General features: G+C 44.4%; 2 protein-coding genes and 1 long non-coding RNA gene across 5 annotated transcripts; all 3 read right to left on the bottom strand.

Moving 5' to 3' along the window:
• Nucleotides 1–13,974: 13,974 nt before the first annotated feature.
• LOC142776020 (uncharacterized) lies at nucleotides 13,975–22,088 on the bottom strand. 2 transcript variants are annotated; one of them, XM_075878829.1, is made up of 2 exons: nucleotides 20,963–22,088; nucleotides 13,975–14,124 (listed from the first exon to the last, which is right to left on the bottom strand). In XM_075878829.1, the coding sequence occupies exons 1-2, from the start codon at nucleotides 21,552–21,554 to the stop codon at nucleotides 14,072–14,074; spliced, it is 645 nt and encodes a 214-aa protein (XP_075734944.1). In that variant the 5' UTR covers nucleotides 21,555–22,088; the 3' UTR covers nucleotides 13,975–14,071. The 2 variants fall into 2 exon arrangements, with proteins under 2 accessions (XP_075734944.1, XP_075734936.1); XM_075878821.1 differs by having other exon boundaries at nucleotides 20,903–22,087.
• A 14,690-nt stretch (nucleotides 22,089–36,778) lies between these two features.
• LOC142787807 (uncharacterized) lies at nucleotides 36,779–47,187 on the bottom strand. Its single transcript, XR_012889265.1, has 3 exons — nucleotides 46,965–47,187; nucleotides 44,918–45,029; nucleotides 36,779–36,965 (listed from the first exon to the last, which is right to left on the bottom strand). It is a non-coding gene; the product is annotated as an uncharacterized LOC142787807 (long non-coding RNA).
• A 3,486-nt stretch (nucleotides 47,188–50,673) lies between these two features.
• LOC119169344 (uncharacterized) lies at nucleotides 50,674–57,008 on the bottom strand. Of its 2 annotated transcripts, none has more exons than XM_037420450.2 (3): nucleotides 56,654–57,008; nucleotides 51,561–51,672; nucleotides 50,674–50,863 (listed from the first exon to the last, which is right to left on the bottom strand). In XM_037420450.2, the coding sequence occupies exons 1-3, from the start codon at nucleotides 56,760–56,762 to the stop codon at nucleotides 50,743–50,745; spliced, it is 342 nt and encodes a 113-aa protein (XP_037276347.2). In that variant the 5' UTR covers nucleotides 56,763–57,008; the 3' UTR covers nucleotides 50,674–50,742. The 2 variants fall into 2 exon arrangements, with proteins under 2 accessions (XP_037276347.2, XP_037276346.2); XM_037420449.2 differs by lacking the exon at nucleotides 56,654–57,008 and adding an exon at nucleotides 52,649–53,015.
• Between the last annotated feature and the right edge of the window lie 13,116 nt (nucleotides 57,009–70,124).

Below are 70,124 nucleotides of genomic sequence, written 5' to 3'. Positions count from 1 at the left end.
AACATTTAACGAACTTTTACTCAACATTTCCGATTAGATATCTACCGCGCGTACTCTCATTAAGCTTCTTCATATGTACATCAGTGTTTATTTTTCTTGTTATCATGTGTTAATGTTTTTCACGACCATTGTACACGCTTGATTTGTATTATTTATGTGTTAATTACGAACTTTTGTATCTTAAGATCATGCCATCATTTTAGTTTTTTTTCCTTGTATACTGTATTTGTTAGTGCCCTTAATTTATGTTTCCAGTATTCAATATTTCATCTCTACTTAATTTTTCTTTTTTTCATAGTATCTGATTTTGGTTGTTGTTGTTGCTTTTTGTATTTAGCTCGCTTTCATTATTTTGTTTAATCTTGTTTTTAGACTGTATAAGCGTACAAAAATTTGTTTCATGTGTTTGTTTCCCTATGTAATACCCCTTCGGGGGCCTTTAGGGGTATTATGAAATAAAAATAAATAAACAACTTGAAGTGCACTATTCACTATCTTGAAGCACTGCTCTCTTCCGAGGTTGTTGTACATTACTTTCGTTTTCTGCAGATCAATTCTAAGACCCACCTTTCTGCTCTCCTTGTCTAATTCTTTAATCATGAGTTGGAATTAGTCCCCTGAGTTACTCAGCAATGAAATGTCATCGGCGAAGCGCAGGTTACTAAGGTATTCTCTATTAACTCTTATCCCTAACTGTTCCCATTCTAGGCCTCTGAAAACCTCCTGTAAGCACGTGGTAAATAGCATTGGGGAGATTTTATCCCCCTGCCTTACACCCTTCTTGATTGGTATTCTGTTGCTTTCTTTATGAAGCATTAGGACAGCAGTTGATCCCCTGTAGATGTACTCCAGGATCTTTGTATATGCTTCATCGACGCTCTGATTCCGCAGTGTCTGCATGACTGATGATATTTCTACTGAATAAAACGCCTTCTCGTAATCTATGAAGGGTATGAATAGTGGTTGGTTATATTCTGAGCATTTCTCTATTATTTGATTGATAGTATGAATGTGGTCGATTGTTGAGTATCCTGTTCGAAATCCTGCTTGTTCCTTTGGTTGATCGAATTCTAATGTTTTAATAACTCTGTTAGCAAGTACCTTTGTAAATAACTTGTATACTACGGACAGCAACCTGGTCGGCCTGTAATTCTTTTAGTCCTTGTCATCTCCTTTCTTATGTATTAAGATGATGTTAGCATTCTTCCAAGACTCTGGTACCCTTCCCGTCAGGAGACACCTCGTAAATAGGATGGCTAGTTTTTCTAACACAATTTGTTCTCCATCTTTCAGCAGATCTGATGTTACCTAATCCTCACCAGCAGCTTTGCCTCTTTGCATGCTCTCCAAAGCTTTTCTGACTCCTTCTATCATTACTAGTGGGGTGTCATCTGGGTTACTGCAAGTTCTTATAGTATTAAGGTCGAGGTTGTCCTGGCTACTGTACAGATCTCTGTAAAACTCCTCCGTTATTTTAACTATCCTATCCATATTGGTAGTTATTTTGCCTTCTTTGTCCCTTAGTGCATATATCCAATTTCTCCCTATTCCAAGTTTCCTCTTCACTGTTTTGACGCTTCCTCCATTTTTCAGAACATGTTCAATTCCCTCCATGTTATACCTTCTTACATCGAATACCTTACGCCTATTAATCAACTTCGAAAGTTCTGCCAGTTCTATTTTGTCTGTTGTACTTGAGACTTTCATGCTTTGACGCTCTTTAATGAGGTTATTCGTCTCCTGGGACAGCTTGGCAGTGTCCTGTCTAAGTACCGTACCTCCAACTTCCACTGCACACTCCATAATGATACTCTTCAGATTATTATTCATTGCGTCAACGCTAAGGCTGGTTTCCTCGATAAGAGCCGAGCACCTGTTCTGAAGGGAGACTCTCAATTCCTCTACTTTCCCTCACAGTGCTAGCTAATTGATTGGCTTCTTGCGTATCAGTTTCTGTCGTTTCTTCTTCAAGTCTAGGTGAAATCGAGACCGTACCATTCTATGGTAACTGCATCACACCCTGCCAACCACTTCCACATCCTGCACGATGCCTGGGTGTGCACTCATTATAAAGTCTATTCCGTTTTTACTTTCCCCATTAGGGCTCCTCCATGTCCACTTACGGTTTCCTCGTTTTTGGTAGAAGGTATTCAAAATACGTAAATTATTGCGTTCTGCAAATTCTACTAGTAGCTCTCCTTCGGCATTTCTAGTACCGATGCCATAATCTCCTACTGCCTGGTCTCCAGCCTATCTTTGCATTAAAGTCTGCCATCAGTATAGTATGGTGTGTTTTTACCTTACTCATTGCTGATTCCACGTCTGTCTTCATAGAAGCTTTCAACTGATGCGTCATCGTGGCTGGATGTAGGCGCGTAAGGTTGTATCCTTCATCTTGTATCTCTTATTGAGTTTAATTACCATACCTACCACCCTTTCATTAATGCTATAGTATTCCTATATGTTGCCAGCTATGTTTCTGTGAATTAGGAACCCCACTCCCAGTTCTCTTCTGTCAACCAAGCCTCGATAGCAAAGGAGGTGCCCATTCTGTAGCACCGTATAGGCCTCATCTGTCCTCCTAACCTCACTGAGTTTTATTATATCCCATTTAACACCCTCTAGCTCCTCGAGTAGTACAGCTAGGCTTCCCTCACTAGATAAGGTTCTAGTGTTAAACGTTGCCAAGTTCAGGTTCCAATGGTGGCCTGTCTGGATCCAGAGATTCTTAGCACCCTCTGCTGCATTGCAGATCTGACCGCCGCCGGGGTCAGTTGCTTCGCAGCTGCTGGGGACTAAGGGCCGTGAGTTATTTGACGTATGCATGTGGGAGGTAGTGGCCAGATACTGCACCCGGGTGGCCAATCCATCTCTGGTGAGAACCCCCCCCCCCCCCCCTTAGCTCGGGTCCGTGGTGTCACTACACACTAAACGCCTGCTTATGCAGACACCCCTGCGTGTCCACTGTGCTATGTAATAAACCCTGGAGATTTTGGAATGTAATATAAGCCGCATTTATATCCTGATCCATCTGAACATTGACTAGCTGAATGGCGTCTATTCTGCCTATCTTATTATAAAAGCGTTCTCATCTGCATCTGTTTTCACTCTTGAAATGGTTACTCCTTTTCGAATCTTTAGTTCATTTCATGATTTCTCTATTCTATGCAATAAATTTGTAGTCGTCAGTAAAGATGGTATTTTTTCTTTATTTAGAAACAATAAAAATGCTGCAAGTATAGATCTCCTTGTTTTTAGCCACGATATATTAAAATATATTTGGGAGCATTTTTGAAGCCTTTACTGCACTTTTTTTATGGATCATTATCCTTTTGCTGCATTCCTCATCACTGGTGTGAAGCCAAGTTATGCAATGTTCTAATCAGGCACCTGCCCTGATTCTCTAAACTACAGACTCATTCCTTTCACTTACACTTTTTCCAAGCTCCTCGAAGGCATCATTCAAACTCAAATAAATAATTATTTCAAAGATTACATCATGTTTAAATAGCACAGTTTCTGTAAGGAATTTCCTTGTGATCATCAGCTGACATAATTTACTCATGGCTTATTAATAGACACTGGCTTTCAAGTTGAAACCTTGTTTCCCAGTTTTTTCGGTGCACTGATTGGGTCTCCGACCATAGGCCTGTATTCACTAACCATCCTCGGTGTTACCTCAAGTTTTTGTTATCGGTTGTAAGCCTTTATTGCGCTTGATGTACAAAGTTGGCCAGTATTCGTGAACCAGTCTTGTTGTAGTTTTTTACCTCCTTACCATTTTTGTGCCTTTATAACACAAGTAGAGGGTACAAAAGCTTGAGGAGAACTCGAGGAAAGGCCAAGGTTGGTTTGTGAATACGGGCCATAGACTCTGTAGTTAACACAACTGAACATTCACACACACATCTTAGTATACAAGGGTTCCTCTGATATCGCAGTCAATTCACCTCTGTTAATGGCTCTTACTCTTCGACAGCTCAAGTAACATTCGGCACTCCGCAGGGAAGTTTCCTTGGTCCCCTGTTCTTTTCTAATATTTGTTAATGATTTGCCTGAATGTATTTTTTCTCAAACTAGACTTTTTCACTGATGACCTCATTTGTAGTGTACTGAGCCATGAAAAGTAACTCTGGCTATCAGTTATTATAAAGCAACCTCTGTTCAATTACAACTTGGTGCTCATCATGGCTACATTTCTAAATAAGTGTAAGGCTCAACTTGTCACGTTTACAAAAAGTTTTATGCTGCTTTCTGAACTTCACATACTCCAAATACATAAATGTTGATTCAGCTTGCACTGACAACTATTTAAATGTTCATTCTATGTTTGACCTGACATGGAGCCGTCATACCTATTTCGCTTTGTAGTTGCCACTACCTCTCTGCCTCTCAAATTGTAATCTACAACATGCTCCTGCACAGGTGCTTAATCTCACCCACTTTACTTTAATTCATCCTAAAATATAGAGTATACTTCATAGATGTGGCACCTGAATTAGGCCTACATCATAGGCAACATCGATCTCTCCAAAAAAATGCAACAGATTTTTTTTTTCTGATTACTACCATTTCATTGGTGTGTCAGTCCTAAAGGCTTGTGCTGGTCTTGATAACCTTTACCATCATTGTACACTAGTTTCTTTACCTCTTTTTTATAAAATATACTGCCACTCATTACTTCATTTTTTTCCAATCATATTTCCACATCACCATCGTCCTTTCAAAATTAAACACATAGCTTGCTGTACTTCCATCTTTGCTAAATCATTCATCCCTAAAACCATTATCGAGTTGAACTGGCTGCCTCCTTATATTACAACTAAAATTAATACACTTAAATTTAATAAACTTATTAAAAGTATTACCCATTTGTAGGCTGTCTCACTAGAGCTTTTCTATTTTCAGAATTGCATTTTTGTATATTTTGTTTGTTATGTCACACTTTTTTAGGTGTTTGTTTGATGAGTATTGTTGTTCTGCTGTTTATTGATGCTACAGCCTATCTGTTTTTCCCTCCTCTTTATGTAATATATCCCTACAAGTAAGGGCCTTGAGGCATTTCTTGCAAGAAAATCAGTAAATGACAATTCTAATGTACCAAAGTCTCCTTCCCGTTTAAAAGAAACTGCTTTATGAATTTTTAGGCTAGTTAGTCATTATCAATAAAGTTTGTGAATGTCTTTTTTATGCCATTTCTAAGCCTGAAGAAAAAAATAGCAAGAAAATACTTTAGCCACAAAAAAATCATTTTTTATTCAAGAGAAGCATTTGCATGTATAGGCTGGTGCACATGTATGCACTTATATTTTCAGAGGTGGTGCCGCTTCAGTGGCTCATACAGTACTCGCCTACTCACCCAATAGATGCAGCTTTGATTAATCCAGGCACCATGGTTGCATTTCTGTAGAAGTGAAATTCTAGAGAACCACGTCAGGTGGAATACTAGGGCACAATAAAGAACCCAATGGGGTTCAAATTGTCTGGAGCCTTCCAATACACTGTCTCGAAAAGGTCGTACTACTTTGTTAAAGTCTGTAACCTAAATTTAGAGGCAAAACTCTAAAGTAAATGATAACAGTACACTGATGAAGTCATGCAATAAAAGTTTGGACACAGCATGGTAGAGTTGACGTGTCAGAATTAATGGTGTGAAAGTATTTGAAAAGTGCAAGTAATATTGTGCAGTACCATTCAATTTGGTCTTTTGTTTGAATAACTCTAGGGGAATATTTTTTGATTGTTTAAAATTACAGCAAAATCTCAATAGTATCAAACAAACACGAGATAAAGGTATGATAAATATAATCCAAAAGGCCAGAATTTGTTAGATATAGACAGCAATCACTTATACTTTTTAAGGAGAGTCACCAGATATTTTAGGCTCATGGCAAAGTAGCTCCAGTGCGTTACATGCCACAAAAGTGCTACTGACATTCTTTTGGGCCCCAAATCTGAACGAAACATCGTAAATAGCGTAGTGCACATGTGTGAGTGTATGTGTTATGTGTTTATCACTGCATATATCATAGTTATCACCCAGTATCTGGAGTAACATGTCAGGCGAAAAGCCAGACAAACATCTACAACTCTCCACTAAAATGATACTCACTCTTCAACAGCTTTTTGCAAAATCTGGCTAAAAAATCACCAAATTTTTCTTTGTGTTTAAAACTTGCTCTGCTTGCTAATTTCTGTAGACGAAAATTTTCTTGCCTGTTCGTGCTAGTTTATAGCTTTTCGCCGACTCAGCTAGAGAGTATCAAACAACAATTTTCATTCAAAGGATGTCTATAGGATGCACTCGATAAAATGGTGTTTATGGCAAGCTAATGAGATAATGTAACTGTAAATAAATTACTTTTTTATGTATATAAACTCATTAAGGGATTTTGGCACGAGCCAAATTGAATAAATTTGTGAAATTTGATATTCACTGTAGAAGCATGTCAAAATAAAACGGCACAAATAATATGTCATAGCAGCCTGTTCAACATGCTATGAAGTAAAAACGATTAAGGTGCTCAAGATATATCGACTGAAAAATAAATTCCAATTTCGCTTTTTTTTTAGAAGAAAGCTCAGTGTCACTTAGTGGACTAAAAGTATTCATAAAGTTATATATATTACCTAAAAATATGTGAAGTTACAGGGAAGTATTGTTTTTTGAACTCGAGAAATACTTTATTTTTTTTCAATTTTGTAACACTGTAAACTTTTTGACGATGTAATGCAAGTGGCAACACGCGTTCGCAACAGCAGCCTTCAGCCCCAGCCCACTGATCTGGGATGTAGGCAGTAAGCTTGGCATGTCTATGAACGAAATGGGGTTGTCATTGGCGTTTTATTGCCAACAGAGGCAATACAAGCAATGTGGTAAGAGAGTGACAACATCTCAATGAGCCATCCAGCCATTACAGATTTACGATCATAACATGCTACTTTCTTCAGAGGGTTCTGCAAATGAAATAGGTGTGTTTTTTATATTTATATAACAATAAATTAAATAATATGCATTTAATAAGCCAGATAGAGCACTGGTGCCATTCACGCAATATACTAATAAAAGCTGACCTTTTACAATTGTTTAACTTCAAGTGCAATGCGTTTCTTAGTGAACTTCTGTGACTTTGAATCAATCAATCATACAATCAAACGATCTCTCTCTCTCTCTCTCAATATATATATATATATATATATATATATATATATATATATATATATATATATATATATATATATATATATATATATATATATATATATATATATATATATATATATATATATATATACCTATCTATCTAGACGCCTACGACCTTGTGCACTCCTTAGCATATCATTAAAAGAATGTACACAACAAAATTGGTATACATACCGTTATACATTGATTGGTACACTCGCAGCCGTTTCATTACATAGATATATGCCAAATATGATATGATGAGATATTTTTGTGCAAATAACATAAATTAATGGTGTGGTAATGGAAAAACCATGACATGCATGTCACGAATGGGCTCACATGCATGTCACGTTCATGGTGTGCTTGCGGTTATTTTGCTATAGCTTGGTTTATACCAAAATTAATATGACGTGACCATAGGTCAGCAAAACTTATGCAGCTCATTCAGACTGAGGCTCACAGCTTGATCTGAGTTTGATTGAGTCGACTCGTGGGTGAGTTCGTCAACCTATGGACGTGACTGCATGATGAACATAAAGAGGAAATGGTAACATGTAAATTATGACATACAATCATGCACCACGTGATTTACATGCCGGGCTCTTGGTGTGCTTGCGGCAATTTCTCTAACTTAATATACAGTGAAATTTGCATTGCATACCACTGTATGATGACCATAAATGACATTTCCTAACATGCAAATCATAATATCCACGTCTTAATTGTACAGCATGGTTTCCTCCTTCCTGGCTGCTTCGCATTATGCATCGATTCCTGTATACTGTGCATGGGATCTGCCTTTTCTTTTTCTTTTCAAGAAAAGCATCCTGCTCCTTGGGAGCCAAAGAATGTCATAAAACTAAAATATAGTCTAGCCTTATGACGCTGTTTATATTACAGTAACATGATGCACTGCGAGTGTCAAGGAAAGCTACTGTGCATGCTCCTCACAGCAGCCAACCCATGAGTGGGGCCATGTCTATATGTCAGGTTGTTAGAATGGCGTGTATGAATTGCTGTGTGAATATATATATATATATATATATATATATATATATATATATATATATATATATATGTAACGTAAGAAGGTAGCGATAGTTAGGAGTTAGTAGTAGAGGTCGAGAAGGAAGAAGTGAAAATGGAATAAACACGGAGTATGAGCCAGGCCACGTCTCCGATTCATCATAGCGTCACACAAGTCGACAGGACGCTATGATGAATCGGAGACGTGGCCTGGCTCATACTCCGTGTTTATTCCATTTTCACTTCTTCCTTCTCGACCTCTACTACTAACTCCTAACTATCGCTACCTTCTTACGTTACAGGATTCCCCCTCCCCCCGAAAGAAGTCGCGTCAGATGAACACGAATGAAAACTGAACATGCACGGCTTAGAACTGAACACTGTCAAAAAGAGAAGATCATTCCAAGTCCGAGGAAGTTTCCGTTAACACACTATAGCTTCACAGGAGAGGACAGCAATCCTGGGTATCAAGTACAGCTCTGGAGGGCGAGGCTGGCTGTTGCGCTTTGGACAACATAAGCATGCTTTGAGCGTGAAATCAGATGGAAACACAGCCGGTATTCTTGCGATGAATGAACGTGGTGTGATGGCTTTGAAGCATTGGCTGGATGATTTGCGCAGGTGTCGTGCTATTTGTCTTGATTGGAACCCATGCATCGCCACCCGTTTGCGTGCTTGTTGACCGAGGCTAGTGCGGTGATTTCTGCGTCCTTGCGGAATACAGGGTAGGGTTCGGCGCCTTTCTCGACGTTGTATGTCGTGTTGCCTGAGTCTTGATCTCGACTGAAGAAAGCTTACTCGACGTTCCTTGGGAAAATATCTTGGATTCGATGCTTTCTTTGTTTCGAGTGAGAAATCTTGAATATGTCGTTGGCTTGGTTGACACGTTTGCAAACGGCTTTCCATAAACCGCGTGTGTTCTTCCGAAGATGATTCCATTCGTCGTCGTCCTTGTTGGTATAGCCCTTGGAATCTCTGTTGTTCTTGGACTTGCTGGAATTGATGATGTTGCTGCGAAAAGACTTGAGGTGGCAGCCCTTTTTTACCATGACACTGACTTTCTGGGCAATTGAATGTGGTGTCGAGTGGGCAGGTAGTAGTCTCTAGGCTGTTGTGCTGCATTTCGGGTAATGAAGGTAATGCTTCAGAGTTGATAGATACATCATCAGGGGCTTCTTCACTGTTCGCTGCGAGTGGTTCTTGCGTCTGAATCTGGATGGTAGGTTCAGGGCTTGGCTGAGTATTCTCCGAGCTCCACAGCTCTATCCCGACCATTGTGAGCGTGCTAGATGTGAGGAGGGCGTTGTGAGCGACGAAAGAGCCAAGTGGCGGAAAACCAGGAGGTAGCCCAATTGTGCTGGATGGAAAATAAGCTGATCCAATGTGTGAAGACTGATTTTCACTCTTTGAGTCGTCATGGCATTGTTCGGCATTTTCCTCATGTGTCAGCTGGTCTACCATGAACAAGGCGTCCTTATGACACGAATAGTGACCGTTAGGAGCCTTTGAAGAGCTGCGTCGTAGAAAACCAGGTGGTGGACCATGTATGCCAGACGAAGCATGAAAGGCATCAGTAGGGTGAGCGACGTCTCGTGTCGTATGTTGAAGCGATGACTTCGGAAATGCTGACTTTCGCGCAGAAGGGATGCGCGCTTGACGGTTAGGTTTTTCCGAATATACGCATGGCCTTCTGTAAGTAAACGCATGTGCCACTTCGTCTTGAGGCACTTGTCGATTCGCGCTGGACTTTCGAATGCATGAGGACTGCTTAGGAAATTGACGATAGTGTGCAGTTGTCTCTAGATGGTTGCCAATGAGTAAGTCTTGGTCATAATCATTAAAACGGGTAATCATCTCCTCTTTGATTTTTTGCCATGACTCGTCGTTCTCGAAAATGTGAATCAGGTAAAATTTGAATGCCTCACCAGTGACGTAGTCGCTGAAGTTCGTAACCATCTCCCGTTCCGACCAGGATGCAGCGGCGGCGTGGACCTTGAATAGGTTGAACCAGTCCTGTACGGGTCCGTCGTCCGCTGATCCGGTGTACTTGGGGATGTCGAGGTCAGCCGATGGTTTTGTCATGGTGCTGGTCGTTGTCCTTCTAGGCGATGATTCGGTAGTCAATGTATGGGCAGGGTGTCTTCTGTAGAACTGCGTCGATGCTGAGCGACTGATGAAGGGGCAGGCAGGTCTCCATCCTGTCGACTTGTGTGACGCTATGATGAATCGGAGACGTGGCCTGGCTCATACTCCGTGTTTATTCCATTTTCACTTCTTCCTTCTCGACCTCTACTACTAACTCCTAACTATCGCTACCTTCTTACGTTACATATATATATGCACCTGCAGCAATGTTTTTCAGTGTTCTGCTGTAACAATGCTTCAGAAACAGGTGGGAACTCTGGATTAGTGTCCACCGTGTAAATTTACAGGTGATTTTGCGGGTACATTTATAAAGTACATGTAGCTATAGTTCGTAGTATGCTCCATGTAAATTAACTGATACTTTTAATGTGCTGAACCAAATGGCAGCCGGTAATGTGATCTAGAGTCTGCAGCCTACATTTCCTTGGCGGAAAATCTTCGACTGCAGATCCAGCAATTTTCTCTCGTACACTGGGGCCACTTTAGATGCCAAGCGTGTTATGGTCGAGTTCAATGCTGTGTGCGGCGTGACCACCCTTGCTGCGCATGCGCGTCCCCTCCCCGTCTCTCTTTTCTCCTACACTCCCCCTTCTCTCGACTCGCACCACCGACGCAAGCAGCATCTGATAGCGAGTTCCTTGATAAAAAAAAAAAAATGACTGCTAGCACTGCCCAACCGTTCACTGGCCACCCCGTATTAGGCACTGGATATTCACCTCCAAGGTAGTGCTGGTGATAGATTTCTCTTGTGCGTTGTTGAACAATGAAAATGAGCAGAGTGCGCGTTATACTTAGTTAAAAATGTACTGAGGGTCTCTGCATTTAATAAGAGTCTTGTGTCTCTCACCCATTAGCAGTGATTGGCATGTTACAGAAAGAAACACCGGTCCATCACTGCGTGCTTAGCGCCTCGTCCCCAGGTTGATCTCCTGCGCAACGCCACGATGAGAGCCAGCGTCCACGGCGCCGCCTGTGTAAGCGTTAGCGCCCGCTGCTTCACACGTATGCATGGTTCCCTTTAGTGGGAGAGAGCAATTTTTCTTCCACCATCAGTTTGTCTATCGGCGCAGATCGCAGACTGCGCAGCTCGTAAGCAGGAGCCGTACATTAGGAATAAGCCCTGCATGCCTTACCAAATGCATCGCGTACCACGAGATTTTAAATATTTATTCCCCATCTGCAGCAGTTAACCTAAACAGCACTGCGCGCGCAATCAAAGCCACGCCACGTCAATGTATCTATATAACTCGGTGACAGCTAAGACATCATGTGCGAAGATGGCACGTGGCTAAGTTACTCAAGGACTCATGCAAATTCAACTTGCGATCAACCAGCTATAGTTCCCAAAGTGAGCAATTAAAGAAATGTAACAGCTATTATCACATCAGGTATTGCCTCTCACTCACATAATAGCCTGTCAAATGTGAGCAGCTTTAATACACCAACAGGTGCGTACGACGAATAAGGCATATATCCTTTGATTGCTGCACATCATTTACTTATAGGCTTTACCGCAACGCTTTCGCAATGCAGTGAAGCTTAATCATCTTTTGGTAATTGTCTTTTTGTCTGTTTGAAAAGGACTCGCCAAGATGCATACTTGGCCTGAGCAGTCGCAAATGCTTATTTTTGTTTGATGCACAAGTGGCCTGTGCATGCGTTCATTTCGTATCATGTAATGCTCTTCTGCTCACGCTGGCTTTACCGCAGTGCTTTTTCCATGCGGTGAAGCTTGATCATAGTTTGGTATTTGTCCTTTTGTTTGCCTGAAACGGACGTGCCAAGATGCATATTTGGCCTGAGCAGTCGCAAATGCTTATATTTGTTTGATGCACAAGTGGCTTGTGCATGCGTTCATTTCGTATCATGTAATGTTCTTTTGCTCACGCTGGCTTTACCGCAATGCTTTCGCAATGCAGTGAAGCTTAATCATCTTTTGGTAATTGTCTTTTTGTCTGTTTGAAAAGGACTCGCCAAGATGCATACTTGGCCTGAGCAGTCGCAAATGCTTATTTTTGTTTGATGCACAAGTGGCCTGTACATGCGTTCATTTCGTATCATGTAACGCTCTTCTGCTCACGCTGGCTTTACCGCAGTGCTTTTTCCATGCAGTGAAGCTTGATCATAGTTTGGTATTTGTCCTTTTGTTTGCCTGAAACGGACGTGCCAAGATGCATATTTGGCCTGAGCAGTCGCAAATGCTTATATTTGTTTGATGCACAAGTGGCTTGTGCATGCGTTCATTTCGTATCATGTAATGTTCTTTTGCTCACGCTGGCTTTACCGCAATGCTTTCGCAATGCAGTGAAGCTTAATCATCTTTTGGTAATTGTCTTTTTGTCTGTTTGAAAAGGACTCGCCAAGATGCATACTTGGCCTGAGCAGTCGCAAATGCTTATTTTTGTTTGATGCACAAGTGGCCTGTACATGCGTTCATTTCGTATCATGTAACGCTCTTCTGCTCACGCTGGCTTTACCGCAGTGCTTTTTCCATGCAGTGAAGCTTGATCATAGTTTGGTATTTGTCCTTTTGTTTGCCTGAAACGGACGTGCCAAGATGCATATTTGGCCTGAGCAGTCGCAAATGCTTATATTTGTTTGATGCACAAGTGGCCTGTGCGTGCGTTCATTTCGTATCATGTAATGCTCTTCTGCTCACGCTGGCTTTACCACAGTGCTTTTTCCATGCAGTGAAGCTTAATCATCTTTTGGTAATTGTCTTTTTGTCTGTTTGAAAAGGACTCGCCAAGATGCATACTTGGCCTGAGCAGTCGCAAATGCTTATTTTTGTTTGATGCACAAGTGGCCTGTGCATGCGTTCATTTCGTATCATGTAATGCTCTTCTGCTCACGCTGGCTTTACCGCAGTGCTTTTTCTATGCGGTGAAGCTTGATCATAGTTTGGTATTTGTCCTTTTGTTTGCCTGAAACGGACGTGCCAAGATGCATACTTGGCCTGAGCAGTCGCAAATGCTTATATTTGTTTGATGCACAAGTGGCCTGTGCATGCGTTCATTTCGTATCATGTAATGCTCTTCTGCTCACGCTGGCTTTACCGCAGTGCTTTCAGAAGGCAGTGAAGCTTGACCATACTTGCTTTTACGTGCCTTGCGACTTATCAAAGTTTTGTAATAGCTCAACTGTTGACGCTAGAAGTGATGCATTCTATGTGAAAGTTTTATACTTAACTTCGGGGATTCATGTTTTCATAAAGTTTTCACAATATATCAGTAAGGTCGAGTTGGAAACTATGCATTTTTGGAAAACGCCCACGAACACGACGGAGACACGAGATTAGAAAGACTCAGTACTTCGCCTTTGTCTTGTCCCTCCGTCGTTTTCACGTTCATTTTCAAAGTATCTATCAAAATGCTGACAACGCTGTTTCACTGCCAGCAACCTTTGGCGTGTAAGAAAGGGAGCTAAATTTTCTCTCAGCCTGTAAACCAAGCAATTGCGGCTACTCGATGTGCGATAAATAAAAGACCAAAATTAAGAATGACCAGCTGATGTTGATAACAGGTGCTCATAGCAGCACTTTTTTGCTGTGCACTTGAATTCCTGTCTTATGTAATGTTATGGTCCGTGAGTACACAATGACACTACTACAACTAAGAAAAATTTTACTAACATTTATTTGTAAAATAACTGCTACAAAATAGAATTCTGATCCCCTTCTTAGTAGTTGCATAATTTAGCTAGAAGAAGACAGCATCATCCAACTTCCTGATGACTTGACAACAGGGTGAGTCCACAATGTACTGGACCTGTACAAGATGAAGAAAACAGACGAAAAAAACAACAGATAAATCAAAGAGTTTAAAAAATGGCACCTGAAACTTTCAACTTGCCCACCACAGCAGTGAAAAGACTCCTGTTGTCATATGTATTTTCTGCCTGTTGGTCCGCGGGCACAAGTGCCAGTCTTGTTTATTAATAGAAGCTGCTTAGCATCACTTCATTGCAAGACTTTTCTCTATCCGCCACCCGAGAACGCGCTCTGTAGCGGTCAGGCTCCGCCTAGAGACTTGTGGCAGTGTGACGTTAATGTGGGCAATATATACACAGACTTTGGTTGCTTAATTTGTAGCAAACTCATTGTGAGCAAATTTCATAGTTGCATTCATAAAATATTTGAATGTTATATTGTAATATAACACTAAAATGCTGAGGCTTTAGAGCATTACAAACTCAGCCTGCCTACATTAACAATCCCAGTGCCACAGGCATGCAAGAACTGCTTGCATAATCATGAATCAACTAAACCATTTTGATATATTGACAGGTTTTCAAAAATGACTATTTTTGAAAATTTTATATTCATATTTTTCTCTTAAAGGGCAAGTTACTGTTGCTGAAAAGAAAAAAAAGCAAATCATATACAATATCTGATACTTTTTGTTTGCAGTTTACAGCTGCACATGGTAAAAGGCTGCATGCATGAGTATTTGCTGTGTGCCATTCATGATAGTATTTCCGAAATCCTTATTCAATTGACATTTAGTGATCAGCCTATAAATTTTCTTGTTTTTTATTTTTTATTCCGTGCATTAGATATGAATATATTTTAGTTCAGGAAAATTTGCTCAACAAAGGGAAGTTTTCTACTTTTGGCAAAAAAACAAAACAAAGCAAGAACTAGTTCTAGAACTTTTATGAAAGAGACAGGTGTGAGGTTTGACGTGATGAGAAGTCAATAAAGAAGGAATGCCACAGAAAGGATTGCCTCAACAAAGGAATTTGGTTCGTTGGGGTAACATACATTTGGCAATGTTTTTATGTACTTCTAGTTAACGCTCCACCACTAGCTTACAACAAGGAAAAAAAATAAGGTGGTGCATGCAGAAAGTTAACTCATCACATAATGTGAAAATTTGACCCAGAACAAGAGAAGGAACAAAGACGAGTGCTCACCTCCAACAAGATTTATCTTGAAGAGCAAACATATATACTCTTGAAATGCAAAAAATAGACAAATCATTCAAAAAGCCCACAACTGCCATGCACGAAAACCTTACATCCTCAGCAAAGACAATTCGTTTTGACAAATCCCTAGAGACAGAGTGAGAGAAAGTACTGATGCAGTTCAGCTCTAGTCTACAAATCTTTTTCGCCACGACAATTTCTCTTGTAGTTTTTTTTTTCCCAATGATAATGGTGTCACACAAAAGTGGTTTGGAGCCACACCTGCTACAGTGCAAGGCCAAGAAACGATTGCGACCATTCTTGAGGTTACAAGGGTGTTTATTGCAGCACGTGTGGCTGCAAAATGATTTCGCGGGACATCATTATTGCTGGAAGAAAAAACAACAAATAAAATGACAAGAGAAATTATCGAGGCAAAGAGGATTTGTAGACTAGAGCTGAACTGCATCAGCACTATGTCTCGGGCTTTGTCAAATTGTCTTTTTTGAAAATGTAAGATATTTATTTGCGCATGGCAGTTGTGGGCGTCTTGAATGATTTGCCTGATTTTCACATTTCAGGAGTATATATGTGTTTGCTCTTCAAGATAAATCTTCTTGGAAGTGAGCACTCGTGTTTGTTCCTTCTCTTGTCCTGGGTCAAATTTTTGAGCTATGTGATCCGTTATGCATTACCAACATGCCTAACTTCATACTTTCGATCCCTGAAGTCAGTCCCTAAAGGGCCACTCACCAGGTCCCATAACAAACTGTGGAAGTTGTGTATCTAACGGAGAGCATTATACCACAAAAAGTTTTTCAATCGGTTCATTACGAGCTGAGAAAACAGTTTCTTCTTTTTTTAACAGCAGGAAACAAGGATGAAAGGAGGCAAGCTCAAAACCCTTGCCACTCCCCTGTGTAGCCTTCACAAGCCAAATCTCTTTCCTACCCTCTCCAGCATCCAACCAAGAGGTCACGTGCACATGACGTGCTCAAACAAGCCCAACCCTCGAGCGGTGTCGTTTTGTTGACCAGCATTCTATTGTGTCTACTGCCTGTTCTTGCGACATTGTTTGGAAACGCTGGCTTTGATGCGGTTGAAAAGATGAGCATAATGAGTGCTCGAATGCGCAGGACCATTAATTTCTTTTCCAGGACAGGAGTCTGCTTGATGCAGTAACCGCGGAGACACAAACGCATGCGAAACGCCAGCACATTAGCTCGGCATCTCGTTGCAATTCACGGGGAAAAAATGCAAAAGACAAACACATTCTTCTATTGCGTCTCAATATGTATCCCAAGTTTTATTAATCTCTTTAAGCAACAAATTACATTAACTACGCATGTCACGTTAAATAATTTCCGTCATGTCACGTGCCACTGTTGGCAGCGTCAGAGCACAGTCGTATACATATAGGACCAACGTCACTGCACTGCTGTGTATGTAGGGCGATTCATACTTGCACATCATAACCTCCTTCTCTGGGGGCGCGACCCGAAAAAAAGGGGGAGAAGCGTTCGTTTTGAAATTTGACCCATTTCCGCGTCGCATAGAGTTGCAATGTTTGGCAGACGTGACCATAAACTCCCAATGTGCGCATTGCACTTGTCAGCTCAAAATCGCCAAACCCGGTGAGTGGCCCTTTAAAGAAAAGCAAAAATTAGAGGAGGAGACATGAAGAATGCTTAGAAATTTTGCCATATGTCTACACCAAAATGGAATGCTATTATTAATTAGAAAAATGTATCTTTTCCTTGGCAACCAGCAAACATGACTGAGAACACACGAATACTTTTTTGTCCAAGTTAGCTGCTAAAGAGCCGAGACAAGCTCCGTGAAATCCTCTTGAACAACTTGCACAAGTAATGTCCAATACTACCCCACTATATTGTGGTTGCCGGCAGACACAATGTAACTTGTAAATACTATCTCTTGGCTGTACGCGAGCAGCCATGGAGTTTATGAGGGGAAAGTCTTCGATCATACCATTCTGTATGCATTGCAGCAAATGTTTGCGTAGCATAACTTGGTTAAGGTTCAAAGTTTCTGGTTTTCTGCCTGACGCTATATAATACATGTTCGCAATTGCAAACAAGCCACAGTCAAGTGTGTTGCACTGGTTTTGTGCCTTCATTGTTTGAATGGTTAATGTTGGCGATTGTAATTTTAGAATATGACAGATTTGCCTAACAGCGTCAGGAGGGGTATCTTGATCAATTGAATCATATATGAAGACTGTGTTTTTGTCCGCACCAACATTTGTTACTGTAAGCCAATGATTGGGGTTCTGAACATGCAAGATTTGAACGAAAGGGCCTTTGATTTGAGTGAATTGTAAACATCGGCCCAGTAAGACATCTTGAAAGCCGACACAAGTAGGATACTTTTTCTGAATTAAATACTGTGCGACATTGATTACGCTATCTGATATGGAGGTGCCCTGTACCAGAACATTTAAATCTGCATCTGAAAGAGAATACCGTTTGTAGACATTTAGCATGTCTACTTTAACAGTTGCAAGGCCTACCTTTTTTACTTGATTTGGGAAAAATTTACGCTTGACAGCTCTCACTTTTTTTGGCCGCCCCCTTCTTGCTTTAACCAAAGGTACCACAAGTTTTGTACTGTTAGAATGCCCAAGATAACTTGTGGCAGTAGTTTGTGCTAACTGAGCTGGTGCAGCCTTTATGGCTGCTGAAGTTTGGTTACGAGGAAATGTGGTTAAATTTCTGAAGAAAGCCTCGCAGGACGAAAGTTTTTCCATTAACTCCTTCTCACCACAATTAGATAATACGTTAGCCACGGTTTTTGACATTTCGCAAAGACTCCTATAAGCATAAATATACTTCTCTTGTGCAGTGTCAAGCTTCACACAGGGTGGTGACTGAATGCTGCTTGTTACCACTGGTGTGGCACTAGTGGTTGTGCAGCTGTCACTCAGGAAATGATCCTTGCACCACCTGTCTGGTATGCAAGCCTTGTCGAAAAGATCTTGCTTAGTAAAGTCACGCACTGCTAAAATATGTGCACAAGGCAGAGTGTACTGGTTATAAAAAGCACATGTGCAAGAAGCCAAGCACAATGAAACACTGTACTGTGATCTTGGTGAAACTACAACATAAGAATTAGGAGTGGAAGTGACTTGATAACTTACATTTTTAAACTTCTCATACTGCTCTAGTACTTTACTTGTAGCCTCAGAAGTGCAATTACGGGACAATTCTAGCTGAAATGGGTCATTGAAATCATTTATGTTTAGGCTCAGCTTCATTTCTTTAAGCTTAGAGAACTGTAGAGATAAAGAATCATTATCAATGTAACCTACCAATGCTTCTATTGCTTGAACCAAATGCATGCTTGAAGAGAGATAATTTTTAATCTTTTGATTGTGGCACTCAATGCGATTATTAGTATTATTACCAAATGTAGGAAGGGCTTGCCGATATGCATGTACCCACATTTCCTTACACAAGTGCCAGTTATGCATATAGTAAGAAATGAAATCTGTGCAAGTCATAGCTTGGAGGTTAGCAAGCTTATCGAAGTAGTCTTGCTCAGTGGGGGAATAAACTAAGCTTTTTAAGAGAGGAAGCAACTGATCACGTTGCTGTCTAGCTTTTTCATTAACCTTTTGCTGGAAACAATGCAACACATGCCACGTACACAAAAGTATGTTAGAATTAGGAAGAATATTGGTTAAAATGCGCAGTTCATTGAGATCTTTATCAATCATCACTACTTTGCAAGCAGACACAACAAATGGGTTGAAATCTACAAACTTTGTGAACATGGGCTCAACAATTTCAGTCGTCTCATTTCGTAAGAAGGCATAACACACAGGTCTCCCACGACCACGACCATCTTGAACTAATATAGAGTAAAGAATATAACCCTCAATATTCACTTTATACGTTCCATCAATAAATAGAATCTCTGGATACTTTTCCAAAATCTCACGCATGTGCGTTGTTTGAAGAAGTATGAATTGCAGGTTATTATTTTGATTCATTTCATAGTGAATAACCCAGTTTGGATTATTTTTTAGCAAGGTCTCTACCTTCTCTAAAACCATTTCACCATGAGCCTGCTCATTGCGGATAGGAATAGAAAATCGTTGCTTGTAATTATTAATGTCCTTTGTAGTTAACTTCTTACCAGTTTTTTGCTCGACCAAGTTTTTAAAATCCTTTGCGCCAATATTACATTTAGCTAAGTCAAAGAATTCTTCTTTTTCTCCATGATTCAGGAGCCTCTTCTGAGGATACAAATCATAATATTCTGTGGGATGGTTATGCTTAGCTTGTAGTTTAGTTATCTTGTAGTGCAGAGTAGGCGATTTACATAGGCTTACCGATACTGTCATTTCACAGCCAGTACCATTGTAAGCTTGCTTTGGTCGCTTTCCTATCCCCCTGGGCTTTATTGTGCGACCGTGAATGCAGCTATATTTAATCCTAATATACTCGGAGTCCTTATCTTCTGATGTGAATGGACTTTTATTACTCTTATTTATCATGACTACATGCCTGCCCTCCCTGCACCACTCATCAAAGCTTTTCTTAAAAGAAGGAAAGTTATCAAATGTTGCATTTAAATAAACTTTGCTACCCCCACCATATAGTGTATTTACTGGGTTATTGAGGACAGTTGGGTTGGCACCAGTGTTTACACAAATAGCCTGGGCATCAGGGCTGGCAGGCCTGCTTCTGGATGTCAAAGCAGCCTCACAATACTTGTACTGCACAGCTGCAGTGCACCCAGCTTCCATAGGGTCACCAGCCTCTGTGCCAGGATCGCGCTCAATTCGCATGCAATCCCGAGTCAGTGCTGGTAGATGGCTTTTGCAGACAGAAACCTCGTTCACAGCGTCATTCGTGACAGATTCACAGTGAGTCGCGGAACTAACTGAGCAATCTTTCAACTGCTTGCTAGGAACACGCTGCACCTTTTTAAAACTATCACGAATGACGTTGTGCAAGACACTGGCTCGTCCTTCAGGCTTTCTACCACAGACAGCGGAAGAAGCAGACTGAATCTGTTTCTGGCTCACAACTGCTGTCATAGGTGAAGTGGACCTGATGGACTTGGCAGCTGTCACAGCAAGAACTTTGCCTTCACTGTCTGCACACAGTTTAGAGCTCTGTTCTTGCTTGTGCAGTGCCGCAGCCTTCCGCCGGCTCTTCTTTGACTGCACCAGTTTCCACTCACTGTCGCCACACTGGCCGACAGCCTGTGGCACAGCTGCTTTTCCAGCACTGGCCTCCTCTTCCTCCACAGAAGAGCGCACAAGAGCACTCTCATGCTCCTGTGAGGCTCTCCTTATTTTCCTGTCACAAGTGGTGCTTGCACCTCGACTAGGGATCATTGGCTGAATAGGCCTCTCCCCAGTGTTTCCCTTGCATGGTACACTTGTGCCATGGAAAATGGGGGAAGGCAGGCTGTCCCAGGTCCACCAAGCCTTGCTTCCCTTGCAGCGAACGCGGACACCGCCAACGAGCGTAAAGCCAATACCATGAATGGTACTGGCCAGTTGGTCAGTCTCGTGTCTCTGCATGAGAGCACTGCTGGTTTTCCAGACAGGAGCTGGTGCAGCGGAAGGTCCACCTACTGCTGGAGAATATTGAACTGCATGCATACCAAGTGCTGGAAAATCGACTTCCAAGTTGATGGAAAAGTGCTCCTGCCGAGCCCACCCACTCCATGCAGATGCCTTGGACTCCTTGTAGGACTGTTGGATGTGTCTCCTCTCTAGATGGGTGGACAAGGCACAGGCCTCACGGTGCAGGAAGTCTGCCAGCACCTTGTTGCCAAGCCGGCTGGGGTGGACACCATCCCTGCTCAGGAATCCAGGCCAGCTGTCCACAAGACTATCCAGGATAGTGAAGCCCCTCTCCAGGCAAAGCTGTGCGAGTGCGGCATTCACATTCCTGTAGTGGTCATTCAAATGACAAACATCACACAACTGTTCTTCCCCTTGGCGGTACCGATTCTGCCCCCGAGGAAGAATGGCAGAAAAAGCTACATGCAACGTGGGATTGCTTTCGATGATTCCCTGAGCGAGCTGGCGATATTTGTCCATGCACATGTTGACACTGTCAACAGTGTTGTTTGTGCCAACATGTACAATGACAATATCAAAACTGGCCAGCTTGTCAGCAATCATTGAGAGCAAGTGCTCAATCCTTATTCCTCTGTGTGCGGCAACGCTAACAGACAAGCCACGGCGCGATGGGAAATACTGGTCGACGTATTTCACCATTGAATCGCCCGCTACTAACACACGCGTCATGTTGCGCACACTTTCAATTCAGAATTACACCACGAAAAAAAAAAGGAACAAGAAAGTGAATATTTAATCTAAAACACGGCTGTCAACTACGCAAATGCACTACGACACAGATACGAAGCACGTTAACACGGATGACCAAAGAAAGGGCCACGCACAGATACTGCTAAATCAGCCTATACGCGAAAAACCACAAAAATACGTATTGGGATGGATATAAACAACGTTAGTAAATATAAAATAGCAGTGAAAATAAGCGGTTGAGCTTAGATAAAGATGATGTTCGAGGCTTGCGAATATGTAGCAGAACAAGGCCTGTAGACAGCTCGCAGAAGCAGCAACCAGTCGTACTCCAGCAGCAGCAGTAGCAAGTGAGCGTCTGCTGGCCAGCTGAGCCACGTTCCGATTCGGTAAATTCGAACAACGCGCTAAATCGGAAACGACGTATGTCATGACAATTTTTGTGACGTCACTTCCGTGCGGCGCAGTAGCCGTCTCTGTGTGGGGATGGCTGGAGCGCCGCGCGGCGCAGCAGCCATTGCCTTCTTATATGTATACCTTGCTGCAACGAAAGCGCGACACCTTGCCGCATGAACAAAAATAACACCCAGTGTCGTATATTGTTATGGTGTCGCCACCTTTCGCAAAGCAAGCGAAGCTTTGTCTTGCTTTGGTGATTCGGGAGGGCAAAAGACTGTCATAACCTGTTTTTCTTCTACTAGGAGGCGCTGCCTGCAGCAAGCGTTAAACGAGAGTCTTTGAATGTTTCTTGTAGGACTCTGGTTAAACCAACGGCGGCCTGACGAAATAGGTGGCGAAGGTCTCAGACGATTCAAAAAGTACTTCTTTTTTTTTTTTTTTTTTTTAGAACGAGTAGGTGCTTTGATGGAGCAAGTATGGCGGACTGTGGCGCAAAGTAAATTACGCGACATGAGGCATAGAAGCAACAAGGAGGTAGCGACTCGCTTTCTTCCAGTCTTTTGTATAAGCCCCGTTTCACAAATTGTATTTTGCGCTGCAGTTAGGCGTACGCATGGGGGAAGGGGATGGGGCAGCCGCCCCCCTAATCTCCTAAGAGGGGGCGCAGTCATCCCTCTACGTTGCCATATAGGGGGTAGCAAGTCGGCGGGGGGGGGGGGGGGGGGGGGAGGGGGGGCGGGAAAGGCAAAGTGAGCCCCAAACATTGACATGAAAGGGGGGCGGCGCTGTGTAAAACCTCCCTCCCCCCCCCCCCCCTCCCTGAAGGGTAACCTTGCTCACACCTATTGGCTTACGTACGTGATCTCGGCCAACAAGACACGTCCATGCCCGCTCCGTTTTCCCATTTACCACTGGCGTAGAAGGGAGGGGGGATGGCAGGGATATAATTTTTTTTACTTACTCTTCTTCGCATAATTTTTTATTCTGCATGTGTATATATATACGCACTCATACAAGTACTAAATTTTCATATGGGTCACGTGACCGTTGACATCAATTGTCCAACGAGACGGAACGTCGAACGTGACTCAATTTCATATTTAGAAGATACATTAAAAATGCTAAAACAACTCGTTCATTCGGTTGAAACATGACTGAATGTTTTTTTAGCGTTTTTGAAATATTCGCTGCCGCGTCTTATGTTTCAGTAGTAATGTGTACTTTGTATAACTTAAATATTTTAATTTTTATGTAAGCATCTTTGTTATTCCGTTTAGTTTCGGCCAGAGATTTGACGTCGTACCCTCTTAAAGGATGTAGGTGGAAAAAACCAAAGTATGCAGCCCCCCCCCCCCCCCCCCCCCCCCCTCTGGTTTCTTCATTCCGGGTTTCCCACGCGAAAACTACATCATTATGAAGCATGCCACAGCCAGTGGCGCCATTTCGACTTTGACCACCTTGATGATAAGATGTTATTTCCTATATGAGTCACCGGAAACTTCCGGACCGGTCAAGAAAGCCAAGAAACCTGTGAAATACAAGCAAACACACCTATCGACCGGCATGAAATACACCGTCAATGCAAGACAAATTGACACAGCCAATTATTCTTACCAGGCATGGCGCAGTTCAACCAGAAATCATATAAGCAATACTTGTGATCTCAACATGCTTGTTAAAATCGAAACCCGTCAGTTTTTGAAGCTTTTCTACTTCTGTCTTGCAGGTTCACCAAAAGTATATTAAAAATATTCTTGAAACATGGCTTGAAGAGCTTTTAATGTATGAACATTTTCTTGATTGTAACTCTGCGTGTCTGGTATTCAAGATGACAGTTTTGAGTGCATTATGGTACTGTTCAAAGAGGTTGTAATAAGGGTCTTTGACATAAGGGTTCATTGTAATGTTGCGAGGTGGCAAAGGAAGCAGATCAGGATGCATAGTATTCGATGTTCACCAGAACGAAAGATGGACTTTATATAGAAAAACAAAAGAAAACAAAAAAAGGCGTGTTATGTCGAGACTTGGATGGATAAATGGACGGACAGGCAGGTCGATAGACAGACGGATTTGGTGAATGCGCCTTTGGTCACCTAAGAAACGCTTCGCATTTATAAACGTGATAGCGGGTATAGGGCTCAGCCAGAAGTTGTTTTGGGCTGTTCAACCATACTTTGTGCATGGCCTTGTATGTTTGAACCTACCCACCCTTTTGGCTACGCCACTGAAGCCACAAGAGCCACAGACGTTCAGCACATGCCTCTTTGTTTCTCATTTAGCATCGCTCGTTGAGATGCGAAGAATGATATGGAACTGGTTGTGTAACACAGTGGCGACGGCTCGTGTACTTGAGCTAAGTGAAAAGTACTCAATATATATCTCTTCATAAATTTATCTTCGGCCTAAAAATTTACTGAAGTCGTGAATATATGAACGTCCTGTCTTTGTGGGGTCATTATTCCATCGTCTAAAGCGACCTGCTGCCTTCTCAGCACACTGCACGAATAGTTCTTTTTGTTGTTTTGTTTTGGTACGTGGCCATAGGCCGACTCTTTTTGACTCGGAAGAAGGCGACTCTTAATGAAGACATTAACGGTCTCGCGTCCTGAATGCAGTGTACCCGCTTCAAGCTTACGCGTCACACGCCCCATTAGTGTACCCTTTCCATCATATCATGTATACTCGTTTTCAGTTTCTCAGAGCGTCGTTGCTTTCATCACGCGTGCAAGCCGACTCATAATGATGCAGTCCGTTTAAACCACGCTTGTTCCTCGCGTACAGCACTGGCCTGCTTGATTACGCCTCTCCTCCAGCCCTACTTTCGTGATCGCGTAAATCTCGCCGAATCGCATTAGGCCGGCTCGTGAACGGAGCGCCAGTAGCCGGGCGTGATGTGAACTTACACTCCGGACAGCGCGCGCAATATATGGATGCCCGCGGGAGGTCGGCGCCCAGGATGCCCTGACGGCTTGCGCTGAGCGCCGCGAACCGAAGCACGCCACGCAGATCTCGGTGACGTTGACGCAAACTTACGGCCGGTTCCTACGCGGCTCGTTAACTCGGCGGAAAGACGCTAATTGCCCGATGCCGGCCTTTGATCCACGACTACACCGTTATTGCACCAGCGAAGCCAATATTTACGACGACGATATGGCCGCATCTTTATGCCCGCGCCCTTTGGTAAGAAACACACTGCGTCCCCTGTATCCGGTGTTTGCGTATTCACACGCGGCCGACTCCAAACGGCGGTCGATCGTTTGAAGGGAGTTCCGTAGCCCGACGTGCCGTAAAAGTTGTCGCTGTTTATTATCCTATACGTCGACTTTTGCGGCGTCGCTCTGTCAGCTGTGCGTCAAACACTGAGCTGTTTGTTGGCATGTACCGTACCTTTACGTGCTTCGTCGAATTGCTATGAAGTACACGAAAGATGAACGTGTCACGCAAAAGGGTGCAGGTACAACATTGCAGTGCTCTGTATGACCAGGTTGGAAGGTAATTAGTTTTGCCGGTTACGGTGAAGGAATGTCGAGTCGATGCAGGGGCACCGGTCTAGCTATAGAATATGCATTTCCAGGGGGAACCCTCGGGCCAGTTCTATGTTGATTGAAAGCATTTGTGTTTTTTTTTCGACGCTTAATTCGGCAGCTAGTGTTAATGAGGCCGGCGCCTGATGCCATGGACCACACAACGTCAAGTTAGTGTCAGCTTCTAAGCGTTTGAGCTGTTTTCGTTGTAAACACACAGTTTCAGCAGTGCTTGTTTTTGGTGTACCGGTTACAGCTAAAAATAGAAAAATGTGGTATAAACGGGTGCACGTGTGTTTAAAAGTTTTGTAGCCCGAATATATGACACAGGCCGGAGGGGGGGCCTGCGAAAGAAGAGGATGAAGACTGTTTTTGCTGCTTGCGCTCACTCTGTCAGGAGGTTTATTAAAGGACGAAAGAGATTAAGACTATAGAACCAATGATTACTCTCTAATTTCTTGTTTTCAAATTGTTTTAGTTATTCATTTAGTTGTTGTTGTTGTTGCTTCGTTATCTATATTCGTAATTTTTAATTGTTAACTTCTGGTATTTATTTTGTCTCTTGTCGCTCTCAATATCTTAAAAGACGTAAGCTAACAAAACAAAAATACACTACCCGGTTGTTGGCCTATTTCGCAGCGTTCCACAGACTTCAGGCTCCACAGACTCCAGGATTCCACAGACTCCAGGCTCTTCTTCTTTGGAGCTGGTCTGTTTTTAGCTCTGCCATTTCTCTAATAAACGTGTATCCTGTTCACCGCTGAAGGCCTGCTATCGAGTGGCGGAGAGTGCCGGGTCCCGTTCCAATCGGGGAACTCCGCAACCCACCGACACTGCACAGCAGACCACTCCTACGTCCCCACCTTCCCGCTGTCCCGTAGGAGCGAGACCCAGTGATCTTCAGCGGTACCGATGAGCAGGATGTCGAAGACTGGCTGTCTTCGTACGAACGAGTAAGCGTCAATAATAACTAGGACGACAACGACAAAAGAAGAAGGATGACCTTAATTTTAGGTCTGGTGGTCGCATGAGGCCGTCTGTAACATTGTTCTGCCATTCACCAGGCGGGAAGTGCGCTTGTGCCAATACCTACTGTTGGCTGCGATTCTCTGCCTCCCACAGCCAGCAGCGGCGGATGCTCAACTATTTCACCAAGGCTATGGGGGGTTGAGGTACGTCCATAGGCCTTCGCAGAACGTTATGGGGCCATTTTTCCAGATGAGTACCCAGAAAGAACCGAGCACCAGGTCGGTGTGATCCTCTACCCATTGGGAACGACCGGTGGGTTCCAGGTCGGCACTAGGAAGCGAACCCGGTACCTGCTGCATTGAAAGTGAATGCTCTAACCATGTAGCCACCACTGTGGTCAAGAGGAAACACGGCAAAATTCCCATTCTCACATTTCTCTCTATTTTTTTTTTCGGTGTATGACTGAGCTCAGTGAAGACGTGAACATGCGTCGGCTATCTGATTTCGTGGTTGTAATGTTCTATACAGGATATTTTTATTACATGTATGTATTTATTTACCTTTAGTTAGATTTTGATATCAGGTGCTGCGAGGCTTGCAGAAATCCAGCAGCCTCTGAACACAAGAATATAGTCTCTTCGCTGCAGACCATTTTCATCAGAGATGGACAGCTCTTCTTATCTTCGGTGATATTTAGGCGCAAATTACCGTGCAGCAGGTATCTGCCACGACGCCATCAAAGAACCAACAGTCTTTCTCGGGTCGGCATCGTTCTACACTGAAGGAAAAGAGAAACAGAAAAAAAGGCAGCTAATTATTACGTGCGACGAGGTCCACAATTTACATGTCGGGTATCTGTGACGAGCTTAGAAATGTTGAATGGCAGAAGTGTAGGAGTGTTCGTGCTACGAGGTGTATGCGACACACGTGGTGGGGTGATAACTCTGAAAGAACACTGTGGCTAAGGTCGTGATAGAAGGATAGCTGGTAGTTTTCACAAAATACTTTAGATAGTTTTAAGTGCTCCGTCCCATTTGTTCCTTTGGAATCAGTGTGAATTTCAATTTGCGACTGGATGAAGATTTTAGCGTATTGGCCTAGATAGCACGCGAAGCTTAAGGAATGTGAGGAGGTAGAAGGACTTTTCATCGGCCGTCCCCCCACCAGTCGCTGCAGTGGTGATGCATGTCCGATTCGAAACAGCATTGCACGGGACCTGCAAGTCACTTTAAAGCTGCTTTAGTATATGCAATAATGTTTAACTTTCAAAGTCTCGATCGTGAACCACAATCACTGGCGCTATGGTGGGTGACCACTACTAATAAAAGCGAAAATGCAGTCTTTGCAAGATCATCATTGACCTTGTAGACCAATCCCAAACGTTTTCGCAAACATCGCGCCCTTGTTTGGAGAAACGATTGGCTTCAAGAGCAGAGCCTTGGTCCTTCGCTTTTATTCAAGTATGAACGTTCAATCTCAACGTCATTACATTTTCCCCTTTACCTTCCACCCCTGTTTCCTCATTGCTAAGCGCATGACACCGGCTCTTACGTTCATGTCCTTTTCTACCAATCTTTCAAGTAATGGCCCCTTGTGAACGGCACAACTCACAAACAGCCGTAAAGCAATGTTACTATTCCTGAGAGAGAGAGAGAGAAAGAAAGGCAGGGAGGTTAATCAGGTTGAACTTGGTTCGCTGTCCTACGGGGGGAATGGGTAAAGGAGATGGAAAGAACAGAGAAGGAAAGAGAGGAAAAATAAAGCACAATAGCACGGATTCCCAGAAAGCCATAAAACTGTGAACTGTCGCAGCATTCGGGTTGACTTCGACTGTATTAGATGAATTACACTGCAATCCATGATGTTGAAGAATGTTTGCCAAGACTGGCTCCAAGATATCTAGAACTTGCAGTGCACCTCGATCTTATGCTGTTGACAATCCAGCGAGGAGTGTTCGCATCGTGCTTGTCAATGACCTCAACAATAGTGAAGGTGTATACAACCTGGGCAATGCGCTCGTGTATGTACCCTTGATGGCACTGATAGCAACTTACAGTGTAAACGAGACCTTGTATGATCCTGGAGCACAGGCTACTTCAAAGCATCGCCCATCTTTCAACGTCACGTAACCTCGGACCCTCCTGTGGTCACCGATTCGACAGTCGCCTGCATGCATTTAAAATAAGTGTGGTTTTGCGTTAATCTACCGCAGTCTCACCGCATTGTTGAACTTCTCATTAGGCCTTCAAATAACAAAATACTGAGCAGATGATCTTCACCACAATCTTATTTTGACGGGTAACCTCTCTGCGAAAGTGGGTGGCCAGAGGAGCTGACCACACGTCTGCTATTGCAAGCATTTGCTGATCTCGCCGGCGTTCTTCATGAGCGAACTGCTCCTCGCGCGTTCTCGCACCACTCCACTCATGCTATGCACGACCATTAGACGGTTACCGTATATGTTGCCTAAAGGTAGCATATATGGTAACATTAGACAAACATGCCAACAAACGTTGCCAGGGCTACCAAACAAACAAGAACACTCATCACAAATGAAACCGAAAAGAAGCGGAATCACCAAATGTTCTCATTCTTGAAAACACCCCAACTTCAATAGAATGGATGGCAAGCTCAGCTGCTGAAACCAGAGGATATTTTTGCTTCTGTAGCTCTATAAGCGCACTTATTTAAAGTCTGAGTATTTCCTATAGCTGAGATATTCTATTGTTCGTAGCTTTAGCTGCTTTATAAATATCGTTTCATCGTTGTTTCCGCGGCAGAGCCTCACTTTCCGCCAATTTAAGCGGAATTTTCACTACATCTTGTAAAAGTCTGGTGACGTTTTCCTGTATATGCATTTATGAGTGAGAGCGCAAAGGAAATGACTTTTCTTACCATCCTATCATTTATAGCATGTAAGCAATTGGGATTCAGGTTTTAACGAACACTGAACGACAACGTCACAACTGAATGGAATAGTGTCGGAGTTCTCCACTCACCGTTTGCAAACTGTGCTTGGAATTGGAGCGACCGAAAAGGTGAAGGAGGTCGAAGAGCTATACTTTCGTCGGATAGCACAGCGAATACCAGGAAGACGACGACGACGCTGGGCCCGTTCGCCATTTTCTCAGGGTTTTCCCCTTATTATTCGCGTTAAGGACAAAGACACTCCGCGCCGTTATATATATAGAAAACTGTAAGCGTTCAAAAGTGTGCTAGTCGGTGATCAAAGGCTCGTCACACTCTAGAGCTGTGATCCCGGCCTGCGCACGAGGTGAAGCAATCGAGCGCTTGTTGTGTGCGCCATTCATCATCGCACCGCGATCGGCGATGGTGGCTCGCACTGTTTTCCGATGTGCTTCGACGACACGTCCATATTTCGTCGTGAAAATATAGCCCAACGTCGCTATATAACTCATCGAGTGTGCAAATGAGCTCAACGATGTGGCTGGCAGTTCAACGCGACGGTGACGTGACACCTGGTCAAGAGTGCGTGTATAGCGCTGGGGCGCCAGAACTTTCGCGTTCAGAAAGTTTGCAGCTGCAGTGACAAAACCGCTACTCGGCCTTTCATCGAGGAGAGCTAGACTATACCGTTACTTCAGCTCACATTAGGTGATCTAGCTGACAAATGAACGCTGCTAATCAGTCCTATAATTTGACAGTTCAACAGCCGCTGTCGTGACCCCTGTGCTTGACATCTTTTGTAGGATCCCCATACCTGCCCATACTGGCTCTCTCTGCTGCAGCGCGCAATCCCACATTCTATGTTACAGGTAGTTACTGAAACAGTGTAGCGAACTGAAGCCACTACTTACCTCCATAGCAGCCAACGTGGCAACTTGAAATGGCTGAAATGCTCCGGAACGGCTATCGCAGCGCGAGCGAGTACAGTGTGCTATGGCTGGTGTTTATCCCCCCTCCTCCATTTAGGTATTTTCATAATGACATCAAAAATTGATTCCTTGTTCAACTAATGTAACGAGATGAAGTTAGAAATGTGAGGTAGATGCACAGAAGACATTCGATTACCTTGGCGTGCACTGACGAAGTTCCCAAGCACAGCAGTTTTATGTGCGTATACCGTAAGAAACAGTTTCTCCTTCACTTCTGCGTAAACACCCAATCCCTAGAGCAGGTATGCGAGATGATGCTTGGCTTTTTTTTGCTCCCGGCTGCTTGGGCTGCTGTTGATGCACCAGTTAGCTTGAGGAGAGTGATGCGACAACATTTCGCAGAAATAAATTTTCCGTGAATAAGGGAAAAAAGTCCTCACCCCCCTTTCTTATCCTATGCATTTGTCATCAAACGACAGACAGACAGACAGACAGACAGACAGACAGACAGACAGACAGACAGACAGACAGACAGACAGACAGACAGACAGGCAGGCAGGCAGGCAGGCAGGCAGGCAGGCAGGCAGGCAGGCAGACGCATGATTCAGCTCAGAAAAACAAAAGGTACAACCAAAACGAACCGTAAAGGATGATCACCATGCGTCCAAAGGCAGACAAGCGACAGCAGGACATCGAAATCATCAGAAACTCAGGATAACCAAGCATCTACACTTTTCACCTTGTCAAAGCCAAAGGTACAAGAGCAACGTACACAGAAAACAAGTGATGTGGCTATGGTAATGTCGATGCTCTTCCTTGCTTTGAAGGCAATCCTGCGTGTATTTCCACTGGCAAATGACCTTCCAGAGGTGACCGTGATCTTTTCATTAGAACCTCTAGCAGTACAACAAAAATTGTTTTATAGCGAAACGGCTCTGCTAATGAACAACTGTTTCCGCAAAACAGCTGTGTTTCAGTGGAATGCCAATGGCCTTAGGTCCAAAAGCGCAGACTTCAGGAAGCTGGTTGCTTAGTATAGCTTCCCCGTTCTGTGTTTAAATGAAACCAAAGCTGGCCCTGGCTTTAGGATTTCTAATTATGTCACACATGCATCAAGAAGAAATCCAGGCTTGAGCAGGGCACTGTTATCGGTACGGCGCGACGTATCCTCTTTTCTTTTATACTCGTCGGGCTAGGACGTGCCAGAACGTGTAGGGTGCAAAATTCAATTCCAGAAACTTACCATCACCATAAGTTGTGTTTATTTCCAACCATCGACACGCATCTCCGAATCATCCCTGGTTCATTGTTTGGGTAAAACCCAGAAACCTGCCCTCATCTGTGCAAATTTTAATGCGCACAATACCACGTGGGGTAGTACTTATGCCGATTCACGTGGGAGAACACTTGAAAAAGAAATTAGTCGATGTTGTCTTGTACTGAATGATCGATCAGTAACGTTTTTAAGAGGTTATAATTATGCCAGTTGTCTAGATTTGGCTATAGTCTCCCCTGACATTGCACGAGATATGAACTGGTGTACAGACCTAGAAACACGAGGGAGTGACCATTACCCAGTTCTCATGCAACACCCAAGAATGCAAGTTCAAACGCAACATTGATTTCAAAGCTAACTGACTGGAAACTATTTTATGAACATAATGGACGTGACTTGGTGGGACTTGATGAACTGGATACATTTATATCTTGCATTAAAAGCAGTTATTTCCATGCGACAAGGTTTGCAGCCGTCCCAGCAGGGCACTGTAGTGTAGATGCATACTATGAGCGCCTACGAGCAATTAGAAGATGAGCAGAACGTCGCTATCGCCACACTGGAGGCTAAAAGATTACAATTAAGGAGAGTATGGCCACACACATCAAATATAACCAACACATGCAAAAGTTAGGTCGGGAAAATGGTGCGATTTCTGCAATTAATTAGCCCAATTCACTCCACTTCCGAAAATCTGACAAACAATCACCGTTTAAGTCATCCAGTATCACAGTGAAACCCATTCAGAGCCTTGGCCATATCTCTTGAATTATCTGATCGTGATGTTTCCAATACATTATGCACAATGCTGACTAGAACTGGGCAATCGGTTCTCAACACTACTGCACTGCCTAATTCTCTAGAGCAGCAAATCAAAGATGCATACGCTTTATGACATGCTCAACTGGATAACATGTATTCTCAACCAGAGTTGCGTACAGCTTTATCACTAATTCACGCAAGAACGGCAACCGGTCCCGATAACGTATCGTACAGTGTTTTGAAAAATCTAGGATCCAATGGCATGCCAGTTCTTCTACGGATATACAACGACATGTGGACGAAGGCGTACGTTCCAATGTGTTGGAAGGTCGCGAGAATCGTCCCACTGCTGAAGCCATGTAAATCACCGCTTTCGCTTGATTCACTCCGACCGGTCAGTCTCACCTTCGAATAACGCGTTCGATGCTCTAACCACTGAGCTATCACGGCGGATCAGTCAGTCTCACTAGCTGTGTATCTAAAGTCATGGACAAAATGGTTGACAAAAGATTACAGTAGTGTAATGAAGCTAACAACTCTCTTACAGAACAGATGGCTGGCTTCAGACGACGACGATGCACCATGGACTGCGTCTTCGACCTTTTTACATTCGTAGAACACGAGACGAGCTGTGGAAACATGGCTGTTGCAGCGTCATAGATATTAAGAAGGAGTTCGACTCCGTGAGCCACCTTTCTGTGCTTTACGGGCTTACCTCACTAGGGGTTCATGGTCGCATCTTTCAATGTATCGCCAACCTCCTGCGTAAGAGACAAATATACATTTCAACCAATAACGGAGACAGCGATCGCTTCAACATGAGCAGAGGTGTATCCCAAGGAAGCGTTCTAAGTCCACTTCTTTTCAATGCTGCAATGGCAGGTCTTTCAGAAGTGCTTCCCGAAGGCTCGAACATATCCATGTATGCAGACGACATATGCTGATGGACGTCCCACAAATCACTGGAAGGGATCGTACATTGGGTTCAACAAGGAATAAATGGAATAAATATTACCTTAAAAAGCGAGGCATGCAGATTTCTCCCGCCAAATTCGTAGTTCTGGCGTTCACTAGAAAGACAGTGAAAAACTTGAAACTTTTTGTATATGGCCAGAGAATCAAAATCGCACGAAAGCATCGCTTTCTTCGTGTTACCTTAGATAGCCAACTCAGATGGAGTCAGCGTATTGCTGATCTAGAAAATCAAGTGAACAGCACCATAAATGTTATACGTCGCATCACGGGAACAAAATGGGGCGGTACATCAGCGTCTCTCCTCCACGTCCATTGTGCACTAATCCGAACGAAAATTGCCTACTCTGCGCCAGTTCTCCACAACATCTCTCAGACGTCGCTACACCGACTTTAGCTGTTACAAGCACGAAGCTTACGCATATGTCTGGGGGTTCCACAGGCAACATAAAGTTTTCTGACACTGGCAGAGGCAAGAGAACCCAACTTTATATTAATTAGAAATGTTGAGACATGTCGGCACCGCTTTCGGTTAGTCACGCAACATCTTTCACATCCGCTCATATCCAACATCGTGAACCGGGCCGGAGCGCAAATACACCTTGTGTACCAACAGTACATTCCCCGGCTTCCTGTGTCGACACATTGTCCACTGGACCAAAACTACCCGCCATGGCTACTTGAGCTACCAACTATTGAAACGTCAATAAAAAGACTTCGCAGCAAACATGAAGTGCCAATCGTTGCCGCACAACAGTTGGCGTTACATGACCTGTTTGACAGGTACCAAGAATACACTCACGTGTACACTGACGGCTCCGTCACCAAAGAGACAACGACATCAGCATTTATAATTCCGGAATTGCACGAAGAATGTGCATGCTGGTTGGGCCACCCCTCCTCTTCAACAACGTCGGAGCTCGTAGCGATTTTGCTAGCCATAAGCTTTATTACACTGTCAACGACACCAAGAAAATGGGTGGTAATTACAGACTCTCTGGCAGCACTCGCATGTGTGGAAAATCCTACTTAAAGACACATTGACATGCGTATAGTATACGCTATACTAAAATAGCTTTCAGAAGCTACGAAGTCGAACCATCGGGTGGCATTTCAGTGGGTCTCCAGTCACTGCGGAATTAAGGGAAATGAAATGGCGGGTGAGTTGGCGAAAGCCGCTCATAATTATACGCAATCGTGCCACAATACGGTATCTAAATATGATGCAAATAGAATTTTAAGAACAACAAAACGTGAATTATGCCTGTCTACCTGGTTCAGAGCCAAAACAAATGAATCGATCCTATATTTTGTTGATCCTAATCTTGAATGCCAATTAGACCGTGACCTCCCAAGACGTATCAACACACTCCTACACCGCCTACGACTCGGAACTGCTTACACAAAGCACTTCCTACTTCGTATTAAGCGTGCAACATCGTCAGCATGTTCATGTCACCACGACGATGAGGATATTTGTCACCTCTTTCTCGACTGCCCGAAACACGACACACACCGAAGGCGACTGGAACAGGAACTCCATAAGTTGGATGCCGAGCGGCAATCTGCATTGAGTAAAATACTAGGTCCATGGCCATCTAAAACAAATGGCAAAGCAATGAAGCGGCTGCAACACTTTTTCGAAGAAACTAAGATTTGTGGCGACTACTGAGCGTACGAATGTTAAAAGTGAGCGTGGTGTCTACGTGTTTGTTCTGCCCACAGGAGTAATTTTGCTCTGACCCATGTAGGCCTGTATGTATGTATATGTGCTATTGTTTTTTTTCTTTATTTGTTCCAATCAAGTGGAAAAGGGTAGCCGTCGCCAGGTAACGGTGACAAAAACTTCTTCGTTTATTTTCTATTTCAATAGAAACATAACACAAAGAATATATCTGTTGCGGAATGAGAGGCCACTATGCGTACTGTTACGGCTTAATGAATTACATTTATTCAGAATTCGTATACATATTTCCACAGAGGGCTGCCTGTGTTGCCGCCATAATCCCATCTTGCCTGTCGAAAATATGGGTGTCACTCCAAACAATGTTCTCCGAGGCCTCCACATCAACGTGCCGCACTTCTGAAAGCAGGTGCTTCTAACATCTACCGAAAAGGTCCATTACGCTGCTTGAAAGTTCTTCGGGAGAACCATAACTGCAAAGAGTTTTTTTTTTAAATTATCAGTCGATTACATAATGTTGTAGGTTAATAGAATGCCAAAAAAAAAGGCGAGCTTCCTCTATAAGCGTAGGCTTGAAAGAGTGAAACTATGTGATTCTGAGGACTTTTCTGGTTCCTTCTAGATTGTTTATATAGGCCTTAGGTCACGCAGATTGTTCCTAAGTTGTTCCAAAGTTGTTACTAGTCTCTAACTAGGTAATATTAGGCAGCTTCTACGTTGATTTTCAGCGCTGAGAGGTTCGAGTTAAAGCTCAGACGGTCGCAGACAGGATACTGATCCCCAAACCCAAGAGACAGAATAAGTCAGTCGCGCTAAAACCAAATGATCGCACCTCTGATAGAACCACGGGCATGCCATCGTTGGCGTACGCCTACACCTTTCTTTGGTGGTCTTCTCGAAGTTCCCATTGCCTCGTGGCCGTCATCGCCATAGCCGCCGTCGTCCTGCGTTCTCTCGATATACGTGCTCGGAGTCTTCGGCTCGCAGCCGTTACTTCGCAACCACTTTTGGGGCTCATTTTTGTATTTTTCCATATTTGGTAGACCAGTGTGAGTATATGGCCAGATTTGACCAATTTCTGCGGCGCGCGCCCATTTATGACGATGATAGTTTTTTTGACAGGTCACACACACAAATTACGGCTATAGTTAAAGAGCCTCGCTTTTAATAAAGTGCGGGGTCGCAGGTGAGACACTACTATAGAACGGGTAAAGACGTAGATTAGCCTGTTCTCACGCTTACCTGAGAGAGAGAGAGAGAGAGAAAGAGGGGGAGAGATAGGTTTATTTACAGAACGGCTGACAGGCCAGTCTGAGCGATAGCATGCTCCAGGCTACTAATTGATGGCAAAGGGAAGAAAAAGATTAATGTACGAGAAGAGTGAACATACATTATTTTTCAACTGAGAAGGTGATATAGCAGTGCATTTGGTCAACTTCTTTCGAAAAAAAAAGGCTATAACCGCTCTTGTGACAGCAGTTGCACCGATGGTGTCAGGCCAAGGGCCTAGCACGGTCTCATAATGACTTACTGCAAAATCATTCAGTAGAAGAAATCAGTGTAAGTCGGTCACGTGCCCATGTTGGGCAATCATAAAATGTGCACTCCGGTGTTTATGGCACATCAGAGTGTTCACGCTTACAAGAAAACACATGCATGCAAGTAAGTGGCCCTCTATAAGCGCACCTATTAAAAATTAACCAAGAGTATTTTGCCAGGATACTGGTCTAGTACATGGGTGAAATGAAACTTGCGGCTACTATAAATAACTCGGTGAGAACGTATGCTTAGCCAGTCATTTATTTGTTGTTTTGGTAAGTACAAAGCATGGACTACGAAGACATGGAAGAGAATATTTGGGGCTTGTATAGTTAAAAGCAAATTTGAGGCAGCATGCAGCATTGTGACTCCAAATTGCCATCCCGATAAAAGCATCCTCTTCCAGCAAACGAGAGCATACATCGCTTCATCCTGAAGGAGAAAAGAAAATGAAGTCATAAGGAACAAAATTACATTTTAGCAGTTGTCCTCGACAATCTGAACATAGCCGCAAGAGGTTTGACAATACCTGCAACCCAACACATTATATGTATTACAATACATTTTCAAAATATTGCTACATGCATGCAAATTGAGATTCCAGGGGGCGACGCGCGTGTGTGCCTGACGAGGAAGACGAAGAGTGGTCTCCGCTCGGTATCATTTCTTTTTATCCTGTCAACAATATTCTTATCAAAGGAAAAGATCGAACCAATTGATAAGCTAGGTTTAAAATAAACGTGGAAGTAATTTTATCTTTCGGAGGGATTACATTAGGTTATAGCCACAGGGAGGTTTGCTCTGCCGTGTGTGCTACATAATGGATAAAAAGATTACCTTGTTAGTCTATTGTTATTATTATTTACGGCTACGAGACTACGTGAATGCCTGATTTAGCATACTTGATGATCCTGCCGCCCGGTTCTTGGCCGATCCCCCTTAGTGGGCGAGTGCCAGCAAAGCTGAAGGCTCATCATCATCATCATTCTCATCATCATCGTCTGTTCTACTGTTCACGCCGCTGCTGCTGCTGGTTTGAAATATATTTCATCCACAGCCTCGTAGATACGGCGTCTCTCATCCGTAACATAATTAATGGAGGTGGAACGTTGCCCGTCCTCACCACGTAGCTTCGCAGTGGCCGCACCGTCCAGCCTCCGGCCATGACTTGTAATGATAACCCCTTTCACCGCCATCACCTGGAGCGCCAGCTACTACGTACCTTGCGATGTCCCACCCCCGTGATCCCGGTACGTTCTCCGCCCAGGCTGGCCTTGACGTCGACTACTGGCTCCGCATGTACGAGCGCGTTAGCCTTTCTCACCGATGGGACCCAACCATGATGCTTGCCAACGTAATATTTTACTTGGATGGCACCCCGCGCGTATGGTTCGACGCTCATGAGGCCGAGCTCACCAGCTGAGACATCTTCAAGGACCGACTACGCGACATCTTTGGGGACCCGTCCGGTCGACAAACGGCCGCACGACAAGAACTCGCCAACCGAGTACAGTCATCAACCGAGTCGTATATCTCGTACATACAGGACATGCTCGCGTTGTGCCGCAAAGTGGACGAGCAAATGACCGAGAGCGACAAGGTGGGCCACATACTCAAGGGAATCGTGGACGACGCTTTCAACTTGCTCGTGTACAACAACGTCATGACCGTCGATATCATAATTAAGGAATGCCGCCGCTTCGAAATGGCCCAAAACTGCCGAGTTGGGCCTCAATTTTCACGGCTCCCTAATACGGCTGTCACGTCAACCTGTACCGATCTCGGTGCCGCACCACCCTTGCACGAAATTGTCACACGCATCGTTCGGAGCGAGCTTGAGGCGGCCTGTCCGGCGCCGTTTCATGCACTTCCACTCGACCAGGGCACCGAGCAAACACTTCCGGCGGTGTCAGTTATTCAGGCAGTCGTCCGGCAAGAAATTGTTAACCTTGGTTTTCCTGTCGCCTGCTCCGTGTCCCGACCGGACTACAGACCGATGCCAATAAATGCACCACGCCACGACCCATACACTCTGCCCAGATCCCGCAATCCGACGGAGTGGAGAACAGCAAACGACAAGCCAATCTTCTGACGCTGTCACCGAGTTGGTCATGTCTCCCGCTACTGCCGCAGCACTTGGACGCCCCCCAGCTGGAGCAAATTTTATTCTTCTCCTCGGCCATACGCGGGCCCCCGTCGGTATTCGCCCAGCCTTGAGTATCCTGCTTCCGACGCACCTAACAGCCGCTCTACCGCACATTCACCGTCACCGCAACTCCACCGTTCTCCGTCGCCCCAACCCCGCCACTATCCATCGCCGACTAACTATGGATCTTCCCGGATAGAAAACTAGATTATGCAGCTGCTGGAGGTAGTGCTGCATAAAGTGCGACTGACCCAAATCCTCCGTTGACGCTACCTACTATTAAGAACTTGCTGGAAGTGCATGTGGACGGTCTTTCTTTGACGGCTTTAGTTGACACTGGAGCTCAGGCGTCTATAATGAGTGCTCGTCTGTGTCGCCGCCTCAAAAAAGTACTCACCCCTGCTGCAACACAAGTCGTCCGTGTCGCTGATGGTGGAACTGTAGCCGTCATTGGAATGTGTAGCGCTCGTATTAGCCTTGCCGGCCGCCATGTTACTGTTTTATTTACCGTGCTCGACAGTTGCCCTCAAGACGTCATCTTCGGGATGGACTTCCTATCGGCTCATTCTGCCCTGATTGACTGTTCCGCCGGCACTGCCTGTTTAGAACTTCCCCTTCTCCTGAATTCTCACCCTGAACTCCCGAACAGCCTGTGCACCACTGACTTCTTCCGGATACCACCTAAAGCTCTCACATTCGTTGAATTGGCAACACCCTCTACTGTGCCCGACGGTGATTATATCGTGACGCCTATTCCTGATGTTCTCCTGGCGCATGACATTACTGTCCCACACTCCGTCGTAACCATGGCCTTTAATCGAACATATTTACCTGTCATCAATTTCGGTTTTATAAGACAAGTGCTACCTCAAGGAATATCCGTCGCCACGCTAAGAACCTTAATTGTCGACCACGTCACCTGTTTTGCGGCAGACGTATGTCCCGATCACCCACGTCACTAGCAGGATGCCACGTGCGTGGGTGCAACCTTAGGCTCCATGATCGCCCCGGACCTCAAACCTGAGAAATCAGCCACGCTCTGCCGCCTTCTGGTTTCATACCGCGACATATTCGACATAGACAGCTGTCCACTCGGCCAGACTTCACTCGTCAAGCACCGCATTAACACAGGTGATTCTCATCCCATTCATCGGCGACCATACTGGGTGTCTGCCACCGAGCGTAAAGTAATTCAACAAGAAGTCACCGAGATGTTAGCCAAGGAAATCATTGAACCCTCTTCGAGCCCTTGGGCATCCCCCGTGTTGCTCGTTCAAAAAAAAAAAAAAGATGGCACGTGGCGCTTCGGCGTTGATTACCGCCATCTGAATAGAATCACGAAAAAGGACGTTTACCCTTTACCCCGCATTGATGACGCTCTCGATTGTCTCCACAGCACCCGATACTTTTCTTCAATAGACCTACGTTCTGACTACTGGCAGATTGCTGTCGACGAAAAAGACCAAGAGAAGACTGCATTTGTAACTCCAGACGGCCTATATCAGTTCAAGGTTACGCCATTTGGGCTATGCAACGCCCCAGCCAGGTTCGCGCGCATGATGGACTCTCTGCTACAAGGGTTCAAATGGTCAACATTTCTCTGTTATCTTGACGATGTTGTTGTATATTCCCCAATATTTGAGACCCACCTTCAGCGTTTGTCAGCTATTTTCGACATATTCCGCACTGCAGGCCTTCAATTAAACTCATCGAAATGTCACTTCAGACGCCGGCAAATTACAGTGTTGGGTCCCCTTGTCGACGCATCAGGTGTGCAGATGGACCAGGAGAAAATTCATGCTGTCACCAGTTTTCCTGTACCCCGGTCAGTTAAAGACGTCCGCAGTTTTGTAGGACTTAGTTCCTACTTTAGAAGGTTTGTGAAAGGTTTCGCAACCATCGCTCGACCCCTCACAGAGCTTCTGAAGAAAGACGTCACATTTAAGTAGGGTACCGCCCAAGCTGCTGCTTTTTCTCATCTAATCACGCTTCTGACGACTCCACCTATATTGGCTCACTTTGACCCATCCGCTCCGACAGAAGTCCGAACCGATGCTAGTGGTCACGGGATTGGAGCCGTCCTAGCCCAACGCCAATGAGGACACGACCGAGTTGCCGCCTACGCTAGCCGCCTCCCCACAGCTGCTGGGCGCAATTTTCCATTACAGAGCGTGAGTGTCTCGCTCGTGTTTGGGCAGTCTCAAAGTTCCGCCCATATTTATATGGCACAAATTTCTCTGTAATAACTGGCCATCATGCGCTATGTTGGCTTACGTCACTGAAGGATCCTACTGGCCGGCTCGGGCACTGTGCTCTGTGACTGCAAGAGTATACCTACACGGTGACGTACAAGTCCGGACGCCTACATCAGGACGCAGACTGTCTGTCTCGCTACCCGGTTGCTGAGTCGAGCACTACACTTGACATCGACACCAGCCCTTGCATCTTTTCTCTTTCGCAAATGACATGCATCGGTGACGAGCAGCGTCGTGATGCGTCCTTGCGTGTTGTCATCGAGCTCCTCGAAAAACCATCTTCCAATCAGTCCCATCGCTCATTCGTGCTCCACGATAGTGTATTATACCGCCAACATTTCGAGCCGGATGGACCTGCCCTGCTGCTTGCGATTCCGAAACACCTTCGCTCGGAAGTTCTAAATGAACTTCATGACCTTCCGACTGCCGGTAACCTTGGTGTCTAACGCACTTACGACCGAATACGCCGACGCTTCTTCTGGCCAGGGCTTGCACGCTCAGTCAGAAGATACGTTGCGGATTGTGAGAAATGCCAGCGCCGAAAAACGCCATCGACACTTCCCGCCGGATGCCTTCAACCACTTGACATTCCGTCAGAACCGTTCTTCCGCGTTGGCTTGGACCTACTTGGCCCTTTTCCCTTGTCTTCCTCGGGTAACAAGTGGATAGCTGTGGCCACCGACTACGCCACGCGTTATGCCATCACACGAGATCTTCCCACAAGCTGCGCCACAGACGTCGCAGACTACCTCCTCAAGGACGTGATTTTGCAACACGGAGCCCCACGGCAACTGCGTACAGACCGTGGCCGCACCTTTTGTCGAAGGTGATAGCTGACATCTTGCAGCCCTGTCAAACGAGACACAAGCTGACTACGTCATACCATCCGCAAACCAATGGACTCACGGAGCGTCTAAATCGAGCTCTTACAGACATGCTCGCTAAGTATGTTTCTACTAACCACACCGACTCGGATCTCGCGTTGCCGTACGTCACATTTGCCTGTAATTCTTCGCGCCATGACACTGCCGGTTACTCTCCATTTTTTTCTGCTGTTTGGCCGAGTACCAACATTGCCTCTAAACACCGTCATACCGTCCCCTGCGGGACCGACCAGTGAATGTGCCATGGACGCTTTCACTCGGGCCGCTCACGCACGCGAAATCACCCGTACTCGCCTTCTGACCTCTCAAGAGAAGCAACGGCGTTCGTATGACCAACGACACCGCGACGTACATTTTCCGCCCGGTTCTTTGGTCCTGCTCTGGTTTCCGACCCGTCAGGTTGGCTTGTCAGAAAAACTGCTTACTCGCTACACAGGTCCATACCGAGTCCTTCGTGTGGTTACTCCTGTGACATATGAAATTGGTCCTGTCGCCCCATCGCCTTCATGTACCCAACAGGCTACCGATATTGTACATGTTCCACGCTTGAAGCCCCTACACTCTCCTAGTGATGTTGACATTTAGATGCGCCAAGACGGCGCTTCTGCCGCCGGGGATTTTGCTACATGCATGCAAATTGAGATTATAGGGGGCGACGCGCGTCTGTGCCTGAGGAGGAAGACGAAGAGTGGTCTCCCCTCGGTGTCTGTTCTACCGGTCACGCCGCTGCTGCTGCTGGTTTGAAATATATTTCATCCACAGCCTCGTAGATACGGCGTCTCTCTTCCGTAACAATATGTACACGCAAAGAGCTTTTGGTTAGGCGTCCACTGAGCACAGCTCGCATCGGTTAGTAAGCTTGCAGCGAATCCTAAAGCTTGTTGGAATCGTCTTTAGCGTCGACTTATACAGCAGACGCATCTTTACAGTAAGGTCTTTCATATTGTCACAGAACGAGCGCTAAAAATGAGCGCGCCGCCAAATTCTTGCGACAACGGGCGGGAGAAACGCCGCGAGGTCAAAAAAAAAAAGAAGAAAACAAACATCCAAGGCTCCCGGGCGCGCGCTCTCCCCGCAGAAGCATGGCTTCGCAGACGAACCTCCTCACCCCGCATCGGCGGCCCAGCAAGCCCGCGATTTTTCTAGAACGAACGGGGCGTGGTCATACCGAGTTGAATCATCCTCCGGGGAGGGCGGTCGAACCGTCTCGCACCTCTCCCCAGCTTTCGCTGCGTATCGCGCCGACGAAATGAGGAGAACCGTCTGGAATGTCGCGCGCAAGGTATTTAACCGAGCAGCCGAGATGAGAGATCAGGAGGAGACGGAAGTTAACGCCAGAGCGCGTAGGGATTCCGCCGTGTAGTCGGCGAAGGTTTGTCCGTAGGGACGAAGCCGGAGATGAAGAGGATTTCCACCTGAGGGGTGAAGGCTCGGGCTACAGGCAAGAGCGTGTGTCTACCGCTATCGAGCGAGGACGCGTGGCAACAGCTGCGAGTGTGAAGCCGACGTGTTCCGGCGAAGAAGTTTGGAGCTGGAGAGTGGCCTATTGAAGACGGGAGTTTTCCTGGAAGAGAAACTCCGGCGAGGTTTCCTGGAAGAGAAACTTTGAGGGCCGCGGAACGACAACAACGCTGGACTTTGAGTGAGTGATTCTCGGAAGAGTATCATCTCGACTTTGGCTCCAAGAACTTTGGACTGAATAGGTTTTCTATCTCTTTAGTCTTTAAGTGTCTTGGTTGTTCAATGCATGCGACTGCATTGTAGTGCGTATTGTTGTCCGTGTCCGTTGTTTCAAGTGTGACTGATTGTATTGTGTAGTACGTTGATTGATTGGTTTGATTGGTGACATATTGTATGCAACTATTGTGGAGTGTGCATTTTTGTGTATTGTTTTCGATCTGCCATTATTGAGAATATAATTTTGCTTGTTTATCAACTCTCGGCTCTGACTTGTTCTTTGGGCCACAACCGGCGTCTGCTGGCGCGCCAATAAGGACCACTTCTAAAATTGTCCACGCTTTCGTGGTGCGGTTCGGGGGGCCGATACTTCGGCTCTTGGAATTAGCCCGGCGATTGCCTCCCGAATTAACGGGACTTGTGTGACACATATCTAAAAAAAATTAGAGGTCGACTTTCGGAGTCGTACCTTTATTGATTAAGACCTTAAGTATGTCAAGTATGTCCGATTGTAAACAGCATTGCACGGGACCTGCAATTGTCTGTAAAGTCTGCTTTAGAATTCTAGATTAATGTTTAACCTTTGAAGTTACGATCATGAATCAATATCACCAGCGCTATGTTGGGTGACCGTTATTATAAACAGCAAAAATGCAGTCTTGACAGAATATTCTTGATGTCATAGCCTGATTCCAAATGTTTTCGCGAACATTGCGCCCTTTTGCGGAGTAACAATGGGCTTTAAGAGTACAGCCTAGGTCCTTGGCTTATATTCAAGTATGCACGCGTTCCCTCTCACCGTCATTACCTTCCCCTCTTTACTGTCTACCCCTGTTTTCTCACTGAGAAGCACACGGGACCAGCTCTTGTGTTCATGTCCCTTTCTACCAACCTTTCAAGTAATGGCCGCTTGCGAGTGGCACAACTCACAAGCAGTCGTGATGCAATGTTACTATCCCAAAGAGAGAGAGAGAGAGAGAGAGAGAGAGAGAGAGAGAGAGAGAGAGAGAAAGAAGAGGCAGGGAGATTAATCAGGTTGAACTTGGTTCACTGTCCTACCAGGGGAAGGGGTAAAGGAGATGGAAAGAAGAGAGGAGGAAAGAGAGTGAAAATAATATACAATAGCACGTATAATAGCGTGTACCGCGGATTCCCAGAAAGACATAAAACTTTGAACTGTCGCAGCGTTCGGGTTGAGTTCGACTGTATTAGATGAATTACACCGCAATTCATGTTGAAGAATGCTTGCCAGGACTGGCTCCAAGATATCTTCAACTTGCAGAGCGCGTTAGCCATATGCTGTTGTCAATCTTCGACGATTGGCGTATCGTGCCTGTCAGTGACGTCAACTAGAGTGATGATGTATACAACCTGGGGAATGCGCTCGTGTATGAACTCGTGATGGCACCGATGGCGACTTACGGTGTAAACGAGACCTTGTATGATCCTGGAGCACAGGCTACTTGAAAGCATCGCCCATCTTTCAGCGTCACGTAACCTCGTTCCATCCTGTTGACACCGAATCGACATTCACCTGCATGCGTGCATTTCAGAAAATTCGGTTTTGTGTCCCACCGCTGTGTTGGACTTCTTACTAGGCCTTCAAATAACAAAATACCGGGCAGGTGATCTTCGCCACAATCTTATTTTGACGGTTAACCTCTCTGCGAAAGTGGGTGGCCCGACGAGCTGACCACCCGTCTGCTATCGCAGGAATTTGCTGCTCTCGCCAGCGTTTTTTCACGAACGCGCTGTTCCTCGCGAGTTCTTGCACCGTCCCACCCATGCCAAGCACTGCCGTATATGTTACCTAAAGGTAGCATATTTGGTAACTCTAGGCAAACATGGCGACACAGCACCTTTATTTATTTATTTATTTATTTATTTATTAATTTATTTATTTACTGCAGAAGTACTGCCAGCCTCACACATGAAGCCTTAGGCAGGGGTGGGTGATACAAAAAAGGAAACAAATATGAATATACAACAGGAAAGGAAACATGTCACGCAGAGCTACACGATAAAGAACTAGTGCATCAAAGTAAACCGCCATTACTTACACAATTATAGTGCTTTACGCGTACACGTACAAAAAGAAGTAAAGAAAACATAAAAAACTATGACGATAAACATCTGGACTTGTGTTGCCGTTATGGACATGTGTTGCCATGTGCTACCAAGCAAACAAGAACACTCATCAAGAAAGAAGCCGAGAAGAAGCGGAATCATTCAATTTTCCCATTCTTGAAAATACGTTAATCATGATAAAAATTTCACTAAAATACGAAAGCCAGTCTAAACAATCATACAATTGCTCTGTGGAGCGAAAATATGCGTAACTATGAATGAAAGCACTGAACTACATTTTAACACTGCTTCCAGGTTTAGTCTCAATTCAGTGGCGCGTATGCAAGCACATAATTATTGTCACTTATTGATTCGCCCAACGTATGTTTAACTTCGATAGTCAACCAGTGGCGTGCGTACGGGGAGTGTTCGCCTCCGTTGAAGCGGAGCCCTGGACAGGCCTACGCACTCAGCTGCTGAGTCATTGACAAACATTCTACTAGTGAATGACAAACGCGCTTTGGTGAACGTTATGAGAACTAAGATTTTTCGAAAAAATGTGAATAAGCCCCCCCCCCCCCTAAAAAAAACGCGACAAGTGACTGGAACGTTATACAGATGAGTTGGCTAAAAAAAAGAAAACCCAAATCTACGCGGTACTGGCAACTTGCTATGGAGTCTTAATCATGTCCTGCTTATAGTGCTAGGTGTAGCTTGCAGTTTTACCTTTCTTGTAGTCTCTCTCTCTCTCGGACTCTGATTAAAAGCGTACACGAGCGACGGGGTGATGAATGTATTGAATGCTTTTCAGTTCTTGCATCGTTCCTTATACATAGACTTTCTGCATATTTTTCCCCGGTGAAGCATTAAGACATTTAAAACTTTCAAATTGAAAAAAAAAAACGCTGTTGCCCTCTTGGAAGTGGTGAAAGAAATAGAGTGCTATTTTATTTCACCCAAAGAGCAATAGATGGCAATAAAAAGTTTGCGTATGAACATGCAGCGACAGGAAAGGTTTAATGTGGATGGCCGGCTCAGCTGCTGAAACCACAGGGTATTTTTGCTTTTGTAGCTCCATAACAAGATTCATTTAAACTCTGAGTATTTGCTGTTGTTGAGACATTCCATTGTTCTTAGGTTTAGCTGCTTGATAAATATTGTTTCATCGTGGTTTCTGCGGGAGAGCCTCAGTTTCCACCAATTTAAGCAAGATTTTCACTACTTCGTATAAAAATCTGGTGATGTTTTCCTGTATATGCATTTATCAGTGAGAGCGCAAAGGATGTAACTTTCCTTACTATGATATCATTTATAGAGTGTAAGCAAGTGGAATTCAGGTTTTAATAAACACTGAACGACAACGTCGCAACCAAAGGGAATATTGTCTGAGTTCTCCACTCACCGGTTGCAAAGTGTACTTGGAATCGGAGCGACCGAAAAGGTGAAGGAGATCAAAGAGCTATACTTTCGTCGGCTAGCACAGCGAATACCAGGAAGACCGCGACGACGCTGGGTCCTTTCGCCATTTTAGAATCTTATGGTTTTCCCCTTAATATTCACGTTAAGAACAAAGACACTCCCCGCTGATGTTTATATAGAAACTGTAAGCGTTCAAAAGTGTGCCAGTCGGTGATCAAATGCTCGTCACTTTCTAGAGCTGTGATCGCGGTCTGCGCACGAGGTGAAGCAATCGAGCGCTTGTTGTGTGCGCCATTCATCATCGCACCGCGATCGGCGATAGTGGCTGGCACTGTTTTCTTATGTGCTTCGACGACACGTCCATATTTCGTTGTGGAAATATAGCCCAACGTAGATATATATCCCTTCGAGTGTGCAAATGAGCTCAACGATGTGGCTGGCAGTTCAACGCGACCCTGATGTGACAACTGGTCAAGCGTGCGTGTACAGCGCTGGGGTGCCAGAACTTTCGCGTTCAAAAAGTTTGCAGCTGCAGTGACAAAAGCGCTACTCGGCCTTTCATTGAGGAGAGCTAGAGTACACCGTTGCTTCAGCTCCCATTGGGCGATCTAGCTGACAAATGGATGCTTGTACTCACTCCTATATTTTGAGAGTTCAACAGCCGCTCTCGTGACCCCTGTGCTCGACATCTTCTGTAGGATGCCCATACCTCCCCATACCGGCTCTCTCTGCTAAAGCGCGTAACCCCCATTCTATGGTACAGGTAGTTACTGAAACTGTCGCGAACTGAAGCCACTACTTATCTTCATAGCAGCCGACGTGGCAACTTGAAATGTTGAAACGCCCCGGAACGGCGATCGCCTCGCGAGCGAGTACAGTGTGCTACGGCTGGTGTTTACCCCCTCCTCTCTTTAGGTACTTTCATCGTGATACCAAAATGGTTCCTTGTTCCACTAATGCAACCAGGCGAAGCAGTAAATCTGAGGTAGATACACAAAAGGCATCCAATTACCTTGGTGTGAGTGTGTGAGTGATTATAAATGAAAAGAAAAGAAAAGTGAGCCCCGTAACTGTCACTCAGAAGGAGGACACCTCAACAGTAGCTCACGAGGGGGGGGGGGTTAAAGGAGGGATTAAAAGGATAGGATTAAAATGTAAAGAGATAGAGAGGAAGGAGAGAGCGAGGCGCAGGGACAGTGAACGGCAAAAAAACGATGGATGTAAGGAGGAGATAGGAAAGATGGTTAGCCTTCAAGACCCGGCAAAAAATTATTTGTATCCAGATATTTGTAACCAGAATTTGTAAACAAATTGCTGTGCACATCAAGATTTGACTCACTCTTGGTGTGCAGAGCGATTTTGTTTGCGTACCGTAAGAAATAGTTTCTTCTGTACCTCTGCGTAAATACCCATTCCCGATTTCACCATTGTGACGGATTTACCAATATGAAACAGCTATGCGTGATGATGCTTGGCTTTAAAAAAGCTAGAGATCATGAATAGATCTGGTTACAAATCAATTGGTTGCCGAGTCATGAAGGCTACAATAAAGGAAGAAGAGTAAAGGACTCAATGAATATATCTGTCGCTCGCGGGATCAGAGGCCACTGTGCGCACTACTACAGCTTCGTGAAGGACATTTATTCAGGATCGTCATACATCTTTTCATAAAAGGATCTCTGTGTTGCCGCCATAATTTCCTCAGGGCTGATGAAGATATGCGTGTCACCCCGCAACATGTTCTCCGAGGCCTCGACATCAGCGTGCCACGCTTCGCAAAGCAGGTGTTCTCTCTGTCTGTCGAAAAGGCTCATAACGCTGCTTGAAAATTCCTCGGGCATTCCCAGGAACTGGTGAAATCTGCACGTGGTGTCATTTTTCGGTGGCAGGATTGGCAGCCTGCTGTAACTGAAGGGGAAATAGACGAGCAAAGTCATATCTCTTGAAAAAATCTATTTGTAAAAAACGACTCCTGGTTTATTGTAGCAGACACCCACTGGTACATTTTGGTAAAATTGCAGTATCACACTGCAAAACGTGTGACTTCCCAGGACTATTGAACACCGCCTGTAGAAACACATGCGATCCAATTGTTAAACACTCTGGGAAGGCACGCAGGTTTCAGTGTGACACTGTAACTTTGCCAGACTATTCAAATAAATCTTTGCTGTGTAGAACCAGGAATCATTTTTGATAACTAGCCTATTTCATGAGATATGATCTTTTTGTTTATTTGCCATCCAGTTACGACAGGTTGCCACTTTGGCCGACGAGAGATTGCGCTACGTACAGATGTCCCCAAATCCTGGTCATGGGAACCAGAACTGCGGAGAGTTTTTAAATTATTCTTTGATTCCATAAAGTTGTCCGTTCATCAAATGTCAATGAAAAAAAAAAGGCGAGCTAGCACTATAAGCGTATCTAGGCTTGAAACAGTGACACTGGACGATTCTGAAGACTAGTGTGGTTCCTTCTAGATTGTTTATATAGCCCTTAGGTCACGAATATTGTTCCTAGGTTGTTTAAAAGTCATTACTAGTCTTCAACTAGGTAATATTAGGCTGCCTCTACATTGATTTTCAGCGCAGAGAGGTCCGAGTTAAAGCACAGACAGTCGCAGACACGACACTGATGCCTAAACTCCATAGACAGAAAGTCACACTGAAGCCAAATGGTCGCACCTCTGTACGGGCATGCATGTCGTAGTTGGCGTACGCCCTATACGAGATTTTGGGGTCTTCTCGGAGCCGCAATTGCCTCGTTGCCACCATCGCCATTGCCGTCGTCGTCCAGCGTAACGTACACAGAGTCTTCGGCTCACAGTGGTCACTTCGCAGCAATTTGTTGGGCTAATTGTTGCCTTTTTCTCATTTGGTAGACCAGTGTGAGTATATAGCCAGAATTGCCCAATTTCAGCGGCACATGACCATTTGTAACCATCATAGTATTTTGACAGAGGAGGAGGAGGAAGGAAGGGGAAAGACAGGTAGGTTAGATTTTTTTTTCGACGGTCCACACCCACAAATTACGGCTAGCTAAAGAGTCTCGCTTTTAATTAAGGGCATGCTAGCAAGCGAGACACAACTACTATACAACAAATAAAGACGTAGGTTAGCCTCCTGTCACGCTTACCAGAGAGAGAGAGAGAAAGAAAGAAAGAGAGAGAGATCTATTTAAACAAAGGCAGAGAGGTCATCCTGAGTGATAGCATGCTGTAGACTACTAATCTACAACGGGGGAGAGCAAAGGAAAGAAGAAGTATAATTGATGACGTTGGTGAGATAGAGAGGAGAGTATATAGAATCCTTTCTAACAGAGAAAATTTTATAGCAGTGCATTTGGTCAACTTTCTTCGAAAAAAGGCTATAACCGCTCTATTGACCACAGTTGCACTGATGGTGTCCGGCCAAGGGCCCAGCACGGTCTCATAATGACTTACTGCAAAATCATTCTGTAGAAGAAATCAATGTAAGTCGGTCACGTGCCCATGTTGGGCAATCATAAAATATGCACTCAAGTGTTTCTGGCACATCAGACTGTTCACACTTACCAGATAATACATGCATGCAAATAAGCGGCACTCTATAAGCGCACCTATTAAAAATTAACTTGGAGTATTTTGCCTGGGCATTGCTCTACTATTTGGGCGAAACGAAAATTGCGGCTACTATAAATAACTCGGTGAGAACGTATGCTTAGCCAGTCATTTATTTATTTGTTGTTTTGGTAAGTACGAAGCATGGATTACGAAGACATGAAAGTTAATACTTGGGGTTTGCATAGTTATAGCAAATTAGATTCGGCTTGCAGCATTGTGACTCCAAAAGGCCATCCTCATAAAAGCATCCTCTTCCAGCAGGCGGAAGCATGCATTCCTTCATCCTGAAAGAGAAAAGAAAATGAAGTCACGAGGAACAAAATTACGTTTTAGTGATTGTCCTTGACATCCTGAGCATTACAGTGATGAATTTGGCAAAACCTGCAACCTGACATCTTTTATGTGTTAAAATCTATAATCCGAATGTGTACCCGCACAGATATTTCGCTTAGACGTCCACTGTGCAGACCTTGCATCTGTTAGTAAGTTTGTAGCAAATCCTAAAGCTTGCATACTTGTTGGAATCTTCTTTAAAGCTTACTTTTACAGCAGAAGGGTTCTTTTTTTTTGCAGTATAATCTTTCATATTTAAAAGAAAATTAAACATTAAGGTCCGACTGTGTGCGTCGCAGCTCTGTTTGTCAAGTTATTACTTGTCAATTTATAGTTGTATTACCCTTAGTATGTTATGTATCACCAAGTATTACAAATAGTTTATATGTGCGTAATACAGTCATCGATTTCCACTAAGTATGGCCCCTTTTGCTGCGTTACTAATAATACCCCATTGTTTCATGGTCGCATTGTCTTTAGCATAACCATTATTATGTGTGAGTACATTTTAAATATACATCGTTCATCATAAGCTTCGTGATGGTATCTTGCATTGCGGATAAACTGTTTCGTAATCCAACAAAAGCACTTGCGGTTTGCGTTTTACAAGAAGCCAACGATTCGAAGCTTATGCCACGTCGTTCTTACGGGATGAAATGCAGCAGGCGTTCCCTGGGCTTGCACCGTGCTTGCACGCATTTTCCGTCTGCCAGGGTAATATAGGCTTCCCACACAGATCTGCCGCGGTATATGCACCTACCTGAGCAAACAGACGGCGAAGAAAGAGAAAATAAAAAACCGGAAGGATTCTGAGTGTCTGCTGCTTTGTAATTACAGTTGATCAGGTCTTTTCTTCATTCTGACAGCCTTTCGGTGACAAATTAATTCCTGATAAACGCTAGCTTCGTTACGTTATATACGCGTGCACGTTTCACAGTTTTCAAAACTGCCGCTGAATTTATTACACGAAAAGTGGCGCCTACAAATAACGATCAAATAAGATAGATATAGTCATTTCTTTGATACCCTATTTAGGTTGTAAGCCATTGCTTTTGCTGTGCCCTTTTAACATTCGTTCACTTTTGATGCCATTTGTACAGTACGCAAGTCAACTCAAAGCGAAGTTGGTTCGAAATCAGTAGACGATATGACCACCCACACGTACGGAACGGGGCTTAACCAAAAAAAAAAAAAAAAGAGATGGCGGTCTATCGCGTAGTAGAGGTGCATGTGAGCTTGAAATGCTATTGGCAAAGCAAAGTGGTTGGAAATGATATTTGTCACAATAATAAAATGGGTATAGTGGATGTCCGCAAGGGCACACCCCGCCCAACCACACCATACCACACCTCACCACACCCATATGGGTCCCACTTTTTTGTCTGCCTGTGCGCTATGATTATTGGCCTTTGGGTAGTCAGCTGTGCGGAAATGCTATGGGTTGCTGACCCGAAAAGCGAGGTTTCGTTCCCAGCCATGGCAGTCACATTTCAATAAAGGCGAAATGTTAGAAGTCCTTCGGCTGTGCGATGTCGGTACGTTAAAAAAGACCAGACGGTCTGAATTTCCGAAAGCCCTCCACTATGGCATGCCTAGTAATTATACCGTGATTTCGGCAGGCGAAACTCCGGTTACTAATATTATCACTCAGCACCGAAACTTCCGCCTCGTGCTTCTATCTCTCGCATTTTAGCGAAGTCAATAATGGGAAGATATATATCAGAAACCGAACTCACCGTTCCGGACAGACACTTTTACGGGGCCACTGGGCGGTGTAATACCTCCAGCTAGCGTGACTACAGCGCCGAATACAAGAAGGAGAACGGCCCTGACGCAGGGTCGACGAATTAGCATGGCTCGTGCTGCGCTTGTGGCGGATTCCCTGTACTGGCTTAGCCGGCTTTGAATGCGGGAGGCCAGAGACTATATTATATGCGCGTCTGGACCGCCGAGACTCCGGCGCTGTCTGGGGAGAAGGAAGCAGCGAGCGACGGCTGCCGCTTCTGCCTGGCGCTGTCCGAACTCTTGAAGTTTCACGAACGGCCTCGTGTTTCTTTCGGTCGTGAATGAACTACATCTTTTTTTTTTTTGCTAGCAGCGTGTCTCTAAGGACTACTTCGCGTCAACTTCAAAAGAAGCGCCGTTAACAGGGATGCCTTTCGCAACTATTTCTTTCTATTGAATACTTGTGTTTTGTCCCTGTCGTCTGCACTGCCTGCGCTGACGTCTGAAGCCTCGCTTTCGTCATTTTTCTTTGTTATATTTGGTGTTAGAAACTAGCGAGGTGGACCACACCAAGCGTTACGTTGTGCAAGACTCAGAGAATTCTTCTAAGAGGTCACTCCCTAGGACTTATGCGTCATTTGAGCTTTGGTAGGTGTTTTTTTTTCTGCTTGTAGAAAGCGATTGATCATAATGGGATCGTGTTGAAGGTTTCGAAATTGGGGTAAGAAAAAGCGCCCAAGGATTGTGTATTTTAAATTTATTACTGGTGTGGCTTATGCGGTCGACAAAAGAAGACGAATTATCAAATCCTATTGGAGAAGCCTCGCGAAGACTAGCCTATATACAGTCTATAGTCAGTTCAAACAGCAGCAAGCATGGCAAAGAATTAGTGAATAGGAAGCAATACAAGTGAAGTAAAACATCTTATTTGTGGATGTACTACTAGTATGGAGAAGCGCAAGAGGGCCGATTGGTATAGCATGGAGGGGAGGAGAAAGAAGGTGGGGCGGGGGCTTAAGCTTTTGCACATTTGTGAAATAAATTTTCTAATATACTATTGGTTCTCTCCACGAGTAAACCTGCAAAAGCATGAATTAGCATTGCAGACCGATATCACTTTTTAATTAGCAGTAGTGTGTGTGTCTTTCTTGCAAAGTGCTCCGATGTAGCATGTATGTGCATAACGTGGCGTTAATTCGTGAAAACAACTGAGGGTAGCTGTCATACCTTCACGCGCAAGAAAACAACGAGAATTTTCTCGCGTAAAATAATCCTACATTCATGCTTAGTAAGATTCTTGAACTTAAGAACCACGAAACGGATGACGGAACGATAAATGTTGTGCATAGCGCTAAGAGGCAGGAAGCGAACTGTATAGTAAAGAGAACAAACCGGGGTAGCCAACGCTGTATCTGGCGTTAGGAAGACAAAGTGTAGCTGCATAGGTCACGCACCATATTTACTGAATTGTAACGAGAGTATTGAATTGTCATAACGTCCAGGAAGAGAAAAATTGAATTTTGTTATATGATTGTGGCCCGATAGGCAACGTTAGATTGCCGAAGTCGAAAAAAAAAAACAAAAAAAAAACTCTTGTTACATTCGAACAGGAGCGTGGGCGAATTTTTTTTTTTTGGGGGTGGGGGGGGATAGAGGAGAGGGCATGCTTTTGATCCGATGTCGTGTCCTGGGAGGTAAGTACGGTCGACTGTCATTTTATGCTGTGGATCTAATGGAAGCAGCCATTTCGTAGGGGGAGGAGGGAGGCACCGGTTAGGTGTGCCACCCCCTGGCTACGGCACTGCATTGAAGTAAATACGGTAATGTGAAGGGCATCTAACCATTGATGAGTTCGATCTACAGAATGATTACAGGGATATAGAAAAAGACCATGGAGGTTTTGCTGGGGACACAACATCAGAACGTTCGAAGGAATAAAGTAAAGCTATTTCCCATAGGATGGGGTAAATCAGAGATGATTTTCAGATGTCTTTGTCTTGCCGTGAACAAAAAATTAGTTGAAAGCGACAATGATAAGGATTAGGAGGAACTGAAGACCTACGATAACACCTGTAATAAAGGAAAAGTATATAAATTCGGGTGCTTCTTAAGCGCTTTTGTTTGAATAAGTTTAATTTATTCCTTTTATGAACGTCGCTCCCCACCATAAGAATAAAAGATTATTAGGAGAGCAAAATTTTATGTGATAGTTTTTACACTGTCCCTCGCTCGAGAGTCTGAAAGACAATTATATCAGACTCCCGCCCTCATTCTTTTTGACCATTTGCGTAGCAGTAAACACCGACATTTGATAGTCATCGTCATTTAATTTCCTAAATATAAATATATTACATTTCTTACCGTCCACAGGAACTTCTGCGAAACATTTTTAACAAATATCTCCATCCATAACAGGAGTTGAACCAACGCTGTTTTAATTTACAAGGCACACATACAATAAGTCTTATAAAACAAAATAATTTCAGCCATTTTCATCTCGAAGTACCGCTGGGCCAGGTTTGCCAGTGGTGGCTTTTTTCGTCAAATTGGCTAATTTGAGATGCCCATGGCGACCTAAAATTTTGCATGGCGACACGGTGCATTTTTTGGCAATTTTCGGCTTAGGTCTCGACTGATTTGTGCGTTGTTTGCTCAGTGTTTTCAAAACGAATGGCCGATAACATTTTTTCTATCTTTCGTAGTTTTAGACTTACCAGTCGAAGGCGCACTTTACGTACGATTCAGTACGTCTGCCCTGTTTCTCGCGTGTATCTCCTCAGTTAAACTATCGTGCAGGCACTGGTGCATTAACTGGTGCGTCCGCCGGCAACTTCCTAGCAAAATTTAGGTCGTGTGCGGCGAGGTGGTGGCGTTATACTGAGTTTTTTGGTCGCTTTAAGAACTTTAAGCTTATTCAATGCTGCGCTTCTGAAGTGGCTATAGGTGACGGTTAGGCCACGTGCTTCAACCGCAGGTCCACCTTGCCGACTTCTTCATTGCTTTAGTACCCCCTCATTCGGCATGTAGAATTTATATTAGGATACTTCTTGGGCCGGCCAAGAAGTTGGCATCTTTGGGCAACCATCACAAACTGCACTAGGGCGAACGTGTAGCGTAAGCATGACCGCACAGAAAGCGTGGCGCGGGCATTACTATACGGTTAAGCAGTATTTCCAAATTTATTTCCGTTGTTTCGTAATTAAGTTTTTCAATTATCGGGCACACAATTTCACTGCAATAGAATTCTCTAAATCTGCAGAAAGGCTACGCACACCGTCTCTCTCTTCTTGTAGCGACGGCTTCACACTGAAACCATCACACATTTTGTTACGAGGAGCTTGCATTTAGGAACGCTGCTGGTGCATGCATGTTCTTTTTCAGTGCTCACATGGTGAAGCGGGTGATGCGACTGGCATTGAGAAACGACAATAATTATTTGGGAGTTGTGGATGGTAATTAGCAATATTATTACTAGGTACGCCACACGTATGTAAAATGGCGACTTTCTAGTAAAGTTTGAATAAAAATGGCAAATTTTGGCGATCGCTCATCATTTGGCGAATTTAAGTCGCAAGTCAATGGCAAGCCTGCAGTGGGCGTTGCCAAGCGTTACTATTAGTATTATATGGATGACATGACAAGACACCAGAAAGCCCCCTATTATACGGCGTCTCTCACAATCATATTGCGTTTTCGGGACGTTAAACCACAGACAAAGGAATATGTATATTTCTTAGAAAGCCCTTTTAAAATTGTGCGGCTGCTTTAACCAGACCCTCTTAATGATGTCAAGACGACTGCGGTGCTCAATTTCTACATACTAACTAACTTTCTAACACGTATAACGGTACATCTATCCCCACGACCAAGCAGGTTTGGATCTTTCTTCGCATCTTCTTTAACGAAGGTTATTTCTTAGAAGAACATCAACCTCAACAGTAAATAATAAACTGTCCAGATGAATGCTTGTATGCAAGGGCTGCTTGGAAAGGACTCGTATTAAGAATATTACTCACCATTTAGAACGTGCACATGCTTTGCTCTTAGCGACCGCAGCGACGAGGCGACATCGGACAGCAGGGCACAGACTAGCAGGGTGGCGAATACTCGACCGGTATCGAACATCTCGCGACGGAAGTGTGCCTTGATCACCAGCGAAGAAACAAGACCTTGTATCCGGCCGGTGTACACACGCGTGCTAGGAACCGATTATGACCGGATATATATCACACGAGCGGCAGGCGCAACAGTATATATATCTTCTATATTGGCTGCGGCGTTTATATCGGAGGCGAAGGCCTGAACGCGGCCACATTCACCACACTGCATGCTCCAGTCACGGCGCTACGGTTGCTTCGCTTTTGCCGAAGTACAAGCGTTGACAAAGGCTTCGCGTTTGGGACAATAAGCCACGCGGTAGGGCACTTAGGTGAACGCGTTGCATTGTCTTGTACGAACACAGCCGGAGAAACTGGTCAGTACTCGGGGCTTCTCAGCAGTGACAACCACGTACGGCTGCACGAACCTTGCGAGTTCCGAACGTGCGTGAAGGTAGGAGCACGAATGAACTCGCCACTAACAAGTACAAGCTTATTTATACGCCCCCATCACAGAAACAGGGCGTCTCGCTCGCTCATTTTCATCTATTGATCCACCTGAATGGGAGTGGCAGCTTGGCTGCTATCTTTTTCTTTCGTATTCTTACATCTCCTGCTGCGCCTTGTTCCTGATGAGGGAGCCTTAATTGACGAAAAAAAAATAATGCAGTCACAACATGTTCGGTTGCCACGCGTTCAGTGCCGTCGCGCGTGGCAGTCCTGCTCTGAACTATATAATAACGGTGACTCAATCGCTTTGTCGATTGAACGCATATTTAAAGACGAATACAGAAAGCAACCTTTTGCGGGTCGCCCTAAACTTTTCCGGAGCGCGAGTTGTTTTGAGTTGTCGGCGAACTTTTTTTTACGTGTGTAGGCACTTGAAGTGTATAAAGCTCACTTGTTCTCTAATATGTATAGCGCGAGTGCTAATTGCGGCGAACTAAACGAGTGTAGCCAGGTGCGATTGATTGTCAGCTTGTAAATGTCTCGATCGAATGTTATGGCTCTCTTCGTAACACGTGTTTCTATTGCGAACGAGTTGTTTAAAAGTAGTAGGCATGGTCGATAGGCGAAACAACGACAATACCGGTGGCCGTGCCAGGTTAGAGCCTAATACTTCAGGGAGGCGATGTGGATGCGATGACACTGACAGATTCACGACGGCTGAGCGCGAAGAAAGATATGATTTCGTCAGCATAGGCATGTGCACTGCGGGGGGGGGGCGCAAAAGAGTGCCCGCCCCCCTTATCTACCAGTAAGGGGGTGGGCGTTGAGCGTCACCAGACAAGTACAAAACAATTATTGCACAAATAAACTGCTGATGTGAATTCTCAGCAGCGGTGAAATGGTCAACATAAGAATACTGTTGAAGATAATAGAATTAACCTGTCCGGGAATGATATCATGGGAGGAGGTTCTCCTGTTCCCCTCTTTTTCCATGACTCACTATATTATCTGTCCCTCAAGCCCTACTTGTGTTCCATGCCCTCTCCATGATGGGACGTGGGTATGCACACCCGAAGAGTGAATCTTGCTGAGACCCATATATATCCGCCATTCTTTGACCATAGTAATGAAGCGGCCAGCAAAAACATAATGCAATAAGCCTGTATTATACTGCGAAATGACAATTGCTCATGTAGAAACTTTATAAAATAAAAAAAAAAATTTATTATCTAAAATCGAAGCTTGGGCGAGTGGGTTCTTGTTTGTGCTGCTGTGTTTGCATTGCTTCGATACACGCCATAAAAAGGCCTTGCATTCAAAGTAATAAGTTGTGAGTTCAATGTTGTGTGTCTCTGTACCTTCTTAATTGTTTCGTCTTTTTGCCCCCGTAAATTCGTGATGAATTTTATTACAACCGAGAACAAAGTGTCGTGTGGCCTTGGCTGGTGCTTATTGACGAATTGGTGCAAGATCAATCACAGCTGAGAAATGAAACGTTGCCATTGCGAGACTCAGTTTCAAAAACTATTTTTTAAATTAGCATTACTTTTGATAAGTGTTCTTCAGTGATTTAAATACACTCTATGAAGATACCTCTTGACCCTTTCTTTACCGATTACGTTACCTTGTTAATATCATCTGAAAAAAGACCTATTTTTATTTCGCTCTTGCCACCCCTGCGGACTATGTACTGGCGAATAAAATTCATCCGCTAATAAGGCTTAGGAATGCTTGTGTAAATGTGGCGTAAAGCTTTCTTAAACCATATTTCGAAAATATGTTCCTGATTAGGCTACAAATTGACCATGTAAGGGTTTATATACTTACAAAGAAAGAACACACAGCGCTAATACTGTCTGAGATTTCTTTTCAGAAAAGACATAATGCTCAGTCATGAAACACACTGTAAGTATTAGCCGAGATTGTATAATGTTAGTTTTTTAAATGAGGTTTTATTAGTTCATAGAAGTGCCGGTAATGACCCACGGTATCATCATGGAAGCGGTCAGGGTGTGCAGCCCATGGCACGATACCGGTGTGTTGAGGTGGTCGGCTGAGGTGGAAAATGTCAGTGTTGCACAACAACTGGTACAGCAAAAGTCAGGTCGTTTTCAGCTGCCTGCCCTATCGAAGTACAATACCGACCCCGATGGCCGGCATTTGATCGGGATAGGCTCGTGTACTAAGACATTGGTGCACGTTAAAGGGTACCGACACAAAAATTTTGGCCTCATTTTTTGTTGTTGCAATGTGTTCCTGGGGGCCTGTTAGTTATAACACAACACATCGTTTTCTGGAGTGCACGACAAATAAATAATTGCAGGCTCTTTATTATCGACCAGTGTCAGTTTCGATTTCAAAAACGACAAGCGTACGGGTGCAACTGTTAACACCTAGCGTGTGCAACACTCGACCACGTCAGCACAGAGAACTGTGACGCACTTCCGCGCGGTTTGCACGAATACCTTTTTTTGAACGGAACACGGAACAGCAATGTTATCAAACCCAAAACTCTCAACTCGTGCGTCGCGGCCACGGACTCGCGAGCAGCTGCCGAGTAATAGTCTGCTGCAGCAAATGCGACCAAAGAAAAATGGCGGCTATTACGTCGTCGTGACTTGCTGCAGTGTGGTCACGTGAGGGAAGTAGGTGGTTCCAAAGGGTCCCCTTTGAGGGTGTCAATAGCGCGATGAAGTTGATCGCTCACAAAAACATCAAAATAATTTAAAATACATTCCAAGCTATATTAGCCGTTGATATTTTGCATATGATATAAGCATGTAGCCCGTAGGCTATTTCAACAGCAAAAACTTGTGTCAGTGTATCCCTTTAAAAAATTCCAGGTGGTAGAAATTCGCCGAGCCCTCTTTTATAGTGTACCTCGTATATATCGTGGTTTCAGATGTAAAACCCGACCTGTTATTACTGGTATCATCTTTTTGCCGTTGCATTGTCTCTGAGAGCTACAGTTGCTCTTCAACTACGAGGCCACTTACCTGAGCCCACATTTGGCGGCCAAAGTGGGACGCTTAAAATATTTGTTTTGTTTCTTTATATGGATCGAACTGAAGATAGAGCATTGTAAGCAAACGATAAATAGTGGCATCTAAACAGTTTAATGAGTGTCAGACGAGCAAGACACGAAAATAAATATGCATAAAAATAAACAGCCAACATGACATCACATTCCAGGGTTTTGCTTTTTGACTATTCTGTGTGGTCGCTTGAAGTGTTTCTCCATCGAAGGCTTAAAGTAGCCATTGTGAGGTTCTTCTACTCTCGGAGGTGTTCGATGAACGCGTTCTGACGAATGCGCGTGGAAATCGCATTCCGGATGGTCGCAGCATTGGGGATACCGTCCCAGCTTTCCTGAGGCGATGCGACAGGCACCGTCACTCAAGTCGACGACAAACTTGGGACACCTGCGTCAAAGGTGTCAAAGCTCAAGTTGATCAATATAAGAAATGGTTGTAAGTGAAACCTAAATAAATAAAACTCAGGTATGCTATCCCACTTGAGCACCCATGAAAAAATGAAACAGTTCGCGCGGGGACAAGGATATTAATTCTTGCGTGCAATATATTATTTCCACTTGTTAGTTTAGAAATCTCACCAGATGTAATTTTCTGTTAACTTACACTTACACACTAGGAATCGTCGTGCCCCATCGCAATTTATTGGAATTGTTATAACCAAAAAAGAGTACTAACGTGTGAGTTATTTTCTGCGCTCACTGCAGAAGGGGTACGAAGTCGCTAGGTCTTACGATTCCCTTTATGAGAAACTTACTATTGAGTGGACTAGCAAATTTCGGTTGCAGTTCATGAGTGCGCAGCATATACAGTTTAGCAAACGACGACGGAGGACACTAAAACGGTATTCAGGATGATCGTTATTTGCAGGCTTTCTGGGTGATTTTCTTTGTATTGCCACAAGGCAGTAGTGGGATTGGGGCATAAAGCGGTAGATACAGGGTCTCTGCTTGGAAAAAAAAAGACTATGAAGTGGATAAATACTGGTCCCAGCCCGCCAGTGTGTCAGCCATTGTCATCGCAAGTAAACACCATAAATATCCGCAATTATACGTTTTCTTGTAAGATTATTTGTGGAGGTGCGGGGTATCAGAGGAGGCAGCTGCTGCTGTTGCGGCTGTTGTTGCTCTTGTTGGTAAGCCTGTCGAGCCACAAGGCAGTAGTGTGATTGGGGCTTAAAGCGGTAGAGGGCCCAGGTCGTGTAGGGGACCTGGATCGAGAAATCATCGGCGAGAGAGATCGGAGGCCTTGGGGTGATGGTGATGCTGCATTAACGACCCGGTCTGCAAATCCTCTGTTGAAGATTCCTACACGCCGCAATATTTTGGACCTTTTGGTGGATGACGTAACCGTTACAGCCCTCATAGACACTGGCGCACAAATTTCAGTCATGAGCGCCGCTCTCTGTATCAAACTGTGAAAAGTGATCACGCCTCCTCTTAAGTGTGCAGTAATGCTTGCCAATGGGAGGACATCTACCATTCTCGGCATGTGCACCTCTCGCGTGTGTACTGCTGGCCGCCAGACCGTCGTATTGTTCACCGTACTTGAGCAGTGCCCACATGACGTGATTCTCGGTCTCGACTTTCTCTCTGCACACTCCACCCTTATCGACTGCTCGACGGGCCTTCTTCAGTTGGAACTGCCCTTTGACGCCGCTGTTGCCCGTGATGCTCAAAGTCGCCTTTGTGCCACCGAGTTCCTGCATCTTCCGCCGCAAGCCACGACTTACGTGCAGCTCGTGTGTGATCCGCCTGTGCCCGATGGTGAATATGCCGTTTCACCTATTACCGACGTTGTGCTAAAGCACTCCATTGCTGTCCCGCACACCGTGGTGAGAGTACGCCACAACCAGGCCTATTTGTCTCTTTTGAACTTTGGTTTCTCCGCGCACGTGCTGCCTGCTGGTATTAAACTAGGCGTCATGTCGTCGTTGCAAGAGTGTGACATCTCTGAACTGTCAGCTGAGCAACGTTGGTTGGTTGGTTGGTCCCAAGATGGCTCAACCCACTACGGGGGATCGGCCATGAATGGCGTGGCAGTGGGATACAAAATAAATAAAATACAGTAAAATATATGAAATAGACTAAATACGAAAATAAGTAATGAGTATGTGCTTATGAGATTAGCATGGTAGCCGGTTTGATGGTTATATATAGTTATATATGGCTCCATATATGTCCCTTTTGCAATGACGTAGTTCCGAAGCCCCTAGGGAGAGTAGTACCGTTTCAGACAGCTCAAGCCCGTGTTTTTGGAATGCTGGTATTACAAATTTTAGGGGCGAAGCTCCTTATGGCGTGGCTTGTGCGTCCATCGTAGTACGGAACCACCAGTGGCACATACCCGAAATAGCGGTCCTTACGATTTCGACCTCCAAGGTGGTTCCGGTGAGAGATTTCTTCTGTGCATTGTTGAACAATAAAAGATAGTGCTCAATGCACATGTTAATTAATGGCTGCTAAGGGGAAATGAGAGACAGGAGCATTTTGCCTTATGTAACGTGCACGCTGCGATCCCCATTAGCAGCTATTGGCATGTACATTGAGCACGATCTGACAAGAAAGGGTTGCTACGTTATACTCGCTGGGTGTAACCTCCTTGGTTTTAGAAAGGTTTAGCGAGCGTTGGGCCGCATAGCCTTGAATATAGTGAACTAGTATATACCATGAACTTGAGGTGGTTAAAGGTGGGAAGTAAACCCGAAGCGCAAGCCGTAAGAAAATGTGCATGTGCCACCTCCCGTTTAGTCCTTCAAATGTCCGCTGGATGGCGGTGCTTCTATATAGAAAATATATGATGAAAAGATGCGAGATGGTGGTACTTGGAGTGCTGAATAGATGGACGAACGGACACACAGACAGATGCATGGATGGACGCATGAACGGACGCCGGACGCAGGCGCGGATGCATGGACGAACGCAGGGATGAACGCGCGAACAGACGCACGCACGGACGGGTGGATGGACGCATGGACGGTTACAAAGACGTACGCAGGAACGGACGAAGCAAGAACGAATGGACGGACGAATGCTTCGCCCCACTCCCCATCATTCACTCCGTGGATATGCTGCCATTTTTTTCCCTTAAATTTTGATACCTGCGGCATTCTGTGAAAAAGTGCTCTATAGTTTCTGTTTGTGTACAACAGTGACGATGAGGAGGAGGAACAAAACCAGGTCTGTATAAAAGTAGGTGGAATCTTGCATCGCAATTTAGTGAATGTCACTTCGAATTGTCTTGTTGCACACCAAGCGCTGTACCACTGAAACTTAAGGTGCTGAAAACCGGTGCCATTTAGAACATAATAGTTTGTGTGTTCCTGGCGTATACAGAAATTCCGAAATCGCGTGATTCCATATAAGCAGCTGGATCTTAGAATATTCAGGATGGGGCCCTGAATTGATTCTGCCGCCAGTGTGTCCGCCGCTTCATTTAGTATTAGTCCAGTGTGACCTGGCACCCAAACCAATCAGATAACACGAACGTGACTGGGTATACACGTATGTATTTCTAATAAACAAGGCGACGTTTTCGTTGCTGTCACAGCAGTGCAAACTGACAAAGAATCAGTTAGTATAACAGCCGAAGAGATATATGTTGGTAGCTTGCGTATGGCCAGAATCACTGCCATTAATTCTGCCTGGAATATTGGCGTAAAATCGGGAAGTCGCAGTGAATAAGACCAATCTAATGCTGTTGAGTAGATGCCCAATCCTGCTTTTTCGGCATTAACGGAAGCATCTGTGGCTATAACTGAACTTATCTGTAGGCTATTGAGATGGTCTCCGAGCAACTCATTCTGATATTTTATCGGCAAAAGTTTAGCATTTTTAGGAAATATATTGTCAAACTCTATTCTGACCGTAGGATTTCGTACCTGCAGGTGAGAAACTCATATCACGGATGTTTACCCCTAATGGGTGGAAGAGTTCTTGCACATAGACTATTTGAGGTCGACGTAGCCGAGACCACTCACAATCAAAAAATATGGAAGGCTCTCTTATAAATACATATTGGGAGCGTCTCTGTGGGGAGGCGTAGATGTTCATAAATGTTTGAACAGTCAGTATGCAAAACCTGGTTCGTAGAGAGGGCAAATGTGCTTCATGATAAAGAACATTAGTATAGCGACAAACTTGGGGAGGCCTAAACATAGGCGCAATGCCTCACGCTCTGTAGAAAGAAGCGGACGTAATTTATAAGTGGCAACCTACTCCTCACGTCAACTTGCTCACTGCGCCTAACCTCTCAAGCAGAGACCCTCTACCGCTTTATGCCCCAATCCCACTACTGCCTTGTGGCAGTATTAGCGATCGTGATCACGTGACAGGCGGCCATCTTTCCGCACCGAAAACCGTTACGTCTTGTGCACCTTTTTGTGGAGAATATTTTGTACAGCCACCTGAATCAGATAACGAACTTGAGAAATGTATATAAAATGAACGGCTACATCCATTTATATGTAGCGATGAAGAGATGACAAGGAAGATAAAAACAATGTAATGACCGAAAATCAATTCGCTCGTGACTCTACAACAGTGGTCGTCCAAGCGTACCATTTCTTGGTCGTTTGTATTGTGTGTGCTATATATACAACCAAATAAATATAAATAAACTGCCACTAAAGGCTATGGAATCTGATATGAAATTACCAATTATTCCGCAGGCACTACGTACTGCATGAGCCTACAAATGGATAGAAGTTCGTTTTACATTATACTTTTCGAAAAAAAAAAAAGCAAGCTAGGACTTACTCGATGAACGTAATTGACCTTACGCTGGCAGCGCAGATGTAGCGGACGCACGCAATATCGTCATAAAACGAATGTCCATCTTGGATCACCCCAAGGTTTGTATCGCAGGTGCCTGCAACAAAGTTTTGAATAAGTAGCAGCCCCTATTACGAGAAATTTATTGCGACATTGTGTGTACTACGGGCTGATGTTTTATGAATAGTACGCAGTGGCGTTCAAGCAAATACTAAACATCGAGCACAGCTCGAGTAAATGTTAGTTCAGTCGGCATACGACTTCTGTTTAGGAGCCTATGTTGAAGAAGATATTTCAGTGCAGTGGCTTCACACAGTCGTTACCAGAGGCATGCTACTGATTAGGGAGTTTTATAATAGCGTACGCCAAGCTTCAGGGCATCGCTTACGTAGCGTTCGCGTTCGTCACTCCACGGAAGCCCGCAAGAAGGTTAGCGTACGACGCATGAGCACCGCAAACGCAATACTTTGCGTTGATCTCTTCTGAAACTGTCTATCGGTGGTCTCTGTTTCGGCAGTCGTAATTTACGTCGGGCATACCACCCAAGTCCACCCTTTGTTGAAATACTAAGTTTCGTTATCTTCGTGCTTTCTCGAGGTTCAGAAATATACCTGGTGGTTAAAGAACTTGCCTGTCATCAGTCAGTCACTTTTAGTGAATTTGTATGTCCATAGTCGTTATGTAACATCTGTCCTTGAAGTTTTAGCATTGCGGTAGGGGCGTAAGAAACTCTTCTTACTACGGGCACCATTTTGTCGTTGCAGTATACCTGGCGGTAAAATTTAAAATATTTTTTGTTCCGTTAGGCACTTGTCGATAATAAAACCCGGGAAAGGGTGAATGTGGAGTCAATTTTACAGATATATTTGAATGACTCAGAAAAAAAAAATATTAGCTATACCGAAAAGCAAGTGGAAATTGTTCTAGAGTATCAGCGATATTAGCTCAACTTTATAAAAAAATATTTTTACAGTGATAGTAACCATCTGCTGCTCCGTTACCACTAACTTGAAATATAAATGCTACTTTTCCATTTTATTCGAAAAGTAATTTTGATTGTACATTGTCGTGGCGTAAACAATTGTTTTTATCTGAAATCTACCAAACTACCTTGTGGCATATGTCAAAGAAGAGCACATGTTGAGGTTATATAACGAATGCTTAGAATGCATTATCTCTGAAGCGAAACCAAAGACCACAAAAAAATTAAGTCTAGTATAGAAATACTGAACAAAATTTAGAATCCGCATTGAAATATTCATATTGTGGTCTTGAGATGTTATGCCCTAGATATTATTATTAAGATCCGCATTGAAAATTTATGGCGTAGCACGAGTTAATTATAAAATTTTACATAATAAAACATGACGTGATTAGGAGTCACGTGATGGCCACTCCCTCGCCTTCAGCAATGCGATACTTTATCTATAAAGCTACGCGCAGATGTAGAAAAAAGAAAAAAAAGAACGTTACCACAGAATAAGTATACGTAAAATACGTAAAATTGATGACTACGCATGTGCCATTTGTTCGATAAGAAGCGTTTTGCAGATCCAGTTTCGTAATTTACCCTACAAGTTGCAATTAGTAATGACGATGCACACCGTACCATTGATAAAGTCCATCCTGTAGAGTATATCGGCCGCCTGGGCTTCAGCAACCACTATGAGCGCCACTGCCGACAGGATCCAGAAGCACATGGGCTTCATGACCCACTACAATGCTGTGTAATCGCCCGTGTGTTGGCCTCTCGCTATCTGTACTGTACGATTCTCGCAAGCAAAAAGACGGAATGAATTTGCTTTCTCCGTCTCACACTCTGCGCATGCGCCTGATTACGTGCAAAGAAACAAAAACAAGAATGTCAAGGGTAGTAGCACGACGCGAGGTTTCACTGATCAACTGAGAGCAAATGTAGCGACGTGGTTGCTATCTTGCGACGACCGTGCGCAGTTGACTTATACGACAGTTGGTTGCCCCGTCTATTCATGTTTGAAATCTAACACAACAAGCTTATTTCGATCAGGAGAACGCGCTTGTCCAACGCGTTATTCAGCTGGTTTGGGTCGACACGGCAGGACAGGTGCCGTTGCCCGTAATTTGCCTCGCACCTCGGTCATGCAAGAACTGCTGCCGAACAAATGCTGATTAGGAAGCGATTGTGTGAGTGACTCCAGAAAGACTGTACTTGGCTCAGGTCCATGGCGCGGGCGTTGCTTTGTCTGGAGCTGCGAAGGTGAGCTTTCTGTTGGCGTGGGTACGCTTTTTAGAATTATATTCTTTTGATTTCACTCCACTGTAATAAATCTTCTTGTTCTGCTCAATGAAGGCATTACTTTGCACTATCATTCGGAAGAAATGGCGGATATGGTCGATTACTTATTTAGGTCTCGGCCTGTGTGACCACTGATAGGCACCTAGCCTGTTAACCTCTAACTACTGTGTTAATGTTTTAGCGAGTTTGGGCTGTGATTGGCTTTTATAGCTATAGTGCAGCTAACGTTTACGAGAATTGAACTACATCGACTCTCTCCTGGAATTTCATGGGGAACGTGTGCTTGCGTATTGTTTCAGATCACTGTAACACGCTATTCGCCTCACCATGTGCCTCGCCTCACAAGATCAGCCTGCGAGTCTGTGCCACGCCAACACCGATACAAGTCCTACACTGAATGCACCCGCCAAACCTAGTGCCATAGAGAAAAACAACTCTACAGGCCAGTATATGGTCACCGACTGACGCTATCAACGTGTGTTGTGGCTCAGTATCTTCTTGCGGTACAGCATAGGCAACCACAATGAAGTGATTATTGTACCAGCTGTGTAAGGTGAGCTGTTTATTTTTATATTAGTTACATAGAAACTGTAATCAATATTTGATTGACGTGCTGCATCCGAAAGTTTTGCGATGGTGTAAGCTTTGCGATGGTGTAAAAATGAGCACGGGTTTCGCACACTTGGAGATATAGACGAGATTATTTTCACTCTAACGACCACATTGTAATCTATCTGCGAGGCAAGCGTATACGAGCGGTGGTATATAATGACGTCACAGTTGATGGCGAGCGTACAAAGGCGGCATCATGTGATAAGAACAGGCTGGATGCTGTAGCGTAGTCGTTCGTTCTGCGCAATCAGCAGCACACAACACAAATGGCTGCGTCCTGCAAGCCATGAAAATTATACTCTACTTGCTGATCTTGCTGTCGGTTAACGTTCAACTAAAACATGAACATTTTTAATTGGCAGCACTAAAGCAATAGGATCCATCGTGAACTTACAGCGCAACACCAGAAAAAATACAGGACAGGAAAGGAGCAAAAGAGAAAGAAAAGACGGCGCTTCAAGTAAGTAAGTAAGTTCACGATGGATCCTAACCAACTGGCCCAACTTACCGTCTTACTTAAGCAATAGCATTGGTGTCTAGGCGATTAACTAAAATTACTGCTGTCGAATATTCTTACCATTGAAATATAGCGAGTACAAGCCAAACACGGATGTAATGGTCTCCGAGCGCTGGCCTTGCTGATTGCAATTCGCAAAAGGGAACATTAAAAAAAATCGTTTACTGCACCACAACGTGTTACAGGTGGTAATAATTCAAACCTCTCCACTGGCGTGACCCTCACAACCCACAGGGCTGTTTCGGCACGTTAAAGGAGTACAGCGAAAAGTTTTTGAAGATGAGATAACTTGCAGGATATATTTTTGTGGACACAGAAAGTATCAGCATAATATCAAGAACTGATTTAGCTTAGGACTTTTGTAAAATCAATTTCAATGTTCGTGTCGCACTATATCAAGCAAAACTACCCCACCTCACAACGTATAAACCATGTTGTTTCAAGTGTCACTAACTAACAACCACCTTCATCACGAGTTTGCGCTGGCTACAATAATTCTAGCGTGTGCTCTCTCCCAACTGCCTTTATCAACAACAACAACAACAAAAGGCGGCGCCTCTTTTGTGGAGTTGCACGGGAGTACAAATGCCGACGGCCTTGCGTCAGCAGTGCATATTTGAAGGGTGAAGCACATTTGCGTCATTCCAGGGGAGATTGTAGCAACACCTGTGGAGCCTTCATTAAAGGGAGTTGTCAACGCGGTGCTTATGTGAACGTGTTCTTGCGTGTTCACGTGGCCAGCTATCACTCTACATGAAAACGATAAGGCAGTTTTGCGCTAGTGGTGCCAAACCCGAAGAGAGTTTGGAGCTGGGCGGCCTTTTTTGTTTTGTTTGTTTTTTGTTTTCTGTATGTACTCTCTTTCTTTCTGCTTCTCATTTCCAGTTCTTTTCTGTGTTTTTGCTCTCTCTATATATTTTCTATGTTCTTCCCATTTACATCCTTTAACTTTTTTTTTTCATTTGCATTCTCTCTCAGTTTTTACAAGTGGTTTGTGTCGTGTTTCCTTGGGCATAGTAGTAATTTACGCACTTTACGTCACTATTGAGGCGCTCGAATAGCAGGAGGAAGGCGACTTCTCTTTGGGCGTGAGCGCACGTTCAATATGCTACAGCTGGCTGTGTTATGCGGGGTTTCGTCTGGGTTGCACCAAGCGACGGCGACACCACACGACAGAATACAATAGCCTGACCCTCCTCAAGTGCCCCGCGCTTGTAACACTCTGGGTAGCGCCTCAGTCAGCTTTGGAACTGCGACAGGGCTGTATACAACAGGCCTCCACGTAATTAGGCTTCACCCATTCAGACAAGCGAAGTTCTCAGCCATGATGAGCTAGTCGTTAGCTACTTATTGCCTCAGAAAAAATTAAAACGGGAAATTTTTCTGTCAGGGCTCCTTTAAGTGAGATCAGTTCATTGTAGTAACAAAGATTTCCTTTGTAGGGCGGGGGAAGAAGAAGAAGTGTCTCTTTAGAAGAACGCTTGTTTCTGCGCTCTGTTTTTTTCAGTGAAATCATCAGTATTTTGAGGTGCCTCGCCTCCCCGTCTTGCGGTGATGGCCATGGAACATGCCAGAGGCCCAACTGGTCACATGTGCTCACACCCGTCAACCACAAGAAAACGAGCTGGCTCTCCCAGTGACACTGAGGACAACGATCTCTATTCTATGTCGGAAGACGACACATCCGATGGCAGCTTTATACCTGACCGGGGTAAAAGGGCGAAGGGAAGGG

This window comes from Rhipicephalus microplus, chromosome 2, assembly GCF_043290135.1.
Source record: "Rhipicephalus microplus isolate Deutch F79 chromosome 2, USDA_Rmic, whole genome shotgun sequence".
Classification (NCBI taxonomy): Eukaryota; Metazoa; Arthropoda; class Arachnida; order Ixodida; family Ixodidae; genus Rhipicephalus; species Rhipicephalus microplus.
The sequence above is the reverse complement of the archived record's forward strand: the minus strand, read 5'-3'. Positions and strand labels throughout refer to the sequence as shown.

Coding starts and splice junctions, on each gene's coding strand:
- LOC142776020 (XM_075878821.1), bottom strand. CDS start 21,554: ATGACGCGTGTGTTAGTAGCGGGCGATTCAATGGTGAAATACGTCGAC. Junction 14,125..20,902: donor AGTCGATTTTCCAGCACTTG/GTATGCATGCAG, acceptor CATCTTGTACAG/GTCCAGTACATTGTGGACTC.
- LOC119169344 (XM_037420449.2), bottom strand. CDS start 52,766: ATGCTAATTCGTCGACCCTGCGTCAGGGCCGTTCTCCTTCTTGTATTC. Junction 51,673..52,648: donor AAAAGTGTCTGTCCGGAACG/GTGAGTTCGGTT, acceptor CTGTTTGCTCAG/GTAGGTGCATATACCGCGGC. Junction 50,864..51,560: donor CGCCTGCTGCATTTCATCCC/GTAAGAACGACG, acceptor TTTCTCTTTCAG/GATGAAGGAATGCATGCTTC.